The sequence below is a fragment of the Erinaceus europaeus genome, chromosome 12 (genome assembly GCF_950295315.1).
Source record: "Erinaceus europaeus chromosome 12, mEriEur2.1, whole genome shotgun sequence".
Classification (NCBI taxonomy): domain Eukaryota; kingdom Metazoa; phylum Chordata; class Mammalia; order Eulipotyphla; family Erinaceidae; genus Erinaceus; species Erinaceus europaeus.
The window spans coordinates 86,670,449-86,739,538 of NC_080173.1; the positions used below are offsets into that span (position 1 = coordinate 86,670,449).

The 69,090-nt window shown below is 46.1% G+C and overlaps 4 protein-coding genes across 7 annotated transcripts; 3 read left to right on the plus strand and 1 right to left on the minus strand.

Annotated features, from left to right (window-relative positions):
- Positions 1-5,100: 5,100 nt before the first annotated feature.
- Positions 5,101-6,536, plus strand: RANGRF (RAN guanine nucleotide release factor). The gene is made up of 5 exons (XM_007522472.3): positions 5,101-5,313; positions 5,393-5,509; positions 5,712-5,868; positions 5,956-6,041; positions 6,266-6,536. The coding sequence occupies exons 1-5, from the start codon at positions 5,237-5,239 to the stop codon at positions 6,387-6,389; spliced, it is 561 nt and encodes a 186-aa protein (XP_007522534.1). The 5' UTR covers positions 5,101-5,236; the 3' UTR covers positions 6,390-6,536.
- Positions 6,506-10,554, minus strand: SLC25A35 (solute carrier family 25 member 35). Its single transcript, XM_007522463.3, has 5 exons — positions 9,590-10,554; positions 8,406-8,471; positions 7,807-7,959; positions 7,246-7,380; positions 6,506-7,086 (listed from the first exon to the last, which is right to left on the minus strand). The coding sequence occupies exons 1-5, from the start codon at positions 9,962-9,964 to the stop codon at positions 6,913-6,915; spliced, it is 903 nt and encodes a 300-aa protein (XP_007522525.1). The 5' UTR covers positions 9,965-10,554; the 3' UTR covers positions 6,506-6,912.
- Positions 10,555-25,520: 14,966 nt separating this feature from the next.
- Positions 25,521-44,652, plus strand: ARHGEF15 (Rho guanine nucleotide exchange factor 15). Of its 4 annotated transcripts, none has more exons than XM_060204394.1 (17): positions 25,572-25,608; positions 26,284-26,317; positions 27,704-28,347; positions 28,933-29,265; positions 29,500-29,554; positions 33,554-33,612; positions 33,713-33,924; positions 34,025-34,185; positions 34,591-34,743; positions 35,863-35,992; positions 39,459-39,533; positions 39,625-39,717; positions 39,806-39,966; positions 40,113-40,216; positions 40,373-40,455; positions 40,971-41,075; positions 42,359-42,495. In XM_060204394.1, the coding sequence occupies exons 3-17, from the start codon at positions 27,753-27,755 to the stop codon at positions 42,365-42,367; spliced, it is 2,328 nt and encodes a 775-aa protein (XP_060060377.1). In that variant the 5' UTR covers positions 25,572-25,608; positions 26,284-26,317; positions 27,704-27,752; the 3' UTR covers positions 42,368-42,495. The 4 variants fall into 4 exon arrangements, with proteins under 4 accessions (XP_060060375.1, XP_060060377.1, XP_060060376.1 ...); XM_060204393.1 differs by having other exon boundaries at positions 25,574-25,608; positions 27,704-28,200; positions 40,064-40,216; positions 42,359-44,652; XM_060204391.1 differs by having other exon boundaries at positions 25,576-25,608; positions 40,064-40,216; positions 42,359-44,652.
- Positions 44,653-48,771: 4,119 nt separating this feature from the next.
- On the plus strand, positions 48,772-55,749 carry ODF4 (outer dense fiber of sperm tails 4). The gene is made up of 4 exons (XM_007523492.2): positions 48,772-49,375; positions 54,380-54,553; positions 54,870-55,004; positions 55,170-55,749. Exons 1-4 carry the CDS (start codon positions 48,973-48,975, stop codon positions 55,622-55,624), a joined length of 1,167 nt encoding a protein of 388 aa, XP_007523554.1. The 5' UTR covers positions 48,772-48,972; the 3' UTR covers positions 55,625-55,749.
- The last annotated feature ends 13,341 nt before the right edge of the window (positions 55,750-69,090 follow it).

Below are 69,090 nucleotides of genomic sequence, written 5' to 3' on the forward strand. Positions count from 1 at the left end.
GAAAGCTTCCCAAGTGGTGAAGCAGGGCTGCAGGTGTCTCTCTGTGTCTTCCTCCCTCTTTATATCCCTCTTCCTCTCAATTTATGGCTGTCTGTACCCAATAAATAAAGACAGTAATTAAACAAATTAATACACACACACACACACACACACACACACACACACACACACACACACACACACTGATTTCTTTCGAAAGGGATGACAAACTTTGGGTTTTGAGTCATGGCTCTGGTCTGAGTCCATACCTGGCATTACTCAGTGCACTCAAATATTACAGGGTGGGGATACATTTCCCCAAAGCAAACAATTGTACCCACTACATACAAAGCATTGGATAAAGGAATGTTCCAGGGGTGCAAAATCAATCATTTGCAACCCATCAGCCACTGAAATGAGAAGTGGACATATCTTCTTCACACCCTCTTGAGAAAAGTAACCGTGGGCCACTTGTCCCATTATGCTGGTCAGCAGTTGGACAGTAGATTTCATTCATGTCTGATTAGTGGCCTGGGAGCTGGCCAGACACAATAAATAGACACTTTCATATTAAATGGCAACTAACTGACCTGACTTGATCCCATCTCTGCAAAAATTAGAATTTGAAAGCACAGTGGGGACTCTGTTGGGAAGGTCTGAAGAAGTGACAGACACAAAGAGGTGAAGGGAAAGAGAGACAGAGCCAGAGGGAGGAGAGAGAGAGAACAGGAACTTACCAAGTTAGATGACCTTCCACTCTACTCTCCCAGAGGTCTGGTCATAGACATCAGTCATTTCATGTAGATCTGCTTCCTATCATTTGGAAGCATCTACCTAACTCATAATCCAAGAGATTTAGTGTTACAGAGTCAGGAGTGTTCAGCTGCATAGGCTCATAGCAGAGCCTGACTCCTGATATACAAGAGACAGGAAATGGAGTAATGAATGGGCTTTCTCCTCAGTGTCCCTAACCTAGCCCAACCTCTTCTTGGTTCATGAATAGGTCCCCAACCTTTGTGCCTAGTATCCAGGGCCCGTTAACTGTTTTTACAGGTTCCCTTCCAAGGGTTCTCTATTTTTTGACTGCTCATAAAGCATCCAGAGCTAGTATTGCACCTGGCAGAAGTGAGTGGGGCAGTCAAAAGGAGGAGGGACAGAGAAAGGACAGGGAGATCTGTTATTCCTGGTGTGAAATAGCACACACTAGACCTCTCTAACCTGACTTCCTCTATCTATTTGACCTTAGTACCTATGTTTAGGCTGTTTCTCTTCCTGTGGGGGCCAATGATACTCCCCCCCTCGCTAGAATTCCTCATGCATAAAACTTACTTCTCTCTCTTTCTCTCTCCAGTGTGTGTGTTTTTACTAGACATGAGACCATTTAATTTTTTTTTTGCCTCCAGGGTTATTGCTGGGGCTCTGTGCCTGCACCATGAATCCACTGCTCCTGGAGGCTATTTTTCCCCCTTATGTTGCCCTTGTTGTGGTTATTATTGTTGTTGTTATTGTTAGATAGGACAGAGAGAAATGGAGAGAGGTGGGGAAGATAGAGAGGGGGAGAGAAAGACACCTGAAGACCTGGTCCACCGCTTGTGAAGCAACCCCCTGCAGGTGAGGAGCTGGGGGCTCAAACCAGGATCCTTATACCGGTCCTTGTGCCACTGAGCTACGGCCCGACCCACTCCGTAACCATTATGTTATCGCCCCACACTTGTTTTTTGTCCTGGGTTATCACTAGGACTTTGTGCCTGCGTGATTCTACTGTTCACAGTGGACAATTTCTTTCTTTTTTTTTTGCCTCCAGGGTTATCACTGGGGCTTGGTGCCTGCACTACGAATCCATTGCTCCTGAAGGCCATTTTTCTCATTTTGTTGCCCTTGTTTTTGTGCTTGTAGTTGTTATTGTTGTCATAGCTGTTGTTGTTGTTGGATAGGACAGAGAGAAATCAAGAGAGGAGGGGAAGTTAGAGAGGAGAAGAGAAAGACACCTGCAGACCTGCTTCACTGCCTGCAAAGTGACCCCCCTGCAGGTGGGGAGCTGGGGGCTGGAACTGGGATCCTTATTCTGGCCCTTGCGCTTTATGCCATGTGCTGGCTGGCTTATTTACTTATTTATAAAAAGGAGACATTAACAAAGCCATAGGATAAGAGGGGTACAACTCCACAGAATTCCCACCACCAGGTCTCCATATCCCATCCCCTCCCCTGATAGCTTTCCTATTCTTTATCCCTCTGGGAGTATGGACCCAAGGTCATTGTGGGGTGGAGAAGATGGAAGGTCTGGCTTCTGTAATTGCTTCCCTGCTAAACATGGGTGTTAACTGGTCAATCCATACTCCCAGCTGTGCCATGTGCTATTAGCCTGCTGTGCTACCACTCAGCTCCCAGACACTTTCTTTAATTAAAAAGATTTTTTTAAATTTAGTACTATAAACTTTTTTTTAACCAGAGCACTTAAAAAACTCATATATATATATATATATATATATATATATATATATATATATATATTCCCTTTTGTTGCCCTTGTTGTTTTTCATTGTAATCCAGAGCACTTTTAAGCTCTGGCTTATGGTGGTGGTGGTGGGTGTTGAACCTGGGACTTTGGAGCCTCAGGCATGAGTCTGTTTGCATAACCATTATGCTATCTACCCTAGTTCTATAAACTAGTAACCTCCCAATAAAAATAATTAGCACTTAAATTTGTTGTGCAAAAAGTTCCCACTGTGATCTGGGAGGTGGCGCAGTGGATAAAACATTGGTCTCTCAGGCATGAGGTCCTGAGTTCAACCCCCAGCAACACATGTACCAGAGTGATGTCTGGTTCTTTCTCTCTCTCCTATCCTTGTCATTAATAAATAAAAATAAATAAATAAAAAGCTCCCCCTTTCTTTTTTTCTTAACACTGCTATCACTGAAGGTCTGTGTCCCCATCCCCACTACAGTTTTTTTTTTTTTTTTTTTTTAATAAGAGCACTACTCAGCTCTGGCTTATGGCAGTGTGGGGGATTGAATTTGGGACTTGAGAGCCTCAGGCATGAAAGTCTCTTTGCATAACCATTATGCTATACCCCCAACCAACCACTATAGTTCTTCTACAGTCTTAAATATAGGTTGACATTTTCCTTTTTCACATACGTATACTCAATTTTCTGTATTACACGAGTGAAACTATCCAACTTCACTTCCTTACTTTCTTCACTAAGCATAATCTTCTCCAATTCCATCCACTTTATCCCAAAGGACACATCAATTTTTTTTTTTTTTTTCTTACCAGAGCACTGCTCAGTTCTGGCTTATAGTGGTGCGAGGGATTGAACCTGGGACTTGACGGAGCCTCAGGCATGACAGTCTATTTGCATAACCATTGTGCTATGTACTCCTACCTGTCCCATAATTTCTTTATCCAGTCATCTGTTGAAGGGCATTTTGGTTGTTTTTAGGTTTTTGCTATTGTGAATAAAGCAGCTATAAACATGGGAGTGAATATAACACTTTAAAAAGTAGTTTATTTATTAATGAGAGAGATCCAGAGAGAAAGACCAGAGCACTGTTCAGCTCTGGTTTATGGTGCTGGGGATTGAATTTGGGATCTTTAGGGCCTAGGCATGAAAGTTGTTTTCCATAACCATTATGCTGTCCCCTCTAAACCCTCCCTTTTTTGAGGGAAGGTGAGAGATAGAAAGGGAGAGAGAACTACGGATAAGGAGAGACATCTGCAGTTCTGCTCTATCACTTGTGAAGCTTCCCCCAGCAGGTGGAGACCAGCGGTTAGAACTCAGACCCTTGCACATGGTAACATGTGTTCTATTAATGAGTTACCATCTACTCCTCTTGTTTTCTTCTTCTTCTTTTTCTTTTTTGCTGTGTGTATATTGTTGTTTATGTTTCCTTTATTTATTTTTAATTTTTATTATCTTTATTTGATAGAAACAGAAATCGAGAGGGAAGGAAGTGATATAGAGGGAGAGAGACAGAGAGACACACCTGCAGTCCTGCTTCACCACTCCTGAAAATCTCCCTCTGCACGTGGGGGGGCTCAAACCCGAGTCCTTGAGGGTTGTAATGTGCACTCAACTAGGTGCATCACCACCCAGCCCCTCTAACTGCCTTTGTATCTGTCGACATTCATTAGGGCCTGACAAAGTAAGGGGCAAAAAAAAAAAAAAAAATGGATGCCCCTTGGTCTCAGTGCCATAAAATTATTAGGGTCTGGAGGGATGGTAAGCACTTAGAAACCCTAAATGGGTGGGATAACCTCAAGATTAGAATCCTTTCTCAGTTCTTGACTGGGAAGTTGGTGGTGATATCTAGAGCCATTGAGAGGATGGGTGGTCCCCTTGGTTCCAGATTTCACAATATTGGGTTTATTTAATCATAATACATAATGGGTCTATTATGCTCTAAATACTCTCCCAGGTGCTTGGGATCAAAGATAAATGGAGAAAGTACCTGCGAGGATATACTTGAACTGAAACTTGAAGAACACTTTAAATATCAATGAAAGGAAAACAATAGATGGTTTAATATTAATCCATGCTTTTGTCCAGGTGTGCATGTGTGTATGGAGGGGAACAGCCCTCTTCCTCACAATCTCCACCCCCAAAGAAAAGATTTGAGAGGGATTGAATATATAATCCTCTCATCGGTGTCCGTTTCAGGATGGCGTGAAGCCTGAATCCAAACTTGACCCCACACCTGGCCCCATTGTTCCCCTAAATTCCCCGCATTCGATTAGGAATTCTATCGGGAATTAGTGGTTTAGTTGGCCGCTCATCTGTGGTCAAGAGACCCCAGGAAGCAAACAGGAAGACTTTGAAATTATTCTCCATGGCTCAAGATCCTTTCTAGCCATCGATCCCTTCGATAAACTACTGCCCTAAGGGGTCTCTCAAGAGACCTTCTTGGAAGGTAGGAACCCTTCAGAAGGAGACTGGAGTGTGTGGGTTAGTGACTGTCGCTGAGTCACAAATCGAAGATCCAGGACTGGATTTCAAGCTGACCCGCGGTGGAGCTCCCTGCATTCTCGCCAGAACTTGACTTCCGGGAACCACGCTTGCTGGGCCCCGCCCCCCACCTTGGCGTGGGCGATGATTGGCCAATGCAGCCGCTGGGCGGGACCAAATCTTAAAGGGTCGGGAGCTCAGGCAGACGGGAGGTCGCAGCGGTAGCTGCGAACCGCCGGGTGGTGGGTGTCATGTGGTCCCATGTGGGTTTCCTTTAGATTTCTCTAATATTCATATCCTAGTCTAGGCTGATGGAGCCCACACGTGACCATCCATTGTTCGGGGGAGCTTTCTCTGCCACCCTCCCTCCCGGGGCCATTGACGTAAGGTGAGGAGGTCCTGGGTGCTAACGTGGTGGTATCGGGGAGATTTCGGTGCCCACTAACGCTTGCCTCGCTTATCTCCAGTGACCTCCGGCCGATCCCAGACAATCAAGAAGTTTTCTGCCATCGCGTGACGGACCAAAGCCTGATAGTGGAGCTTCTGGAGTTGCAGGCCCACGTGCAAGGAGAAGCGGCTGCGCGGTGAGGAAGGCGCCGCGTCTGGCCAATGGGAGGGCCGGCGCTTAAGGAGGGGCGGGGCCTGCGCCTGGACGGTTATCTGAGCCATGTGAACGCCAAGGGCAGCAGCTATCGCCAGTATTGAACAGAGCTCAGGCTTTAAAAATGTTGAGGTGGGGGCGCTGTGAGAGATGCCCCACCCTCACCCTGCTCCCTTCCACTTCAGGTACCACTTCGAGGATGTTGGAGGGGTGCAGGGTGCAAGGGCTGTGCAAGTGGACACTGTGCAACCCCTCCTTTTGGAAAACCTGGCCCTGAGGGACTGCTGTCAAGAAGCCTGGGTACTGTCTGGCAAACAGCAGGTAGCTAAAGAAAACCAGCAGGTGAGCTACCTGGAAATAAGTTGTCCTGGAGGAGTGAAGGGGTGGCACTAGGGGCACCAGTTAAGGATCTGAACCCTGATCCTCTAGGCAACAAAGAATGTGACACTGCACCAGGCCTTGCTGCGGCTGCCCCAGTACCAGACTGATCTTCTGCTCACCTTCAATCAGCCCCCGTAAGGAGGACACAAAGGGCTTGTAGCTCGTGATTAGGTCCCCAGAGGAACTGACTGGGAGCATCAGAACAGGGAGACTGGTTAATGGGGTTCTCCAAGGAAGCAGTAGTGGGACAGAGGTTTAGGATCACAGATAGCTAGATCCTCTAGGGAAGAGGAGGTGGGAACTTCTAAACTAGAGGCCTGGATGATGTTCTCTCTCCATCTGTTCCCTCAATCCCAAGCCCTGACAATAGGTCATCTCTTGGCCCTGAAAATCTGTCACCTCTGCCCTGGAGTCTGGGCGACTTTGAACAGCTCGTGGCCAGTCTGACCCTTCATGATCCCAACATCTTTGGTCCTCAGTAAAGACGGTGAAACACTGCATGGTGCTGCTGGAGATTTGGGGACCCTCATCTGCAAGGGGGACAAAGGGTTGAATGTATTCTCCTGAGTCCCTATGCATAAACGTAAGACACAACCTCTCTGAAGAAATAAACTTTATAACCAATATAATCTCTGTGTCTTTGAATCTAACAGGACACCTGGGTCTCCCCCCACCAATTCCCTTTGGTCTTGGGGGGGGCAGCATTTAAAGTCGCACCTGGGGTTCAGTACAACTGGCAGTGGAGAAAGGGGGGAAGTACACTTTGGAGTGACTGGTTCAGCCCTGAGAGAAGGGTGTGGAGTGTACAGGGGGACAGACAGGGGAGGTTTAAAGCAACAGCAAAGAAGGACGGAAAACTATCCCTTGTAGTGATTCAGCCCTGAGAAATCAGAAGGGGAGCGGGGTTGACTGTACCCCTTGGATAGAAGAGAAATCATCAGGACATGTCATTGAGGCAGAAGTGTCCAAGGAGTGCCGATTTAGTGGCATGTGGAAGAGTGGCTGTTATTTGGTGTATGTGTAGTACAGGATGCGCAGCTGGTCCCAGAAGAAGAGGGAGAGGATGGTGTGGGGGCCAAGGCGGAAGTAGGAGGCACCTAAGCCCTTGTACATGCCCCAAATGCCCTCAGTCCGAGCTGTCTGCAGCAGAGCATCCATTATCCCCCGGTACATGAGGCCCTGAGAGCAGGTTGCAGAGGGAGAGAGAGCACAGGGAAGGAACTTGTCAGGAGCCTCACTTAGGCAGGCTCCATTTTAGGCTGTCCCACCTGCACCCCCACAATCTGCTCCCCCTTCCCAATCCAACTCACCTGTGCAAACCCCAGGTCGCTCCCTTACCTTGCCATGAGCATCTGTGGGCTGATTGTAGAGCCTTGTGCAAGCCACATCAAAGGGTGTCATGGCCAGGACCACTGCAATGCCACTCACCATGGCAGAGGCCAGAGCCACTTTCCAGCTCTTCGGAGGAAATATCTAAGAGGGAAAGGAGGAAGAGCTTTGTCAGTCAGTGGATCATTCAACCACTGAGAAAAGATAGGTTCTATGCTGTGGGTACAGTAGAGAGCTGGTAACTCAGGTAACTTTCACTCCAACAGTTGTATACATCAACTCACCTAAGGATACCCTAAGACTCATTTAAGGATGCCCTAAGAACACAGAACTTCAGGGAGGAAGTGACAAGAGAATTTCGGAAAGGATATAAAGAGTAAGTAACATTCCCCCCGCCCCCCAAGCTCTGTGTGTGTGTGTGTGTGTGTGTGTGTGTATCTGTATCTGTATGTGTGTGTGTATCTGGTGTGAGGGAGCAAGCAGCAAACCAGATATCTTCCTTTAAGGGTCCTACTAGCTTGCCCACCCCCTGCCCACCCAGTGAAGCCCCATCCCTTTCCCAAGCAGTACCTCCCACTGTGTCAGCAGGTCCTTGGTGGATGAGAAAGTGCACAGCTGGGTGGAGGAACCGATGACCACTCGGGGCAGGCCACCCAAGGCCCCACGCCACAATCCCATCAGACCATGTTTCTGGCCAATCTCCGTTAGTGCCTGAAACATGCCCTGGCAGGGAGAAGACCAAGGGGGCAGGGTTCAGTCACTCCAGCATCAGGAGCTGTCTCCTTCTAACACTGCTAAGGAATGAGTCCTTAACCTTAATGGGCATCTAGACATCCAACATCTAGACAGCCTATTTTGTTGGATCTTTGTCTACCACCCAGTTATTCCCTCCATCCCCAGTCTGGAACAGGGATAGGGTATATGGAAGAGAGCACTTTAGTGAGTTAGAAGAAACAGGTGCAGAAACTTTAGTGAGTTAGGAGAAACAGCTTAGAGCAACTGGGGGACATGTGGGAAAGACAGTCTGGGTGCAGCTCAAGGATGGAATCAATGGGTTGGGCAGATCTGTGGCTTGGTTGGAATAGCTTGGTGCAGGCAGAAAGTGGGAATGGGTGGGTAGGGTTATGGGAGAGAATGCAGAGATTCCAGTGGGGTTGGGAAATCCTCACCTGATGCTTATACTGGTGTCCTACAGCAATTTCTGAGGCTGCTTGGGCTTGCAGATGTGTCTTCACCTGGAGACAAGAGAACATCATAGTGTATGGCCCACCAGCCACTGCCCACTTCTGAGATCCAAGTGTTTTATCTCCTCATACTTCCTCTAGGATATCTAGCAACAAATATCCTTTTATTCTGATACTTATTGCTGTTCCCATTAAATAAATTGGTCACGAGACTCTTGTGTCCCTTGGCTGTGGCCCCTGGGGATGGGTCTCCTAGCACTGCAAGACACCCCCACCCCCTCTACATTCTCCTTCCCTTAGGGGCAGGGGTGGGGGATGGAAATCTTGGAAAATGGCAACATTTTCTAAGTCTGTTCATGTTAGGCAACACCTGGGTGCCAGCCTCATGCCAGCTCCTATTCCCAAACCAAATCTCCAGCCACCACCATGACCAGGTTCCCCATCAGACTCTGGCACTGCAAAACTTACTCTCTAGTGCCCAAAATCTATGGAGGCAGGGGTCCAGCTGACTGGGGAAGCCATTGCCCCTGAATTTTGCACACTGGGGGTGAAACCAGACTGGCATATATATATTTTTTTCCTTTTTTTCCCCTTGTTTTTCATTGTTGTAGTTGATGTTGTTGTTGTTAGATAGGACAGAGAGAAATGGAGAGAGAAGGGGAAGACAGAGAGGGGGAGAGAAAGACACCTGCAGACCTGCTTCACCGCCTGTGAAGTGACTCCCCTGCAGGTGGGGAGCTGGGGACTCCAACCGGGATTCTTATGCCCATCCTTGCACTCTGTGGCACTTGAGCTTAACCCGCTGCGCTACCACCCGACTCCCCAGACTGGCTTTCTTATAGAATCACTGCCCCCTGTGACTTTCTAAGTAGTGCCTCATCCAAGCATTAAGCAGCTATATGACCTTGAGCTGGTCACTTTCCCTCTGGATCTCAGGCTACTGCTGACTTTTCACCTATACCAGAGAACTCACATGAGCTGGTTGTGAGATTGTAATTCCATGATGCTTAGGTCGTCTCCTGATCCCTACACTCACTGATGTAGTTATTCAAATACTTTATCCTCCCCTAGACAAACCCACATCCAACCTCATTATTAGATTTGTGAAGACCCACCCCCACCCTACATCAAGCATCTGTCCTGAGGGTCCCAGATAATACCCTTCTCACCATGTAGATGGGACTCCCCAAGTAGGCTCCCATGACTCCAGCTAGGGCCCCAGCTACTGCGCTGCGAGAAGGACTAAGGTTGCCTTCACTTGTGTGCAGGTAGCCTCCAGCCTCTGCCAACCCGTAGGTGCCCAGTCGGATGCCATTCATCAGGAACTGGTATAAGAGGGCAGGAGCTAAGCCCTTCTGCAGGGCAGCCAGGCCATCCACCTTGCCGATGGTGAAGAAGGCGTGGAAGACGTTTCGGTAGTGCCGCTGGTAGGTACCAGGGGCCTGTAGTTCTCCTTGCAACTGCATTCTGGTTTTCACCACCTCCAGGGGGTTGGTGAACACACAGGCTCCACAGGCTGCCAGGCCGCTCATCAAGAAGTCCATAGTTGGGGTGGGGTGGGGAGAACAGTAGGAGTGAGAAAGTTCAAAATGAGTTTCAGAAAATGATTTCAAAATAATGGGGTCACCTCAAGATCCAGTAATCCAGGCTACAGGAGATAGGAAATCTTCTGGAGAAAGAGTCAGGGTCAAATGTCAAGAGGTCAAGTGTTAGCTGGAATATGGGAGTCAGAGATTGGCAGAGAGGGAAGAAAGGAGTTTAGGAGAGTCTGGCAAGAAGGTAATGACAGGGCCCAGTTGGTTAAGGGTTCAGGGGTCAAGAAGGAGCAAAAGCCAGGAGGAGGAGAAGGGCAGGTGGATGCTGAGGATAACCTGCTACCCGGGCCCCTTGAGCTGGGAAATGGGAACGGGGCGGGGGTGGGAGAAGGAAAAAGAAAACGAGCAGGTTAAGGAGGAGAAGGATCCGCGAGAAGGTCCAGTGGCGTCCCGGAACAACAACGAGCTCTGGATCTGGGGTGGAAGTTGGCACCCTGGTCAGGGATGAACGTCTCCAGGCAGCTGCGGGAACCCGCAGCGGCTTCTACACTGGTAGCCTGCGGAGGCGGGGCCGCCACACTAAAGTCATTGGAGAGCAGCATCCAATGGCGACTCTCCGAGAACCATAGCCCTGAGGCTCAGCCAATCAGCGCCGAGCCGGCTCCTCGAGCCAATGGGAGGTGCCTTTGCCAACCCGGCCCCCAGAGTCACGGAGAGGCAGTTGGAGTTAACTCTTCACGCCCAGGGGCTAGGACCAGTGCTGCTAAATCTGGGGCTGCGGACTCCATGGAGCTCTAGCAGGGGTTCCTGCAGTGCAAAGGCTTTATCACAAGTGGGAAGAGAGGTTGGACCCTGGGGTTTTCGGATTGGCGCTGAGAGGTGAAGTGGGTGAAATCTCCCATAGGGGTTTTTGGGGCTGCTCCTGTGGCCTGCAGAGGGCTCTGTTTTGCCTTCTTTCCCGGGTCATTGCGGGGTGGGGTTACCAAACTAGATCCACACTCTGCTTGGTTCAGATGCCAGGAGAGCCCAGCTTTGGCTCCTCCTGCAGGGAAGAGGGGGCGGTGCAGACTGACACAGCTGCTGGACTGAACACATCTCCCCCGACTGAGTAGTGTTTCCAATTCCTCGTGCCTGAGTGTTACTGGCTACTGGCATGGAAGGGGGAGGGAGGAAGGAGGCCTGAAGAATGGCAAGGGAGTGCAGTCACATCTCTAAGCTCTTTGGATCATCACAGCAGCTCAGAAGTTCTGAGCGGACAAGGCAGGGCTTTTTACAGAGTCGGCAAGTGGTGGGAGAGGGCCTGAGATTCTGAACTCTGTTCTTTGAGTCTGTTAAGGGTTAATCTGGGATGAACTTTCTAAGAAACAGGAGAAAGGGGTGGGGAGTCCTGACGGTGCCACTTGGTTAAATACACTTGTTATATATGCACAATGACCTGGGTTCAAGCCGGATTCCCCAATTGCAGGGAGAAAGTTTCACAAACCATGAAACAGTGCTGGCAGGTGTCTCTGTCTCTCTTTCTCTCTCCCTTCCCTCTTAATTTCTGTCCTGCCAAGTAAAATAAAATTAGAGAAAGGAAGAAAGAAAGAAAGAAAGAAAGAAATTGGAGGAGATAATTAGGAAGAGGTTGCCGGAGAAGGCTTGAAGAAAGAAAACAGGTGTCATAAGAGGTGTCATTTGAGGTGAAAGGAAAAGGCAGAGGGTTCAACTGTGTGTGAGACATCACTAGATTTAGATTCAGAGGGCCATAAGTTCCAGCTTGGGGCTTCCTGCGTATCAGGAAGTTAAGTAACTTGCCTTGACCTTGGGCAAGTTACTTACCTTATCAGCCTCTTCTGTAAAATTAGGTGAGTAACTATCAATATTACTGCATATACCTGAGTGAAAATACTAACTTTGTACCTTGCCTTCAATTACCAGTTTCCTGAAAAAGTCAATAGTTGTCAGACCCCTTTGTCCTTATGTATCCTGATTCAACTACCTGAGATGACCTTATCTTCTTTGGTGATTGCCAGTTCATTCTTAATTTTTTTTAATATTTATTTTCCCTTTTGCTGCCCTCATTTATTTTTATTTCTATTACTATTATTTTTTGCCAGTTCATTCTTTACTTTGTGCATGTTCTCTCCTGATCATTGAAGTTTTTTTTCTTTCTATTTTATTTAATAAGATAGAGAAAGAAATTTGGAGGGGAGGGGAGATTGGGTGGGAGAGAGAAAGACAGACACCAGCACACTTGCTTCACTGCTCATGAAGCATTCCCCCTGCAGGTGGGGAGTGGGAGCTTGAGCCTGGGTCCTTGTACATGGTGATATGTGTGCTTAACTGGGTGCACCGCCACCTGATCCTCTGAAGTTTTTATTATTCTTTTCTTTAAAGAATTTAAAAAAAATTTTCTCTTCTTTCCTTTTCAGACAGAGACAGAGAGGGAAAGTGAAAGAGATAACAGCACTGAAGCACCAATATAGTAGGGGCCAGGCTTGAACCTGGGTCACATACATGGCAAAGTAGCATATTGACCAAGTGAGCTACTTTATTGGCCCTTAAGATATTTTCTTGGGAGTCGGGTGGTAGCTTAGCGGGTTAAGCGCACGTGGCGTAAATAGCAAGGACTGGCTTAAGGATCCCGGTTTGAGTTCCGGCTCCCTACCTGCAGGGGAGTCGCTTCCTAAGTGGTGAAGCAGGTCTGCAGGTGTCTGTCTTTCTCTCCCTCTCTGTCTTCCCCTCCTCTCTCCATTTCTCTCTGTCCTATCCAACAATGACGATGTCAGTAACTGCAACAATAAAACAAGGGCAACAAAAGGGAATAAATAAATAGAAAAGAAAGATACTTTCTTAATTTATCATTAATATTTTGTCTTTCTCATATGTTCTTCTCTTGTACTTTAACATATCTGTTTTGTGTGTGTTACGTTTAACTTCCTTCTCCAACTTTTTTTTTTGCCTCCAGAGCATCAGTCTGTTTGCATAACCGTTATTCTATTTACCCCGCCCCAACTTTCCTTCTCCAGCAATTTTTAGACTTATTTTATGAGAAAGAGCAGCCAGAGCATTGTCTTTTTTTTTTTTTTTTTTAAGAATTCATTCATTTGTAGCTCAGCGGGTTAAGCGCAGTGGCGCAAAGCGCAAGGACCGGCTCAAGGATCCCGGTTAGAGTCCTGGCTCCCCACCTGCAGGGGCGTCTCTTCACAGGCGGTGAAGCAGGTCTGCAGGTGTCTGTCTTTCTCTCCCCCTCTGTCTTCCCCTCCTCTCTCCATTTCTCTCTGTCCTATCCAACAACGATGACAACAATAATAACTACAACAATAAAACAACAAGGGCAACAAAAGGGAATAAATAAATAAAAATAAATATTTAAAAAAAAGAATTCATTTATTTATTCATGAGAGAGTTAGGGGGAGAGAAAGAACCAGACATCACTCTGGTACATGTGCTGCCGGGGACTAAACTCATGGTTGAAAATCCAAATCTTTATTCACTGCGCCACCTCCCGGACCACACTGTTCAGTCTTTTTTTTTTTTTTTTTTAATTTCTTTATTGGGGAATAAATGTTTTACATTTGACAATAAATACAATAGTTTGTACATGCATAACATTTCCCAGTTTTTCATATAACAATACAACCCCCCCCTAGGTCCTCTGTCAGTCTTTTTGGACCTGTATTCCCCCCAGCAGGTCTGCAGGTGTCTATTTTTCTCTCCCCCCTCTGCCTCCCCCTCCTCTCTCCATTTCTCTCTGTCCTATCCAACAATGATGACGTCAATAACTACAACAATAAAACAAGGGCAACAAAAGGGAATAAATAAAATAGAAAAGAAAGATTTTCTTAATTGATCATTAGTATTTTGTTTTTCTCATATGTTCTTCTCTTGTGCTTTAACATATCCGTATTCTCCCCGCGCACCCACCCCAGAGTCTTTTACTTTGGTGCAATATGACAATTCCAATTCAGGTACTACTTGTGTTTTCTCTTCTGATCTTGTTTTTCAACTTCTGCCAGAGAGCATTGTTCAGTCTTATGTAGTACCAAGGATCAAACTGGGGGCCTCACAAATGTAATCATATGTTCCACTCACTGAGGAGCCACCTCCTCAGTTACTATAGACTTTAGTCTAAGTTTGTCCTGAGGTTTATACATAAAGTTGTACACTTGTGTCCTATTAATCTGACTGATCTTAAATTCATTTTAGTGACCCACATTTTTACTCTTCCTCCCCCATCCCTTGCTTCTCTACATTTTGATACCTTACTCCTTCTGTGTGAGATTGCTTTGCCTTTCTGTTTTAAATGATAGTCTACAAGGCTAGAATATTCTCAGTTGAAAACTTTTTTTTTTTAGATTTAAAAAAAATATTTATTTATTCCCTATTGTTGTCCTTGTTGTTTTTTATTGTTGTAGTTATTATTGTTGTTATGAGATGTTGTTGTGAGATAGGAAAGACAGAAATGGAGAGAGGAGGGGAAGACAGAGGGACAGAAAAAGAAAGACACCTGCAGACCTGCTTCACCGCTTGTGAAGTGACTCCCCTGCAGGTGGGGAGCCGGCGGCTCAAACCGGGATCCTTACACTGGGCCTTGCGCTTTGTGCCACGTGCGCTTCACCCACTGCGCTACTGCCCGACTCCCAATTTTTTCTTTTTGCCTTCAGGGTTCTCACTGGGGCTCGGTGCCTGCACTACGAATCCACTGCTCCTGGAGGCCATTTTTCCCATTTTGGTGCCCTTGTTGTTGTTATTGCTGTTGTCGTTGTTGGATAGGACAGCGAGAAATCGAGAGAGCACAGGAAGACAGAGAGGGGAAGAGAAAGATAGACACATGCAGACCTGCTTCACCACTTGTGAAGCAACACCCCTGCAGGTGGGGAGCCGGGGGCTGGAATCCGGATCCCTAAGATTGGTCCTTGTGCTTTGCACCATGTGCACTTAACCAGCTGTGCTACCACCCAGCCCCCCAAATTATTTTTTTTAAAGTTTAATTTAGTTGTTTATGAGAAAGAGAGAAACAGAGCAACGGAGCATTACTCTAACACAATAACTCTAACCATTATACCACTTTCCAGGCTACCGCTTCCTTCACTCCTTCCTTCCTTCCTTCATTCTTTCCTTCCTTATTTCTTTTTCAGGTTGAAAAAGCAAGACATAAAGGTATGGGGGGGGGGGGAGACACCACTACACCAAAACTTCCTTCAATGCAGTGGGCACTGGGCTCTATTGAATTTTATTTATTATTTGGTTATTTACTTTAGGGGGGAGAGAGAGGGAAAGAGAGCACCAGAGCACTGCTCTGGCATATGCAGTGCTGAGGATCAAACTCAGGGCCTCTCATTTACAAGCCTTGTGCTGAGCCCATGAGTCATCTCCCTAGTTGTTCTTTTTGAAAGGCCTATGAATTATTGCACCAAAGCAAAGGATCCTGGGGAATGGAGGGGTAGAGAGGCATTGGGGCCCTGATGGCAGAAAAGGACCCAAGTTAGGGTGAGAGTGTTCTGCAGACATCTATCAGGAGAAGGGAAACTGTACCCATGGGAACAATATCTCATCTCCGTTAAGCCCTACCATTTACCACTCAATCCAATGAGTAAAAAGGAAGGAAGGAAGGGAGAGAGAAGGAAGGACAGATGGATGGGTGAAATGAAAAAAGAGGTATGTGGTCTGGGAGGTGGCCCAGTGGTAAAGCTTTGGACTTTCAAGTATGAGGTCCGGAGTTCGATCCCTGGCAGCACATATGCCAGAGTGATGTCTGGTTCTTTCTCTCTCCTCCTATCTTTCTCATAAATAAATAAAATCTTTAAAAAAAAGAAAAAAAGAAAGAAGAGGTATGACTATAGGAGCCAGCAGGTGGCTGACTCGCCCAGTAGAGCACACATATCACCAAGAGCAAGGGCCCAGGTTCCAGCCCCAGGTCACCACATCAGTGAGTTTGCAGTGGGGGGAGTCGGGCGGTAGCGCAGCAGATTAAGCGCAGGTGGCACAAAGCTCAAGGACCAGCATATGATCCTGGTTCAAGCCCTGGCTCCCCACCTGCAGGGGAGTTGCTTCACAAGTGGTGAAGCAGTTCTGCAGGTGTCTGTCTTTCTCTCCCCCTCTCTGTCTTCCCCTCCTCTCTCCATTTCTCTCTGTCCTTTCCAACAACAACAATAATAACTACAACAATAAAAAAACAGCAAGGGCAACAAAAGGGAATAAATAAAATAAATTAAAAAAAAAAAGAATCCGGGTTTGACCTCCCCGGCTCCCCACCTGAAGGGGAGTCGCTTCACAGGCGGTGAAGCAGGTCTGCAGGTGTCTATCTTTCTCTCCTCCTCTCTGTCTTCCCCTCCTCTCTCCATTTCTTTCTGTCCTATCCAACAACGACAACTACAGCAATAAAACAAGGGCAACAAAAGGGAATAAATAAATAAAATAAAATATTTTAAAAAAAGAAAAGAAAAATAAATAAATATCCAGGGAATTAGAAGGTGGTTTAAAATTAATACATGGGGGGGGGGGAGTCGGGCAGTAGCGCAACGGGTTAAGCACAGGTGGCGCAAAGCGCAAGGACCAGTGTAAGGATCCCAGTTCGAGCCCCCGGCTCCCCACCTGCAGGGAAGTCGCCTCACAATCTGTGAGGCAGGTCTGCAGGTGTCTCTTTCTCTTCTCTCATCGCTTCCCCAGAGCTCCGCCCTACTAGGGAAAGAGAAAGACAGGCTGGGTGTATGGATGGACCTGTCAACGCCCATATTCAGCGGGAAGCAATAACAGAAGCCAGACCTTCCACCTTCTGCACCCCATAATGACCCTGGGTCCATACACCCAGAGGGATAAAGAATAGGAAAACTATCAGGGGATGGGATGAGATATGGAGTTCTGGTGGTGGGAACTGTATGGAGATGTATCCCTCATATCCTATGGTTTCTATCAGTGTTTACTTTTTATGAATAAAAATTTTTTTTTTTTGCCTCCAGGGTTATTGCTGGGGTTCAGTGCCTGAACCATGAATCCACTGCTCCTGGAGGCCATTTTTTCCCCCTTTTGTTGCCCTTATTGTAGCCTTGTTGTGGTTATTATTGTTATTGTTGATGTCGTTCATTGTTGGATAGGACAGAGAGAAATGGAGAGAGGAGGGGAAGACAGAGAGGGGGAGAGAAAGACAGACACCTGCAGACCTGCTTCACCGCCTATGAAGCGGCTCCCCTGCAGGTGGGGAGCCGGGCTCGAACTGGGATCCTTCCACTGGTCCTTGCGCTTTACACCACGTGTGCTTAACCCACTGCGCTACTGCCTGACTCCCCATAAATAAAAATTTTAAAAAATCTTGAGGGCCAGTGAAGTAGCTCACTTGGATAGCATGCTGCTTTGCATATGTGTGGCCCAGGTTTAAGCCTGCTGCATTGGTACTTCAGTGCTGTGGTCTCCTTCACTTTCTCTCTGCCTGTTAGTCTCTGTCTCTATCTGAAAAGGAAAGATGAGAAAATAAAAGGAAAGAAAAGAAAAGGGGAGTCGGGCAGCGAGTTAAGTGCACATGGCACGAAGTGCAAGGACCGGCATAAGGATACCGGTTCGAGCCCCCGGCTCCCCACCTGCAGTGGAGTCGTCTCAGAAGCGGTGAAACAGGTCTGCAGGTGTCTGTCTTTCTCTCCTCCTCTCTGTCTTCCCCTCTTCTCTCCATATCTCTTTGTCCTATCCAACAACGATGACATCAATAACAACAACAATAACTACAACAATACAACAACAAGGGCAACAAAAGGGAATAAATAAATAAATAAATATTTAAAAAAAAAAGAAGGAAGGAAGGAAGGAAAGAAGCAGAGAAAGAAAGCTCAGTTGTGCACCGTTTGCACTGCCACCTAGGGTGATCTAAGAATGATGACTTCATTTCGGCTGCCAGGCCCACACCTGAAGTTCTCAGACTCTACCTGGTGGCACTTGGACAGAATCCTCTTTGGCCTGCAGGAGGGAAGTTCTTTTATTTGCCACCAGGATCATTGCCTGCACTCCAGCACTCCTGGTGGTCATTATTTTTTTCCCTTTTACCTAGATAGTGAAAGATGAGGGAGGAGGAGGGGGAGGGGAGGAGGAGGAAGAGGAAGAGGGGGAGGAGGAGGAGGAGGAGGAGGAGGAGGAGGAGGAGGAGGGAGTGCTCGAGCCTGTAGCATCACTCCACTACATGTGAAGCAGGTCCTGCAGACACTCCTATGTGGTGGCCTGGGGCTGGAATCCTGGTCCTTGCTCATGGTAATGTGTACTCTACCAGGTGAGTCTGCTGTCTGCTGGCTCTTATATCCATGGGACTTGTTTTTATTTATTGAGCCCCCCCATATTGGTAGATTATAGCCTGTATGACTGACTTCCTGGCCTCATTCCAGAACCTATATGACTGATGTTCATTGGCCCCTCTATTTCCCACACTTAAACAGGCTCCCTGCCCTTAACAGTTTTCCACACAGAAAAGAAGGGATGCTTCCACCGGTTCTTGCGCTTTGTGCCACGTGCACTTAACCCGCTGCGCTACCGCACTTTATAAACTTCTAAACTTGCCGCTGTTTCTTTTCTAATTCACACCCACATCTGTTAAAAACTTCTTTCCCTGGAGCCGGGCGGGGGTGCAGTGGGTTAAGCGCACATGGCGCAAAGCGCAAGGATCATCATACCTCACCGGGTTTGAGCCCCGGCTCGTGGGGAGCCACTTCATAGGCAGTAAAGCAGATCTGCAGGTGTCTTTCTCTCCCCTCTCTGTCTTCCCCTCCTCTCTCGATTTCTCTCTGTCCTATCCAACAACAACGACAGCAACAAACAACAACGATAAACATCAAGGGCAACAAAAGGAGAAAAAATAAAAAATAAAATTAAAAAAAACCCCAAAACAAAACTTCTTTCTCTAATAATATAGGAATCCCCTGTGTCTGAGGAAGAAGTACTCTAGCTTGTCACAGTACTGCCCGTGTTCCCCAGGTTGTGCCTGTTTATTTCCTGTCCTCATTATTTCCCTGTTTAGAAGTATGGACCAGAATTTTTTGGGATGTTGACATGTGGGCAGTTGCCTGGTCGGCCCATACTCCTAGACACACTTGTACTGTCCCTAGTATTTGCTAGTGGGGGCAGGGCTCCTGAGAAATGAGCTTTCTGGACACTTTGCCATGTAGTCATCTGTCCAGGGGAGTCAGGATGGGGCCGTGGCAGTACCTGGAACGTGATGTCTTCTCAGAGCACAAATTCTCTTATTTTCAAAGCATAAGTCACCTGCTCCCTCAGAATCTAGAGCTAGCTCATCCTCAGAGAAGTCCGGTCCCTGCGTGGAAGGAGACCTCGGAATCCACATCAAGGATTCTCTGTCCTACGTAGAGGAGGGGCTGTACCTTCTCTGGGTCTGGAGCCCTGGTCTTGCCCAAACGGGGCTGCAGCAGTCAGATCTTGCTACGTGTCCTCCAAAAATGTATAAAAAGTTCAGTAATATAGCTCAAAAGTAACCAAAGAACGAGACCTGAGGCCACATGGAGGGCAGGGAGTTAAGTTTATTTTATGTTAACGAGTTACAGGTCATTCCTACTGGACCTGTCCTGGTGGGAGGCATTATTAACAGTCTTCTCTAAAAACAATCTACCAGATAAAGTTGTCTCTTTCTTAGTTATTAGAGCAGAAATCCTGTGTGAATTATAGTTTGACCTTCTCTTCGCCCCACCTTTAAAATTATTTATTTGGATATAGAGAAATCGAAAGGGAAGAAGAAATGGGGAGAGAAAGAGAGTGACTTGCAGCACAACTTCACCTCCCATGAAGCTTTCTCCTTGCACATGGGGGCTGGGGGCTTGATCAGGGATCCTTATGCACTGTAACATGTGCACGCTACCAGGTGCACCACTGCCCAGCTCTGTAGTTTGACTTTCTTTGTGTGACATGTTCAGCCTGAACCAATATTGGTAGTTGAGGAAGAGAAGATGTGTTGATGAACATCCCCTCAGAATAGATCATGTGAAATAGAATGATGGAGGATCAGGTTCACAAAAGAAGCAAGGTACCAGAAGAGGAGGGAGTAGGTGTGGAGCTTGTTGATTCTGTTTCTGTCCACTTTTCTGCACCGCTGCTCAGGAACTGTACCTGCTCTGTCCTGTTGGGTTGCCTATGCTAAGGCCTCTATTTGTTCCTCCAGATCCACATCCCTCATTCACAGTTCTCCAGATGGCTTTGCTTCCCTTTTCACTGTGCTTGTGTGGTCTCTCCATATAGTCACATCTTGCCTCTTGCCTTGGCCAAACCCTACCTGATTTTCTTTTTTTAAATTATCTTTATTTATTTATTGTATGGAGACAGCCAGAAATTGAGAGGGAAGAGGATGGTAGAGGGGGAGAAAGACAGACACCTGCAACACTGCTTCACTACTCACAGAGCTTCCCCCCTTGGGAAGGGGGGCTGGGGGGCTTGAACATGGGTCCTTGCACACTGTAACATGTACGCTCAACCAGGTGCACCACCACCTGGCTCCTAACCCTACTTGATTTTCAAAGAACAGGCTGAATGCCTGTAATCTATGAGACTCTTCTCAGCCATCAAGTGAGTGACATAAGGAAGGCTGAAGAGGGTCAAGGCTGTTTGATGGGGCAATAGAATAGAGATAATGATATGAAGATACTTCCATCCTTCTAGAAAAATCTTCAAGTAAAATCAAAGCATAATAAAGCAATCCCATTAAAGTACCTAAGCTGACAGCTGTTAATTATACTTCAAATGGAAAGTGTTTTGCTTCAAAGATGCTTATTGCAGGGAGTCGGGCGGTAGCGTAGTGGGTTAAGTGCAAGTGGCACGAAACACAAGGACTGGCGTGAGGATCCTGGTTCGAGCCCCCGGCTCCCCACCTGCAGGGGAGTCGCTTCACAAGCAGTGAAGCAAGTCTGCAGGTGTCTGTCTTTCTCTCCCCCTCTCTGTCTTCCCCTCCTCTCTCCATTTCTCTCTGTCCTATCTAACAACGATGACATCAATAACAACAACAATAACTACAATGACAATAAAAAAAACAAGGGCAACAAAAGGGAAAACAAACAAATATAAAAAAAAAGATGCTTATTGCAGCATTAATTGTAGTGGCAAAAACTGATAGCTACTCAAATGTTTTTGCACCAGATAATGAATGAATTTTTTTTAAATAATTATCTTTATTTATTGGATAGAGACAGCCAGAAATCAAGAGAAGGGGGGAGACAGAGAGGGAGAGAGAGAGAGAGAGAGAGAGAGAGAGAGAGATAGACCTGCAGTTTTGCTTCACCACTTGCAAAGCTTTCCCCAGAATGAATGAATTTTAATAGGTTCTTTTAGCAGTGACTGAAACTTAGCTCCAACAAGCTCAAGCACACAAAAGGAAATCTAACAGCTCAGGAGACTAGACAGTTCAAGGAGCTCAAATGACATTGTTTGTTTGTTTTACCAGAGCACTGCTCAGCTTTGGCTTATGGGGGTATGGGCCATTGAACCTGGGACTTTGGAGCCTTGAGAGTCTCTTTGCATAACTGTGATGCTACCTCACTCCACCCTCAAATGACATTATTGGAAGGGTCCCTTCCATCTCTTGCTTCTGCTTCCCTCACGTGTGCGGTTCATTTCCTCCCACTTTGATTAATCGTCTCCATTGGGGGAAGATGTTGTGTCTGACTGCTCTAGACTTGCATTATCCTTACTTTGTGACCTCAGAGGGAAGAGAAATTGGCTTTTTTCTAGGGAAGGAGACTGTCCTTGTCAGTGTGACTTGCTCATTGCCAGTCTACTCCCTGAGGCCAGAGAAATGGCATGACATATTGTGAGTCACCACATCTGGGTCAGGTCAGGAAGGGGTGGTTGTGGTTGACCTTCCCATTGGACTACATGGAATGAGTGAGGGAGGAAGTGTTCCCTACAAGACTTTTAGTGCTATGACCAGGATGGCAAAATCTAGTTGATGCAATATTATAATCCAGGAAAGGATTAGCTCCAAAGATCATGTTGCAACACGAAACATGGTTCTAAAACAGTGCGCTAAGGGGGCAGAACATATATACTTAGATTATGGTGGTATCTCTCGGATATTGAAAATTACAGTAGGATGATGCCACTCATAGATAGAAGTTGAAAAATAAGAACAGAGGGAAGTCGGGCTGTAGTGCAGCGGGTTAAGCGCAGGTGGCGCAAAGCACAAGGACCGGCATAAGGATCCCGGTTCGAACCCCAGCTCCCCACCTGCAGGGGAGTCGCTTCACAGGCGGTGAAGCAGGTCTGCAGGTGTCTATCTTTCTCTCCCCCTCTCTGTCTTCCCCTTCTCTCTCCATTTCTCTCTGCCCTATCCAACAATGACAACAACAATAATAACTACAACAATAAAACAGCAAGGGCAACAAAAGGGAATAAATAAATAAAATAAATATTTAAAAAAAGAAAAATAAGAACAGAAGGGAAACACACAAAGCAGAACTTGGACTGGAGTTGGTGTATTGCACCAAAGTAAAGGACTCTGGGGTGAGGAGGGGGTGTTCAGGTCCTGGAACATGATGGTGGAGCAGGACCTAGGTGGGGAGTTAGAGTGTTATGTGAAAAACTGAGTAATGTTACACATGTACCAACTACTGTATTTTAATCTTGACTGTAAACCACTAATCTCTTCCTTTTGTTTTATGGGGTACTGGGCATATGATGCTGTTAAAAACCAATACTTTCTGCAAAGACATTTGTACAATAAATAAAATACATTCATACAAAAAAATTCTAGTGTGTATTGTTTGATGTGGTTTCAGAGTTTTTTTTTTTTTAATATTTATTTATTCCCTTCTGTTGCCCTTGTTGTTTTATTGTTGTTGTAGTTATTATTTGTCGTATGCTTTACATTGGTTTGTTCTAGCCCTCCCCCGCCAAGAGAATTGGATGAGTCCTGTTAATTTCACGGGCCTGCTTGGCCCCGCCCCAAGGAACCCCGAGAGAGAGTTCCTGAGTCGGAGAGTTCCTGAGTTCCAGAGTAAAAGAAAGAGTGCTTGCGCCGCCGCAAAGAGACAGCGGAGTTCTGTTTGGTGATTAGTTTGTCTTAGTTTATGAATCGTTGTTCCTGAATAAAGAAATACAGCTTCCCTGCCCAGCCGTTGTCTCTGTGTCTCTGTTACCCGCCCGTGAAGCAAGCCAACCCGCCCAGCAGAGCCTCCGAAATTTTAACAACAAATGGCGCCCAACATTGTTATTGGTGTCGTCGTTGTTGAATAGGACAGAGAGAAATGGAGAGAGGAGGGGAAGACTGAGAAGGGGAGAGAAAGATAGACACCTGCAGACCTGCTTACTGCTTGTGAATTGACCCCCCTGCATGTGGGGTGCGGGGGGCTTGAACCGGGATCTTCATGCCAGTCCTTGTGCTTCCTGTTTTTTTTATTGGCATGAGATTTGTAGAGATCTGGAGAGTCATGATTTTCAATGTTACAGTTTCTTTTTTTTTTTTTTGTAGTTATTATTGCTGTCTTCGTTGTTGGATAGGACAGAGAGAAATGGAGAGAGGAGGGGAAGACTGAGAGGGGGAGATAAAGACACCTACAGACCTTCTTCACCACTTGTGAAGTGACTCCCCAGCAGGTGGGGAGCCAGAGGCTTGAACTGAGATCCTTAGGCCGATCCTTGAGTTTTGTGCCAAGTGTACTTAACCCACTGCGCTACCACCCAACTCCCTTATGTTATAGTTTCCTTAAGCGTTGGAGCTGATGAACCCTCTTTAGCAGATTAAAAGAGAGAGAGAGAGAGAGAAAGAGAAAGAGAGACATACAGTATTGCTTCACTGTGACGCTTCACTCGCCCCTACCAGGTGGGAACTGGGAGCTTGAATCTGAGTCTGTGCACTAGCAACATGTGTTGCTCCTGGGTATGCCGCCACCCAGCCTCCTGGAGGTGATTTTTTTTTTTTCACTTTTTAAAAATATTTATTCCCTTTTGTTGCCCTTGTTATTTTATTGTTGTAGTTATTGTTGTTGTTATTGATGTCGTCATTGTTGGATAGGACAGAGAGAAATAGAGAAATGGAGAGAGGAGGGGAAGATAGAAAGGGGGAGAAAAAGACACCTGCAGTCCTGCTTCATCACTTGCAAAACTTCCCCCCTGCAGGTGGAAACCAGGGTCTTGAACCTGGAGCCTTCTGCATTGTAACATGGAGCAATGACTTCTAAGAGTGAAGAGCATTCCTCACGGGGAGACCTTCATGCAGAGGCACAGCCAACGCACAGGTCTTGAGGTAGGAATGTGCCTGAGAGGAGAAGGTTAGGGAGGAGAGTAGACTATGTAACACCTGTTGGTTACTGTAGGGATTTTGTCTTTTACTCTCAAGAAAAAGGGTTTTTAAAATTATATATATATATATTAGAATACTGCTTGGCTCTGGTTTATGGTGGTGTGGGAGATTGAACCTGGGACTTTGGAGTCTCAGGCATGAGAGTCTCTTTGCATAACCATTATGCTATCTCCCCTGCCCAGAGCTGAAATATTTTTATCCCATTTTTCTTTTTTTTCTTTTTTTTGCCTCCAGGGTTATTGCTGGGGCTCGCTCAGTGCCTGCACTATAAACCCACTGCTCTGGAAGGTTATTTTTCCCCTTTTGCTGCCCTTGTTGTTGTGGTTGTTATTATTATTGTTGTTGTTGTTATTGATGTCATTGTTATTGGATAGGACAGAGAGAAATGTAGAGAGGAGGGGAAGACAGAGGGGGGAGACACAGATAGACACTTGCAGACCTGTTTCACTGCTTGTGAAGAGACCCGCCTGCAGGTGGGGAGCTGGGGGCTCGAACCAGGATCCTTATGACGGTTCTTGCACTTTGCACCATGTGTGCTTAACCAGATGTGCTACCACCCGACCCCCTCTGTCTTTTTTCAGAGCCCTGATCAGCTCTGGTTTATGGTGGTATTGGGGGATTGAACCTGGGACTTTGGAGCCTCAGCATGAGAGTCTCTTTGCATAACCATTATGCTATCTACTCCTGCCCTTCCATTCTTCAGACTTCAGTGCTTTAAGGGTGGTGAAAACAGGTGGTAGTGGGGGGGATATCTGGCAAAAAGTAGACACCTGACCATGAGCAAAGGCTCCCAGCTTTCATCACGACTCTTGTTGATTTCTCCAACTACCCTACTTCCCAGGCTGGGGTGTGGCTCATTCCACCTCCTCAGTTGTCTTTAGGACACACCCTCAGACTTGGGAACTCAGCTCCTCAAACTTAAGGCAGTTGAGAAGTGAGGAAGACCCCCTGCCCACCGTCTTCCCTGGGGTCCCTGTCTCTCTGAGTCCCAGTCTCATTCAGTCAACATTAAGGCATGTGCAAGTCAGATGCTGGGCCAGAGACTGACCTGGACTTAGAGTGGTGAGCCGGCAGGGGGCCCAGCAAATGGTGTGTTCATCTGGAGGAGAAAAGCTGAGATCCTCTGGTTCCCCCAACCCTACTTCCCAGCTCTCCCTACACACATTCATACATGTGCACGACACACACACACACACACACACACACACACACACACACACACACACACACTCCTGACACAATGGCCGGGTGGAGCCAAAGATCTGGCTTCCTCTGCAGAGATCTCAATCTGGGTCCTCAACTCCCGCCCCAGAAACACAGGAACAGACATTTAGAGACCTGGCTGCACAGTCCTTGCTCAAAGGAGCAGACAGGACAGGCTTTCAAAGAGATTAAGGTAAATTCAGGTGGTGGTGGTTACAGTAGAGTTAGGGAGGGGGAAGTCTAGGAGGGGGGAGGCTACCCCTTAGTGTGAAATTGTGGACTGGCTCATACCCAATGGAACAAGTTGGAAGAAATGGCCAGACACACCATCCCTTAGTTGAATTAGAGGCGTGTAGATGCCCTGCATACAGCCCAGCCCTCAGATGGAGCCCCCTGTACTCACCTCTGTCCCCACCCACACCCAGCCTGTGAGCCCCTGTACTGACAGCAGTGCAGACACAACATGCACTTATGAAATAGCCCACACTTAAGAAAACGATTTATTTACTAGTGAGAAAAAGCAGGAGGGAGAGGAAGGAGAGAGAGATAGAGTGATAGAGAGAGAGAGAGTGAACCAGAGCATTACTCTGGCATATGCTATGCCAGGGATGGAACCCAGGAACTCAGGAACTCAGGACTTCATGCTTCTAAGTCCTGGCTCTACCTGCTTCTCTGCCTCCCAGACAGCAAGGAGCTTACTCTTCACACCAGAGTTTCAGCCTTTCCCTAGAACCTGCTGACCCTGAGACCTGGGATATAGGGCCTCTCACATCTTCCAGAGAGCCAGTGTGCGCATGTGGAGTGATTTGGGAGGGGGTGTCCGGTTGGGAAGGGAATCCAATTCCTGTTTCCTGCCCTACTCACTCAGCCCTGGGAGGTGACAGAGTGGAGAGGGCTCAAGGGTGAGTATTTGGGGCTGACTACCTGGGTCCCTGTAGGAGGCTTTAAAAGGGGTGTTAAGGATGGGGAGGGGTGGAGGAAGTAACCACAGGTACTTGAGAGGGAGGACAGGGTGCCGGAGGGGGCACTGACTGGGGAGGAGCTGGCCTTCTGGGCGGGCCACTGGCTGGGTCACCTCGATAAGGGGCTTCCTGCCAGCACACAGAGACCATTGAGCTGCAAGACTCCCAGTCTCCAACTCCCAGCCCCCAGCCTATGTCATTTCTCAAGAACTCAGTCTAGAGCCTGGAGGGATCTGGGTCTCCTGCTGACTCTGGGGAGGGACTTTGAGGGAGCCCCGTTGTCTCCTAGCCCTGACCCAGCAGCTTCCTTCTCCAGGGGTGGAAAACCCAGGCCCCTGTGACCTGTCTTCCCCATCCTCATCTTCAGTCTAGTCTTCCAACTATCTCTCTGGGTATCCTGGCAGGACTCAGGCTTCCACTGTGACCTCCTTCAGTGACCAGATTGGGGGGGGGGGGTAGGGGCCAGGCAGGGATAAGAGAGTGGGACAGAAGAGATCATACCGGAGTGGCAAGGGGGTGAGTGGGTGAGGGGGGGCTCCTGATCTCTTGGGGTCAGTGGCTCCATGAATCTTCATGGCAGGAAAAGGAGGCTAAAAATAATCCGGAAAGGGAGAGTCCGGAGAGGAACTGGGAAATGGGGGGGTGGGGGGGTGGAGGGCCCGCTGCAGCAGGGAAATAATGATGCATCCCTCAAAGCTCAGGCTCAGGCACAGGAGTGACACACACACACGCACACGCACATGCACACACACGCACATGCACGCACACGCGCACACGCACACACACACTTCTCACTACACTAGACACCATGCACTGTGTACCACTTCCAGTCTCTCACTGCAGGTAACAAATACACTCTTTTCACACTTCACACATCTACAGTACTTAACTCTTGCAGCACAGAAATAAAACACACACCTACAATACACATGCAGAGCTCCACAACACACACCAGGCAGGTTCATAGTGGCTGTGCCGGCAAGCTAGGTTTCCTTCCACATTCAGTTTTCTCCTACCCCATCCTACAACACAGGCTTTTCCCTCTGTACCACTAACCCAGGCTCACTGACTTTTCCTGTTAGGTCAGAGAAAAGGAGTTTTGGGACTTTCAGAGTGTCTTGAAAGGCTTCCCGGGAGGGTATAGGGGCCTCAGGGACTGGAAATGAGAAAGAAGAGTAGGGGAGTACACCAGCTTGCCCTCCAGACCCCCAACTCACAATATATTTGCTCACAAACATTTCCCTTAAAGGCCTGTTTATCCACAGGGGAGTGGAGAGTGAGGGGGGAGAGCTGAAGGTCTCTCTTTTATCCTTCCGTTTTCCTTAGGGGATGACTCTGGCAGAGTGGCCCACTCCTTTGAAGAGTTCAGAGGAGGATGTCAGCCCAGTCTCTTCCTGCAGCAACACCACCTACCCAGAAGCCCCCTCGGATTATTCGCCCCCGCCCCCCCTCTCGCCTCCGGGCTGCCCAGTCCCCAGGGGCCCCCCACAACGGTTCCTCTCCTCAAGAACCTACCCTAAGCTCCAATGATGCACCAAGCCCAATGTGCTCTCCTATCTTTTGGGAACCCCCAATCTCATCCCTCAAGCCCCCTGCCCTCTTGCCTTCCTCAGCTTCTAAAGCCAGCCTTGACTCCCAGACTTCCCCAGATTCACCTACTAGCAGCCCCAGTCTAGTGTCACAGCGCTCCATCTCCCCAGAGCCTGCTCCCCGATCTCCAGTCCCCCTACCCAAACCCTCAGGATCACCCAGCACATCTCTGGCACGAGTCCCAGTCCAGGATGGCTCTGCCTCAGCCCTGGGCACTGTGCGGAGACTGGCTGGCAAGTTTGAATGGGGGACTGAAGGCAAGGGTCAGGCTGCGGATTCCCTGGAGCCCAGTCCTCAAGGGGCAGGGGACATGAATGGGGAGCGAGAGACTCCCCAGGGCACCCTCTCCGGGAGTGGGTCACAGGAGAATGGGGCTCCAGGTAAGTGGGGTTAAGGTTAAGGAGGGCTCAATCCAGCTCATCTTTTTTTTTAAAATCCCAATTTATTTATTGGATAGAGACAGCCAGAAATCGAAGGGGGAAAGGGGATAGAGAGAGAGAGAGAGAGAGAGAGAGAACTGCAGCCCTGCTTCACCACTCGTGAAGCTTTCCCCCTGTAGGTGAGGACCAGGGGGCTTGAACCCAGGTCCTTGCACATTGTAACATGTGCACTCAACCAGGTGCACCACCATCTGGCCCCACTCTTCTTTTTTTTAATTAGTGAATTAATATTGATTTACAAAATTACAAGATAACAGGGGTACAGCTCCACACTGTTCCCATCCAACATAGCTTTGTATCTAGTGCTTTAAGACTGGGTCCTTTCAGAGGATACCTTTGCAAAAAGGAATTTTCTATTTGGAAAATCTGCCTTTCCTATCTCTAGATAGTCAGAGCTGAGGAGACAGTTGCCTGCAGCTGGATCTCTGTGTTCCTCATTCTGGGCAGGTTAAGAGAGAAAGGAGATCTGGGTCTTTGGGGGGTAGGCCCCAATGGCTTTCTCTTAGGATACCCCTGTCTCCTCAGATGCCATCCTGGCCTGTCCTCCCTCCTGCCCGTGTGTCTGCCATGTAACTCGCCCTGGCCTGGAGCTCCGCTGGGTACCTGTGGGGAGCTTTGAGGACACTTTCAGGATCCCCTGCCGGGCTTCCCCACTGCGCACCTCCCGCTCCCGCCCCAGCCCTTCAAGCATCAGTCACCCTTCAGTTGTCCTCACATCCTACCGGTCCACTGCGGAGCGCAAACTCCTGCCACCTCTCAAGCCCCCCAAACCTACTCGAGTGAGGCAGGATAGCAGCATCTCTGGGGGTCTTCCCCAGCCAGATCTTGATCTACCCTCTCAAGATGGGATCCAAACAGGTAGAGGGCCTGGGGGAGTGGGACTCTGGGCTGGGAAGGGCAGGGATGGAGGTGGAAGAGTTCCTAAACCTGTGGCAGTCCCTGGGATCGTTGTTTCTCCAACCAGCTGTTCTGGGACTGTGGGGTGGGGGTAGGGGGCACACAGTACAACTTTTGTTTTGTAACAGTCTCTTCTGGGGAGTCAGGAGTTCTGGGGATCCTGGAGGTGCTGTCATCACTCTGGTTCTCTTCTAGGTGACAGTCCTGATGAAGTTCCCAAGAGCACTCCTCCAGCAACCTCGGAGGCCAGGTATATAGAACACTCCACCCTTCAGCCTATTTGAGGGCAGATAAACTTCAGGTCTACATACACTCCACTTTCCCAGTGTGGAGTGAAGACTGGAGCCCCAGAGACAAAGACAAGCAGCCCTATTTCCTTTCTTTCTTTCTTTCTTTCTTTCTTTCTTTCTTTCTTTCTCTCTCTCTTTCTTTCTCTCTCTGTTTCTCTCTCTCTTTCTTTCTTAAATATTTATTTATTCCCTTTTGTTGCCCTTGTTGTTTTATTGTTGTAGTTATTATTGTTGTCCTCATTGTTGGATGGGACAGAGAGAAATGCAGAGAGGAGGGGAAGACAGAGAGAGGGAGAGAAAGATAGACAACACTTGTGAAGTGACTCCCCTGCAGGATCCTTATGCAGGTCTTTGCGCCACCTGTGCTTAACCCACTGTGCTACTGCCCGACTCCCGCAGCCCTGTTTTCTAATCCCAGTGCTGGCCTCTAGTACCTGTGTGACCTTTCCACATAACCTTTCTAAGTTTCAGCGCCCTCATCCATGACACGGGGGCAAGCATGCCGGCTTCTTCATGGAGTTGCTGGTGTATGATATTTGTAGAGTAGGGTCTTGTAGCAAGGGACGTGGCTCAGGGGCTAGAGTGATGAATTGACAGGCATAAGAGTCCGAGTTCCATCCCTGGTATTGCATAAACGAGAGTGATGCCCTGGTTTTCTCCCTCTCTTGTTAATAGATAAGGAGGGGGGTAGGGGGAGACAGCGTTGGCTGGTAGTGCACCTAGTATGCAGTGCAAGGACCTACAAGGATCTGAGTTCGAGCTCCCAGCTCTCCACCTGTGGGGAGAGGGCTAGCTTAAAATTTTTTTTATAATTTTAAAAAATTATCTTTATTAGTTGGATAGAGACAGCCAGAAATCAAGAGGGAAGGGGGACAGGGAGACACCTGCAGCCCTGCTTCACCACTTGCAGAGATTCGCCTCTGCAGGTGGGGGCTGGGGGCTTGAACTGGGTCTTCACCCACTGTGACATGTGCACTCAACCAGGTGCACCACCACTTGGCCCCAGGTGCGTCTTTTTTTTTTAAGTATTTTTATTATCTTTATTTATTTATTGGATAGAGATAGTCAGAAATTGAGAGGAAGAGGCATGTAGAGAGGGAGCTAGAGCGACACCTTCAGCACTGCTTCACCACTTGTGAAGCTTTCCCCCTACAGAGGGGGCTCGAACCTGGGTCCTTGCACATTGTAACATAGGTGCTCAACCAGGTGTGCCACCATTTGGCCCAGGGGGTCGCTTTACAAGTGTGTAAAGCAGGTATGCAGGTGTCTTTCTCCCCTCCCTTTTTTTTTTTGCCTCCAGAATTATCTCTGGGGCTCAGTGCCTGCACCACAAATCCACTGCTCCTGGTGGCCATTTCTTCTTTCTTTTTTTTTTTTTTTTATTGGACAGGACAGAGAGAAATTGAGAAAGGAGAGAGAGATAGAAAGGGAGAGAGAAAGAGAGATATTTGCCACCCTGTTTCACCACTTGTGAATCGACCCCCTGCCCCTGCAGGTGGGGAGCCAGAGGCTCAAACAGGAATCCTTGCTTGGGTCCTTGCACTTAACCTGGTGCTCCATTGATGGCCCCCTCCTCTCTCAATTTCTCTCTGTCCTATCCTATAAAAATGGAAAAAATGGGGAGCCGGGTGGTGGCTCAGTGGGTTAAGCACATGTGGCAGCGCTTCAGGACCGGCATAAGGATCCGGGTTTGAGCCCCTGGCTCCCCACCTGCAGGGGGCTCACTTCACAGGCGGTGAAGCAGGTCTGCAGGTGTCTGTTTTTCTCTTCCCCCTCTCTGTCTTCCCCTCCTCTCTCAATTTCTTTCTGTCCTATCCAATAACAATGACAGCAATAATAGCACCAATAGTAATGACAACAATAAAGAACAAAGGCAGCAAAAGGGAAAAAATTTAAAAAAAGGAAAAAAATGGCACTGAGCCTCAGCAATAAACCTGGAGGCAAAAAAAAAAAAAAGGAGGAGAGAGAGAGCAGGGTTCACAGTGCTTCCTTTAGTGGCCTTCCCTAACCTTGAGCCTCCACTGCAATTACTGTCCACAAATTCTTTTTTTAAAAAATTTTTATTAGTGATTTAATATTGATTTATAAAATATAGTATGATTTATAAAATATAGTATCATAATATAGTATAATTCCACAGCTTTCCCACCACCAGACTTCTGAGTCCTCATTCCACTAGAGTTCTGTGTCCCTATTCCCTCCACTAGAAACTGCAGTAGTTCTTCCAAGGTCACAGATACGGGTTGATTATCATTTCTATTTTTTTGAAAGACGTTATTTATTTATTCATGAACAAGAGGAGAGAAAGAGAAAGAACCAGACATCACTCTGGTACATGTGTTGCCAGGAACTGAACTCAGGACCTCATGCTTGGGAGTCCAATGCTTTTATACACTGTGCCACCTCCCGGACCGCTTGACTATTATTTCTACAACTATTTGTCTATATTTACATATATTTTCCCCCTCCCCCATTTTTTCTAAGCTTCTGCCTTCTCTTCCTTTCGAAGTCTCACCTACTACTTCTGAGTGTCTTTTTTTTTCTTTTCCCCTGAGTCCTGATGGAATTGGAATTCAGAGCTCTCTGGTCATCTTGGCTTAACATTTGCCTCTCCGCACAAATTTGTAACTATGAACATCTCTACTGTGTTTTCTGGGTTTGTTGATCGTTTTACATTCATCATTGTTATCAGAGGTCATCTGAGTCCACTTTTAAAAAAATTTTCTTTATTGGGGAATTAATGTTTTACATTTAACAGTAAATATAATAGTTTGTACATGCATAACATTCCCCAGTTTTCCATATAACAATATAGCCCCCACTAGGTCCTCTGTCATCCTTCTTGGACCTGTATTCTCCCCACCCACCCACCCCAGAATCTTTTACTTTGGTGCAATACACCAATTCCAGTTCAGGTTCTGCTTATGTTTTCTTTTCTGATCTTGTTTTTCAACTTAAGTCTGAGAGTGAGATCACCCCATATTCCTCCTTCTGTTTCTGACTTATTTCACTTAACATGAATTTTTCACGGTCCATCCAAGATCGGCTGAAAACGGTGAAGTCACCATTTTTTACAGCTGAGTAGTATTCATATATACCACAACTTGCTCAGCCACTCATTTGTTGTTGGACACTTGGGTTGCTTCCAGGTTTTGGCTATTACAAATTGTGCTGATAAGAACATGTGTGTACACAGATCTTTTTGGATGGGTATATTGGGTTCCTTAGGATATATCCCCAGGAGAGGAATTGCAGGGTCATAGGGTAGGTCCATTTCTAGCCTTCTGAGAGTTCTCCAGACTGTTCTCCACAGAGGTTGGACCAATTGACATTCCCACCAGCAGTGTAGGAGGGTTCCTTTGACCCCCACACCCTCTCCAGCATTTGCTACTGTTACCTTTTCTGATGTATGACATTCTTACAGGAGTGAAGTGGTATCTCATTGTTGTCTTATTTGCATTTCTCTGACAATCAGAGACTTGGAGCATTTTTTCATGTGTTTCTTGGCCTTTTGGATCTCTTCTGTGGTGAATATTCTGTCCATGTCCTCCCACCCTGAGTCCACTTTTTTAGTCCACAAACATTTACTGGTCCTCACTGTCCTGGGTTTTTGGCTTGGTAAACGAAAGTTGTGGTCCTGATAAACAGAAAAGAGTGAGAAGGTGTAAGAATTTGCATTTAATCATGCTGACTTCCCCAGAGGCAGAAATAGGACATCTCAGACAGAAACTTGAAAGTCTCTGGTATACAGTAATTGAGATAATAGGAATGGATGGGGTCCACTTAGTAAGAGTCTCCCATATACAGACACATAAAAAAAAGAGAGTTTGATCAGGACCCCTGCACACACTCTGCTCACCAGCTGTGTACAGTCCCTGACACTACCCTGTGACAGCACCTCCTGGAGGTGTGCAACAGCAGTTGTTCAAGAAGGCTACATCCCTTTTCTTTCTTTTTAGGGATGAGGAGGGACTGGAGTTTCTGAAGGAGCAGAACTGGGAGCTGCCCCTGCAGGACGGTGAGGGCCGCTGGTTCAGGGAGTCTCTGCTATGACCATCAAGCATCGGGTTTGTGTTGTGGGGTGCTGGGCTTTTCTTAGAGCTCTGTCTGCTCTCCAGAACCTCTGTATCAGACCTACCGAGCAGCTGTGCTGTCAGAGGAGCTGTGGGGTGTCAGCGAGGATGGGGCACCCTCACCGGCAAATTCTGGAGAAGCCCCCACCTTCTCACGGCCTCCTGGACCTCGGAACACACTGTGGCAGGAGCTTCCGGCTGTGCGAGCCAGTGGCCTCTTGGAGACCCTCAGCCCCCAGGAGAGGCGCATGCAAGAGGTGGGCGCTCCAGAGGTTGGGTCTGGACCAGAGGGGTAACATGATCTGGGTCTTTTGCATAGAAACTGGGCTTTCTGCTATGCCTGCCCTTCCTCCCCAGAGCCTGTTCGAGGTGGTGACATCTGAGGCCTCCTACCTGCGTTCCCTGAGACTGCTGACTGACACCTTCGTGCTGAGCAAAGCATTGCGGGACACACTTACACCTCGGGATCACCACACCCTGTTTTCCAATGTGCAGCGAGTCCAGGGAGTCAGCGAGCGGTTAGTGGGCCCAGCTGTCTCCCTGTGCCAGGTTTTCAGGGACTTGGGTTCACTTAGTGCCCTGCTCTCCCCTCTAGAACCTAGGTCTGCTCTCTGCTCTCCCTTCATTGCTTGTTCCCCACTTTCTTTTTAAAAATATGTATTTATTTTCCCTTTTGTTGCCCTTATTGTTTTATTGTTGTTATTGATGTCATTGTTGGATAGGACAGAGAGAAATGGAGAGAGGAGGGGAAGACAGAGAGAAAGAGAGACACCTGCAGACCTGCTTCACTGCCTGTTAAGCAACTCCCCTGCAGGTGGGGAGCTGGGGACTCGAACCGGATTTTCACTGGTCCTTGAGCTTTGCGCCATGTGCGCTTAGCCCACTGCGCTACCGACCGACTGCATTGTTCCCCAATTCTTTAGGTTTCTGGGGACACTACTGTCCCGGGTGCGCTCTTCTCCCCACATCAGTGACCTGTGTGATGTGGTGCACGCCCACGCGGTGGGCCCATTCTCCGTGTACGTGGACTATGTGCGGAACCAGCAGTACCAGGAGGAGACCTATAGCCGCCTCATGTGAGTGTCCCCTTCCCCGCCCTTGGGGACCACAGCACTGACTCACGCTGTGTGTGAGGAAAGGGAGCTGAGGAGCACGCGCAGAATCCTGGACAGGGCAGGCTGGAGGGTCAGGGCCTTAAGAAAGACAGACTTTCATGCCTGGGGCTTTCATGTCCCAGGTTCAATCCCCAGCACCACCATAATCCAGAACTGAGCAATGTTCTGGTCTTGATCTCTCTGTGTATTTTGCACATTAAAATAAGCAAATATAATATTAAAAACAGGTGTGGGGCAGATGTAGAACACCCGAGTGAACACACATGTTACCATGAGCAAGCACTTGGATTCAACTCACCAAGTACAGTGGCAAAGCTGCCTGGTGATCATTTTTTTCCCTCTTTCTCTCTCTCTCTTTCATAGATAGGTTAGAGAGAATATGAGAGGGGGGGAAGAGAGGGAGAAAGAAAGACAGACAGCTTGTGAAGCTTCCTTCTCTGCCAGTGGGGAGTGGGGGCTTGAACCTCGGTCCTTATGCATGGTAACGTGTGCACTCAAGTGGGTGCACCACCAACTGGTCGGTCTCTTTCTCTTTCTCTCCCCTTCTCTCAATTTCTCTCTGTCTTGTCTTAGCAAATAAAAAAAACAATTTAAAAAAAAGGACAGTTGCTAGCAACCCAAACCTGTTTTTTTAATTTCAATTTGTTTAATTTATTTTTCCTTTTGTTGCCCTTGTTTTATTGTTGTTGTAATTATTATTGTTATTGTTGTCGTCGTTGTTGGATAGGGCAGAGAGAAATGGAGAGAGGAAGGGAAGACAAAGAGGGGGGGAGAGAGAGACACCTGCAGACCTGCTTCACTGCTCTTGAAGCAACGCCCCTGCAGGTAGGGAGCCAGGGGCTGGAACCGCGATTCTTACGCTGGTCTTTGCGCTTCTTGCCATGTGCACTTAACCCGCTGCGCTACCGCCCGACTCCCAACCTGTTTTTTTTTTTTTTTTTTTTTAACTAGAGCACTGCTCAGCTCTGGCTTATGGTGGTGTGGGGGATTGAACCTGAGACTACAGAGTTGTCAGGCATGAGAATCTGTTTGCATAACCATTATGCTGTCAACCCCCACACCTCCAACCTGTTTTTGCAGGGACACGAACTTGCGCTTCTCTGCGGAGCTGAGGCGCCTGCAGAGCCTCCCGCAGTGTGAGCGGCTTCCCTTGCCATCCTTCCTGCTGCTGCCCTTCCAGCGCATCACCCGGCTCCGAATGCTGTTACAGGTACCCGACCAGACACCCAGCCAGGCTCTGGGGCTTCTTTCTGCTATGCTAACCTCGTAGGTGGACTCTCTGCAGGGACCTGCTTCAGTCACCGTTCCCCATCACCAACACAGAGATCCCTAAAGTGAGGCTCTCCACTTAGGCCCCTTAATTCAGGACACACCAAGCACTAAGTGCAGCATTACCCAGATGTTTCAAGAAAGCAGTCTGGGCGTAGGAAAAGAGTGTGAGTGATTGAGACGTAACTGGCTGGAAGACCTTGGGCAAGACCCTTCTGATTTCTGAATCTGGGGGTGGAGTTGGGTGGGATGGTGGGATGGATCTCTAAGCTGTATGTTGTTTGCCACAGTTTCCCTTCCCAGATGGGGTGATATCACCCCATTCCCAGCCCCCAAGGGTCAAAACTTGATTCACTGGTGAAGGCGGACAGTATCTTAGATATTCCAATAGTTGTGGTACTCCAAAGGGCAGTGATACATAAATTTCATGGGGAGGGGCCTGAGTGGTAGTGCATTGGGTTAAGTGCACATAGCATGAAGTGCAAGGACCAGCTTAAGAATCTGGGTTTTAGGCCCTGGCTCCCCACCTGTGGGGGGGGGTGGGTGGGTGGGTGTCACTTGGTAAGCGGAGAAGCAGGTCTGCAGGTGTCTATCTTTCTCTCCCCTTCTCTGTCTTGCCCTCCTCTCTCGATTTCTCTCTGTCCTATCCAACAACAATAATAGCAACAACAATAATGGAAAAAAGATGGCTGCCAGGAGCAGTGGATTTATAATGCAGGCACCCAACCCCAACAATAACCCCGAAGGCCAAAAAAAAAAATCATGGTGGAAAAAATGATTAGGGGGGAAAAGCCTCTAAAGAGACTTTACTGGATACTGGGGGGGAAAAGTGTTAAGAAACACTTGTGATGGGGGTCGGGCGGTGGCGCAGTGGGTTAAGTGCATGTGGCGCAAAGCGCAGGGACCGGCGTAAGGATCCCAGTTCAAGCCCCCGGCTCCCCACCTGCAGGGGAGTCGCTTCACAGGCAGTGAAGCAGGTCTGCAGGTGTCTATCTTTCTCTCCCCTTCTCTGTCTTCCCCTCCTCTCTCCATTTCTCTCTGTCCTATCCAACAACGAATTGTGTCAACAAGGGCAATAATAATAACCACAACGAAGCTACAACAAGGGCAACAAAAGGGGGAAAAAATGGCTTCCAGGAGCGGTGGATTCATGGTGCAGGCACCGAGCCCAGCAATAACCCTGGAGGAGGGAAAAAAAAAAAAAAAAAGAAACACTTGTGCAAACAAGGCGCAAATATCCGGGTTCTAGCCCCCAGTCCCTACCTCCAGGGAGAAAGCTTTGTGAGCGGTGAAGCAGTGCTGCAGGTGCCTTTCTTTTTCTTTTTTTAAATTTTTTAAAAAATTATATTTATTTATTTTCCTTTTTGTTGTCCTTTTTATTGTTGCTATTGTTATTGATGTTGTCATTGTTGGATAGGACAGAGAGAAATGGAGAGAGGAGAGGAAGAGAAAGATAGACACCTGCAGATTTGCTTCACCACCTGTGAAGTGACTCCCCTGCAGGCAGAGAGCCAGGGACTTGAACCGGGATCCTTAGGCTGGTCCTTGCGCTTTGCTCCATGTGCGCTTAACCCGCTGTGCACCACCCGACTCCCTGCAGGTGCCTTTCTTTCTCTCTCCCTCTATCTTCCCATCCCTCTTGATTTCTGACTGTCTCTGTCCAGTAAATAAACAAATAAAGATAATAATAAAGAGAAACACTTCTATTGCAGAATAAAAACTTCTCCCTAAACCAGGTTGCCCAATGTGGAGCCACAAAGTTAAGTACTCAACTAGATTTATCAGTGTCTTATATCTTTTTTAAATTAATTAATTAGTTTAAAAAATATCTATTTATTCATTTTCCTTTTGTTTTTGCCCTTGTTTTATTGTTGTAGTTATTATTGTTATTAATAGCTTTGTTGTTGGATAGGACAGAGAGAAATGGAGAGAGGAGGGGAAGACAGAGAGGGGGAGAGAAAGATAGACACCTGCAGACCTGCTTCACCACTTGTGAAGCGACTCCCCTGCAGGTGGGGAGCCAGGGGCTTGAACCGGGATCCTCTTGTCGGTCCTTGTGCTTTGTGCCACCTGCACTTAACCGCTGCACTACTGCCCGACTCCCAATGTCTTATATCTTATTCAGCTTTATATATCACCAGTGGACATGATGACAGTGACAACATAATATTAGTTAAACAGCTATTCAGTGCACAGTCCTAGGCATGGTTATAAATGCTATGTATCCATCTAAACTTAAAAACAGTATCTTTGTTTTTAAATTTAACTATTTTTAAAATATTTTATTTATTCATTTAAAATGTTTTATTTATGGGGCTGGGTGGTAGCACAGCAGGTTAAGCACACATGGCACAAAATGCAAGGACCAGCGTATGGATCCCAGTTCGAGCCCCCAGCTCCCCACCTGCAGGGGGGTTGCTTCACAAGTGGCGAAGCAGGTCTGCAGGTGTCTATCTTTCTCTTCTTCCTCTGTCTTCCCCTCCTCTCTCGATTTGTCTCTGTCCTATTCAACAACAGCAACAGCTATAACAACAATAACAATAACAACACAACAAGGGCAACAAAATGAGAAAAATGGCCTCTGGGAGCAGTGGATTCATAGTGCTGGCACCAAGCCCCAGTGATAACCCTGGAGGCAAAAAAAAAAAAAAGAGAGAGAAAATAAAATGTTTTATTTATTTATTGGATAGAGACAGAAACTGAGATGGAAGGAAGAGATAAATAAAGAGAGAGATACCTGTAGCACTACTTTACTGCTTGTGAAACTTCTCTCCTGCAGCTGGGGGCTGGGGACTTGAACCTGAGTCCTTGTGCATGGTGACATGTATGTTCAAATTGTCCTGTGAGTAATCTAAATTCTTTAGAAATATTTTTTTAAAACTTTATAAATTATTGAATCCCCATAGCAATGCTACTGGTTTCTTCTAAAGTTTTTAAAAAATATTTTATTTACTTATTGGGTAGAGACCAAGAGAAATTGAGAGAGAAGGGGAAGGTAGAGAGGAAGAGAGAAAGAGAGATACTTGAACATTGATTCATCACTCATGAAGCTGTCCCCCTGCAGGTGGGGATCAGGGACTTGAACCTGGGTCCTTGAGCATTGTAACATATGCACTCTACCTCATGTGCCACCACCAGGCCATCTGGGTATTGATTGTTCTTTTATTCTCATTTGACAGATGGGAAACTGAGGCTCAGGGAAATAGCATGACTTCCTCAGGGTTAGTCAGATAGTAAGTGGTGATATCCCTTGGCTTTGCTGAGGCTGACCCCCCCACCCCCCGCACATGCTATGAACCTCAAAGTGAATATTTTGCCAAACCCAGCAGAATCATCTGAGCTGCAGCCCCTCTGAATCCCTGGACTGCAAAGCAAGGGGCTCAGTCACTCTTTTTCCTTGTCCCCAGAATATCCTGCACCAGACAGAGGAGGGATCTAGCCGCCAAGAAAATGCCCAGAAGGCCCTGGGTGCCATCAGCAAGGTGGGCAACAGAGATGCTGGGACCAGGGGAGGTGACATGGGGGGGAGGGGTGGAAGGGATTTGAGTGGGTGACCTGGCTCCCCCGAGGCAGATCATCGAGCGTTGCAGTGCTGAGGTGGGACGCATGAAACAGACAGAAGAGCTGATCCGGCTCACGCAGAGGCTGAGATTCCACAAAGTCAAGGTCAGCTCCTGCTCAGACTCCCCACCTTCTCTTTCCCCAAAGTGCTCCCAGAAGGTAATGAGAATGCTTCCTCATTACCTCTTTGCAGGCCCTGCCTCTGGTCTCCTGGTCCCGGCGCCTGGAGTTGCAAGGGGAGCTGACAGAGTTAGGGTGCCGGAAGGGAGGCATGCTTTTCAACTCGCGCCCTCGCTTCACACCCCTTTGCCTGCTTCTGTTTAGTGACTTGCTCCTCATTACTCAACCCAAGAGGTGGGGCCCGGCGAGGGAGGGAGGGAACATGGCAGACGTAGGGGGTGGGGAGGAAGAGAATCTCTGCTTTCCTTTGAATATCCTCTTCCCTGGGCAGTGGGCAGCGACTTCAGGTTCTGGACTATGCCCATCGCTCCCTGGTCCAGGCCCAGCAGGTTCCAGACCCGTCTGGACCCCCTACCTTCCGCCTCTCCCTTCTCAGCAACCACCAGGGCCGTCCCACCCACCGGCTTCTTCAAGCTTCATCCCTGTGAGTTGTGTCTCCTCTAGAAGAACACCCTTGGGACCTGGACTTTTGAGGCCCACTACCCTCCTTTCTATCTCTCTCCTCTTCAGCTCCTGTTTTACCACCAAAAAGGGTCTTCTGGGCCGATTGTGACCTTCTTCTCCCCCAAATCCCCACCAGATCAGACATGCAGCGCTGGCTGGGAGCCTTCCCCACCCCAGGCCCTCTTCCCTGTTGCTCAGACACCATCTATGAGGACTGTGGTGAGTATGCATCAGAGAGGAGGAGGGAAGAAAGAGTGAGTCTTTATATATATATATTTATTTATTTATTCCCTTTTGTCACCCATGTTGCTTTATTATAGTTATTATTGTTGTTATTGATGTTGTCATTGCTGTATAGGATAGAGAGAAATGGAGAGAGGAGGGGAAGACAGAGAGGGGGAGAGGAAGACAGACACCTGCAGACCTGCTTCACCACCTGTGAAGTGACTCCCCTGCAGGTGGGGAGCCGGGGACTTGAACCCAGATCTTTATGCCGGTCCTTGCGCTTTGTGCCACGTGCGCTTAACCCACTGCGCTACCGCCCGACTCCTGAAACAGTGAGTCTTAAGGGAATGTGAGCGAAAAGATAAAAGATTCTGGATCTCTTTCCCTCTCTGTCTCCTCCTCCCTTCTTAATTCCTTTCTGTCTCTATCCAATAATAAATAAAAAAATAAATAAATAATAATAATAAAAGAGTCTGGACCTTAATTTAATGTCATCCACCCTCAATCAGATTGCTCCCAAGAACTGTGTTCAGAGCCTTCTACACCAGTCAAGACAGAAGCACAAAGTCTGGAATCCAGGGCTCCCTTCAAGCATTTGCACAAGAACCCTGAAGGTGGGAGAAATATTTTGTGTATTCATTCAGTAAACACGTATGGGGGGGTTATCACTCACTAATCTAATCACAGTGAACCAAAGACATAGCCATTTCTGTCCTTATAGAGCAGACATTCTAGCAGAGGAAAAATAATAAATAATGAACAAGATACATCAGTAACTTACATAGAGTGCCAGCGAATGACTAAATGGGAAGATGAAAGTGAAATGTAAGGAGGCCAGGAGTCCCAGAATCAGGTAGCTATAGTCCAAAATGGGGTTGAGGTGGACCACATGAGAAGACAACACGTGGGCAATAAATTGGAGGTGAGGAATGTAGGCACACAAAGCTAGAGGTAAGAACCAGTGCCAAAGTCTTGTGGCAGGTGCATTTGAACAACAGTGGGGGTGGGCCCTGTGGCTAGAGAGAGTGAGGGAGAGAAGCAGATGAGATCTTAAGGTCAGTGGGGCTAGATCTTGCCAGTTCTAGGTTCTTGTAACGTCTCTGGGCTCTTACTGTGGGTGAGATGAGCAGTCATTGCAAAGCTTGACAGAGGAATGACTATCTCCCTCCAGTGACCTTATCACCAGGGCTCCTAGTCTTTTTGTCTTGTCTTGTTTTGCTTTAATTGCCACCACGGTTAATGCTTGGTGACTGCACAATGAATCTGCTGCTCCCGGCAGCTGTATTTTTTTCTTTCTTTCTTTTTAGGGAAGAGAGAAATTCAGGGGAGGGAGAGGTAGAGAAGGAGATAGACAGAGAGAGACCTGCAGGGGCTGGGTGATGATGCACCTGGTTGTGCTCACATGTTACAGTGAGCAAGAACCTGGCTTCAAGCCCTCCAGTCCTGGTGAAGCAGGTCTTCTGATGTCTCTCTTTCTCTCCTCCTCTCTATTTATTTTTACCTTCTCTCTCAATTTCTCTGTCCTATTAAAAAAAAAATTGAAAAAATGGCTACAGGAGCAGTGGATTTGTAGTATAGGTGCCGAGCCCCAGCAATAACCCTGGAGGCAAAATAAATAAGTATGAGAGAGAGAGAGAGAGAGGGAGAGACATGGAGAATCTGCAGCACTTGCTTCACCACTGATGAGCTTTCCCTCTGCAGGTGGGGGCTAGGGACTTGAACCTGGGTCCTTGTACATGGCAACATGTGCACTCAGCCAGATGCACCACCATCCCCCCCCCCATCAGTGCTTCAGTCTTCTCCATTGATTCCCACATCCACCATAGCCCTCAGGTATTAGACCTTGTGGCCTGCCCCTTGCCCAGCCCCACTTGGGCCTATCTCTCTTTCCTTCCAGGTTGGCTGAAGGGACTTCCTGGGGCTTTCCCTGCCCAGTTGGTGTGTGAAGTCACAGGAGAACATGAAAGGAGGAAGCACCTTCGACAGCACCAGAGGCTCCTTGAGGCTGTTGGTTCCTCTTCAGGTCCCCCCAGTGTCCCCTCACCCTAATGCAGGGTGGGGAGGGGACACAGGTTGGGACAGCCAGCAGTGTGACAAAGAGAGGAGAAAAGCTCACCCATCCACTGGGGTTGCTGTCAGTGGAAATGCTACCTCTAGAGGCAACTAAGAAGGAAGGAGCCTCAGGACAGGGCAGGCAATGAAAGCAGGGCCCTCAGAGCACAACTTCAGAGGAAGACTGAACATAGCTTGAGACACCACCAGTGGAGCCAGAGGCTTGGTCCAGCCAATGAGTGCTGAGCTGACTGAGGCCCTGGTCAATGAGCATTCCTGCTATGCTCACAGCCAGGACAAGAGGAAGTTAAGCTGATGCAGGTAAAAAGGACAATGTTAGAGAAGAAGTCCAAAGATAAGCTAGCCAAAGGCGATGACCAGCAGCCCATCCAGCCCAAGAAGAAAGGCCCAAGGAACTAGTCATGACCCTTCTCAGTTCTACAGGAATAATTTCCTTGAGCCTGGGAAATGCTAGTTTCCAGTCCTGCAGTGCTTCCTATGTCCTCTCAAGCCATGTCCTCTCTTCTAGGAGAATCCGGAATGTATTTCTTAGAGAATCTGATTGTACATGTGTGTTGATGTTCCAGGAAAGATAACTATGCTAAATGTGTGTGTGAGTGTGTTTCCTCCAAGTTGACTGAGAGCTCAACTTCTTCCCTCATTACTGTTTTTGTCCTTCCCCTTCCCTTCCCTTCCCTTCCCTTCCCTTCCCTTCCCTTCCCTTCCCTTCCCTTCCCTCCCCTCCCCTCCCCTCCCCTCCCCTCCCCTTCCCTTCCCTTCCCTTCTCTGCTCTCCCCTCCCCTTCCTTTCCCTTCTCTTCTCCTTCCTCTCTCCCTCCTTCCTTCCCTTCCCCCTCCTTTTCCTCTTCCCCATCCTTCCTTTCTTTACCAGAGCTCTGCTCATCTTTGGCTTATGGTGATGCAGGGAATTAAACTTGGGGCTTCAGAACCTCAGGCAAGAGAGTCTTTTTGCATAACCATTATGCTACTTAACCCCTGCTCCCCTCTTTTCCTCTGCCACCAGATTTATTGCTGGGACTCAAGCCTGCACAAAGAAAGATCTTAAGGTCTCAATTCATTAGTTCTGGTGGCCATTTTTTCTTTTTCCTTTTTCTCTCTTTCTTTTATTTGATAGGACAGAAAGAAATTAAGGAAGAGGAGGAGGAGGAGGAAGAGAGAGAGAGAGATACCTGCAGTATTGCTTCACTGCTCATGAAGCTTCCTTCCTGCAAGTGGGGACCATGGTAAAGTGTGTGCTTAATTGGGTGTGCTACCTCCAAGACCCTGTGTGGTTTTTCTTATTATTCTCCCTATGAAAGACCAGGATTGAGGTCTGGAGCACAACACACTGGATGTGAATTGGAAGCCAGAGGTCAGAGCTAGAGATGAAAGCCCTGAGTCCTATGTCTTGTAGAGGCAAGGGTTCTATGACAGTTGTTGGATGGTGCTATGAAGCATTCAAGCAGTCCCACAGAGGATCCTGAGGGACTGAAGATGCCCAGAATCTGGGCCCTAAGGTCCTCTGAAACCCCAGACTCATCTCAATTTCCCCAAAGTTTAGTTCCCACAACCCCTGTCTGCATACCTTCCGGCCAGAACTGTAACCAGTGGTCCAGCCTCAGCCTTACATTTTGAACTGGCTCTGAATCTCAGGTTTCGGTGAAGAAATGGTATCTGTGACTCACAGGCCAACTGATGAGACTTCTGTTCTTTCTTGCCTTCATCATCGTCCTCTCAAAGACAAATTGAGACAAACAATAGGGAAAGAGTGAAGAGCCAGAGTTGCTGCCCAAGCCCATCAAAAGCTCCTGCTTCCAGATGTGAAACCTCCCTTGCATGATGTCAAAAGGAGGTGAGGGATGCAGACACTCATTGGCCAAGGAGAGCCCAAGCTGACACAAGGTCTTCTTGGAGTGAGGCTGCCACACCTTCCCTTCAGCTCATAGTGGCAACTTGCCCAGGACAGATAACTATCACTCTGACCATAGGAGGTGTGGCCTCTGGGAGACCACAGGGAGGCCACAGGACTCTGTGAGACTTACAAGGAGAAAGACACTGGCCTCTGGCACATCTGTGACTTTGGACTCACTGAGCACAGTGACTGGCATAAGAAAATCCTTCAATAAACAGTGGCTCTGCATTGTGGCTCTTTGTGGGGGGGGGGGATGTGTGCTTAAAGGAATAATAGTTTCCAGATCTGGGTTCAGATGCTGGGTGGGGCTGGTTGGAAAGGAATTCATAGAGAACAAGTGTCAATTGTTGAGGAAAATGAGACCCGGAGACTAGCTACAAGTCCTCCTGAGGGACCTGAGACAATGATGTTGGGTATAAACCCACATGGTTTTTTATGGATGCTGTGTGGAGAGCTACTGCAGGTCAGGGAAGAAGTAAGGGCAGGGCCAGCTATGGATGAGGTCCTAGTAAATAGTAAAGATGCAATGAGAAAAATGCAGTCTGGGCACTGGTGCAGTGGCTAAAGTATTAGACTTTAAACGAGAGGTCCTGAGTTCAATCCCAGGCAAAATGTGTGCCAGAGTGACACTCTGGTTATCGCTCTATTATTATAAATAAACAAATCTTTAAAAACAATGTAAGAAGGACAAAAGGCCAATTAGTCAGCGTAAAGGTCATTTACTTATCAGCCAAACATCTATGTTTAATTCAGTTCAATCCTGCGCCTGTGTATTGAGAGCTTCGTATGTGCCCAGTACAGTTATGAGATCTGGGGATACAGCATGTGTTCCACCAGATCTGGTTCTGATTATGTAGCAAATTCAATTGCTTTCTATACACTGAGTGAAAAGGGGGTGGGGGGCACAAAACAATTGCTGAAGTCTTGCAAAATAGCTCACTTGGATAGTGCACTGCTTTGCCACACGCACAAATTAGGTTTGAACCCAGCCCCCACTATATTTAAGGAAGCCACAGTGCTTGTAGTCTGCATCTATCGTCTGTCTGTCTGTCTGTATATCTATCTATATCTACCTCTCCCTCTCTTTGCCTTTCTCTCTCTAGCTGGAAAAAAAATGCTTAAAGCAAAAGCAAGATGTGACTGTAAAATTATTTTTTGCTCTTTGAAAAGTAACCCAGAAGATGGCTCTGTAGGTTAAGAATAGGACTTCCAGGCCAAGGTAGATAGCATAGTGGTTATGCAAAGAGACTCTTCTGCCTGAGGCTCCAAAGTCCTGGTTCAATCCCCCACACTACCATAAACCAGAGTTTAGAAGTACTCTGGTTAAAAAAAAAAAAAAAAGGAGGGGGCCATGCAGTGGCTCACCTGGTTAAGCACTCACATTACAATGCATAAGGACCTAGGTTCAAGCCCCTGGTCCCCACCTAAAGGGGGAAAGTTTTGTAAGTGGTGAAGCAGGGCTGCAGATATCTGTCTCTCATTCTCCTTTCCCTTCTCAATTTTTTTCTGTCTCTATCCAATAATAAATAAATAAAATTAGAAAGGGAAAAGGAAAGAGATTGAGACTAAGACCTCCCAGGTTCAATCCCTAGCACTGCATATGCCAGAGAATGCGCTGGTTCTGTCTCTCTCTCCCCTCTCTCGTTAAATAAATCTTGTTTTATTTATTTATTTATTTTTCACCAGAGCACTACTCAGCTCTGGCTTATGGTGGTGTAGGGGATTGAACCTGGGACTTTGGAGCCTCAGGCATAAGAGTCTCTTTGCATAACCATTGCATAACCATTACCCCACCCCAAATCTTGTTTTAATAGTGGGCTGGGAGACAGCACAGTGGTTATGCAAAAGACTGCAATGAGTGTGGCTCCAAGATCTCAGGATTAATCTTCAGCACTATTATAAACCAGAGCTAAACAGTGCTCTAGTCTCTATGTATCTCTCATTAAAAATGATAAGATGGGGCTGGGTGGTGGCACACCTGGTTGAGTGCAAGTGTTACAATGTGCAAGGACCCAGGTTCAAGCCCCTAGTCCCCATCTGCAGGAAAGCTTTGCAAGTAGCATGGTACAAAGTGCCATGAAGATCCAGGTTCGAGCCCCCAGCTCCCACCTACAGGGGAGTCACTTCACAGGCAGTAAAGCAGGTCTGCAGGTGTCTTTCTCTCCCCCTCTCTATCTTCCCCTCCTCTCTCCATTTCTCTCTGTCCTATCCAACAACAACGACATCAATAACCACAACAATGTTAAACAACAAGGGCAAAAAAAAGGGAAAATAAATAAATATTAAAAAAAAATTTTTTTTTTTGCATAACCATTATTCCATTTCACCTATCCAGCCTTCTGTGATACAAAATAAAGGGCTTCTACCTCTACACCACTGGACCCCTTGGTGGGCACAGCTGATTGAGAAGGAAGCAGAGTGAGTTCAGGTTTCACTCGCCTCCTCAGCTATGTGGTGCATGCAGTGCAAATCTGAACTGATATGTGTAGAGACCCTATTGTCAGTCCCCTCCCTTTCTCTCCAGCGCTCTTCTTCCTCCTACCAGTTTACGCTTCTAGGTTTTGACTTGGGTAACATCAAGGCTGATAACGGCTCTGTTTACATGTGCAGCTGTAGTTAAGCTTTCCGTGCTTTGTCTGTCTGTTGATTCTAAGAGCTGACATTCAATTAACAGTGTTTACCTTCTAGACTGTGACTATATAAATATCTTCCATTGCAGAGGCAGTAGTTACCAGGATTATCTTTTTTTGAACTATTTTTATTTACCTTTTGAAAAACAGTGTTTGATGACCTCATAGACTATGAGATACAAGTTATTTATCAGTGACTATAATTAATACCTGTGCACCTATCACCCAACTCAAAGGCCAATAGCCCATATGTATGTATCAGTGTAATCTTCCCTATCTCATCCCCTTGTCTCCCCTGAGAAATAATCACTTACATTTTGTGTTAATCATCCTAGCTTTAAAAAAAATGTTATTGACACCATAATTGTATGTAGGCATAAACAATGTTAAGTTGTGCTTGTTTATGAGTACTATAAAAATGGCATCCTATTTATAGTGTAGTCATCTGGGAATTACATTTTTCAAGAAACCTTGTATTTCCAAAATTCTTGCATGCTGTTCTGTGTTGCTACTAAAACCACTTGTTATGATTGATTAGGAATGTGTAGAAACTCCAGGAAGACTACAGCTGGTCTGAGGGAGGGACCTACAATCAATAGTTTTGCATGACTAATATTCTTAATAGGCAGGCATCGCCATTTCCACACTGGTCCCTCCTCTATTTGGCTTCAAGGGTCAGTCTCCTGACCTGGACACCCTACTGTTGCTGATTGTTCTAGGTATGACACGTGTCCCAACAGGTTCACAGAATGCTTGGACGCGAGCCTGAGAAGTCTTTGCTCTGGTGGCAAAGGTATAAGGCAGCCATCTTGTTTCTCACTGTGTGGACGTGAGGAGAGAAGTAGCATAGAGGGTTAAGCGCAAGGACCAGCATAAGCATCCTAGTTGGAGCCCCTGGCTCCCCACCTGCAGGGGAGTCCCTTCACAGGCGGTGAAGCAAATCTACAGGTATCTGTCTTTCTCTCCGCCTCTTTGTCTTCCCCTCCTCTCTGTCCTATCCAACAACAACAATAATAATAACCATAACAATGATAAAAAAACAACAAGGGCAACAAAAGAGGAAAAAAATGGTCTCCAGGAGCAGTGGATTCGTGGTGCAAGCACTGAGCCCCAACAGTAACCCTGGAGGCAAAAAAAAAAAAACCTTCTTGCCTGAGGCCCTGAGTTCCCAGGTTCAACTCCCAGCACTCACTGACTTGAGCAGTGCTCTTGTAAAACTAAAATAAGGGGGCCAGGTGATGGTGTGCCTGGTTAAGCCCTCACATTACGAAGTTCAAGGATCCAGGTTCAAGCCATCTTCCCCACCTGCAAGGGGAAAGCTTCATGAATTGTGAAGCAGGGCTGCAGGTGTCTCCCTATCACCCTCCCTCTCTATCACCCCCCTCCTTCTCAATTTCTGTCTCTATCCAATAAATAAATAAAGATAATAATAATAATAACTAATAAAAATAAACAAACAATGGAAGGGGCATTTCCCTGGGAATAAGCTCCTTCTCACTCTTATTCTATTAGTAAGAATTTTGGGGTGGGGTGAGTCCAGAGAGCATGCAAAAAGAATAGGAGAGCTAGAGATTACTGTCTTGGCTAAGGGAAGCATCAGTTCACAGTTTTAAACTGGAAATTTGGAGCAAGCTGAAGCTGAGGCCTTGGGCCCCTCCCCCACCTGACCCCCTCTCCCTCCCCCCCCACCAGTATTCCATGACAGTTAGGAGCCCTGTCCTGCTGAATGGGCTGCTCTTTCCCAGGCCCTTTGTTGGCAGATCCTCTGCCTGATGAAAATATTATTATAAGGATGAAGGACAACTGTGTCTAACAAGGGCAGGGGGAGATGGAGTGGAGGATAGAAGGGGAGACAGAATACACAAGATGAGGACAGGGGACTTTAGGGTAGAATTCTCTGGGTCAGGAGGAGAGAGGAATGAGCATCAAAGACCTGCAAAGAAGGGAGAGGGCTGGGATGCAGGATGGGGTGGAAGAGAAGCTGGGTGAAGTCTCCCACCACCTTGGTAACAGTGCCATCCACCATGGTAACAATGTTATCCACCACCGCAGGATCTCCGTGTTGCCCCTGCGATGGAAATTAGTACACAGCTCTCGCTGGAGAGGGCAGCTGTTGGCCTCAGAGCTCAGCCTGGTTGCCTTCATCCTCCTACTGGTCATGGTCTTATCCAAGAAATGGTTGTACCTCTCCAGGTGCCGATTCTACCAGCGTTGGCCCACGAATGTTACCACCAGCATCTACACGTCGATTCATATCATGTCCATGGGGCTCATACATATCTGCAGATCCAAGAGCTGTTTCAACTCAGAAAATGCAAATGGTGAGACTCTCCATTTCCTGCTGTATCCCAGGGCTTCAGTCTGCTTTTGTCACTCACCCCAGGTTCATCGTGTAATGGGAATCGCTGTAAGGCCAATAGAGTCACCAAGTTTTTATTGTGAATGCTCTCTGGTGCATTCAAAGACAGCCACTAGTAGCAAATTTGTTGGGCACCTGATTTTTCCAGACTTAAAAAAAAATAAGCACATTTTGTAATCGTTTCGTGTATGGTTATCCTCAAATTTTTTCATAAAGTATTTTGTGTATTTTAGTCCATTGTTATTTGATTAAAAATTTTTATCTTTATGAGATGTAATAAACCTTTAAAGTCACTGTAGCATTCACTTCATAGATTTATCACCTTTTGCTTGACTATTTTATTTGTTTGTTCTTGCTAGGTTTATTTCTGATTTCATAGCTGAGAAAAAAGAAGCAGTAAGGTTTGCTAATCATGAGTTTTTTCCCCCCCTATGTTTAGTATAGATTCTTTGGTATAGGTTTCCTGAAGTGGGTTTACTGGATCAATGAATGAAATCAAATTATGGTATTTAAGAAGAACTTAAATTTCACAAAGTAGAGGGGCCAGGTGGTGGTGCTCCTGGTTGGGCGAACATGTTCTAACATACAATGACCCGGGTTTGAGTCCCCAGGTTCCCACCTGCAAAGGGAAAGCTTTGTGAGTGGTGAAGCAATATTGCAGGTGTCTCTGTCTCGTTCCCTTCTCTATTCCCTTTCCTTCTTGATTTCTGGCTGCCTCTATCCAATAAATAAAATATTTCACAAAATAGAGATGGGGCGACAATGTAGTGGTTATGCAAATAAGATTTTCATGCCTGAGGCTCTACGATTCAAGGTTCAATTCCCAGGACTATCATAAACCAGAACTGAGTTCTGGTCTCTCTCTCTGTATCTTTCCCTCTGTATCTCTCTGTCATTAAAATAAATAAGATACTTAACAAAGAGTAATTCTAAACTTTTCCACGAAGTATAACAATATGATCTTTATTAACAGTGCATGAGCCATCTTTGCCATCAATAACTGCTATCTTTAAATGTATATTTTTATTTCTAATTAAAAAGTGTTTCACAGTTATTGTGGAAAATGCAGAAAGTTTAAGAAAGAAAAAAAACAAACAACAACAACAACAAAAAAAAAACTAAGGCTATTGAAGTGACTCACTTGGATAGTTGGATAATGGTAGAGTAGGATGATCCAGCCTCCCTTTGAAAAGTGGGGTAGTTCCTACCAGTGCTACTTAATAGTGAGGGCAAGGTTCTGCAGAAACCCTCAGAAGGGCTTTTGATGGTGGGGGTAGATAGCATAACGATTATGCAAAGAGACCCTCATGCCCGAGGCTCCAAAGTTCTGACGAGTTCAAACTCTTGCACCGCCATAAGCCAGAGTTGAGCAATTCTTTTTTTTTTTTAATTTATTTCTTTATTGGGGAATTATTGTTTTACATTCAACAGTAAATACAATAGTTTGTACGTGCATAACATTCCCCAGTTTCCCATTGAACAATACAACCCCCACTATGTCATTTATCATCTTTCATGGACCTGTATTCTCCCCACTCACCCACCCCAGAGTCTTTTACTTTGGTGCAATACGCCAATTCCATTTCAGGTTCTACTTCTGTTTTCTTTTCTGATCTTTTTTTCAACTTCTGCCTGAGAGTGAGATCATCCCATATTCATCCTTCTGTTTCTGACTTATTTCACTCAACATGATTTTTTCAAGGTCCATCCAAGATTGGCTGAAAATGGTGAAGTCACCATTTTTTACAGCTGAGTAGTATTCCATTGTGTATATAGACCACAACTTGAAGAGTTGAGCAATTCTTTCCTCTTTTCCTTTCCTCCCTTCTACTCCCCTCCCTTTCCCTTCCTTTTCTTTTCTTTCTTTCTCTTCTCTTCTCTTTCTCTCTTTTATAAAGATTTTGTTTATTTATCAATGAGAAAGATAGAAGGAAGAGAGAAAGAAAGAACCAGACATCACTCTGGTACATATGCTACCAGGGATTGAACTTGGGACCTCATGCTTGAGAGTCCAGTGCTTTATCTACTGTGCCACCTCCCAACCACTCCTATAATTTCCTTATTTTAAAATATTTATTGTGGGGGAGTCGGGTGGTAGCAGAGGATTAAGCGCAGGTGGTGCAAAGCACAAGGACTGGTGTAAGGATCCGGGTTTGAGGCCCCGGCTCCCCACCTGCAGGGAATCGCTTCACAAGCAGTGAAGCAGGTCTGCAGGTGTCTATCTTTCTCTCCCCCTCTCTGTCTTCCCCTCCTCTCTACATTTCTCTCTGTCCTATCCAACAACAACGACATCAATAACTGCAACAATAAAACAACAAGGACAACAAAAAAGAATAAATAAATATTAAAAGAAAAAAATTATTGTAGGAATCTTAAGGTAGCGCAGCGGGTTAAGCGCATGTGGTGCAAAGCGCAAGGACCAGTGTAAGAATCGCGATTCTAACCCCGGCTCCCCACTGCAGGGGCGTTGCTTCACAGGCTGGTAAAGCAGGTCTGCAGGTGTTTATCTTTCTTTCTCCCTCTCCGTCTTCCCCGCTTCTCTACATTTCTCTCTGTCCTATCTAACGACAACAATAATAAATACCACAATAAAAAGGGCAACAAAAGGGAAAATAAATAAATATTAAAAAATTAAAATAAAAAAAAGATTGTATTTATTTTGTATTGGCACGAGTGTTACTACTGGGGCTCAGCGTCTGCATGCGAATCCATTGCTCCCTGTGGGCATTTCCCTTCCTCTTTCTTTTTCCTTTTCCCTTTTCTTTTTTCTTCCTTCTCTTCTGCATTCTTTTCTTCACTTCTCTTTTTCTTTCCTTTTCCTTTTCTGTTACTTTCTTTCATATACATACACACATATATGTCACTTATCAGAAATGCTGTCGCACAGCACTGTGAGAGAATCTCTTTAACTCTTGTCTTACACTAGATATAATGATTTTATTTATTTTTAAATATTTACTTACTTTTAAAATATTTATGTATTCCCCTTTGTTGCCCTTTGTTGTTTTATTGTTGTAGTTATTATTGTTGTTGTTGGATAGGACAGAAAGAAATGGAGAGAGGAGGGGAAGACAGAGAGGGTGAGAGAAAGACACCTGCAGACCTGCTTCACCACCTGTGAAGCGACTCCCCTGCAGGTGGGGAGCCGGGGGCTCGAACCGGGATCCTTAGGACGGTCCTTGCGTTTTGTGCCACCAGCGCTTAACCTGGTGTGCTACCACCCGACTTCTGATTTTATTTTATTTTTTATTGGGGGGGTTTTAATGGTTTACAGTAAATACACTTGGTACATCTGTAACATTTCTCAGTTTTCTGCAAAACACTCTCACGCCCTGCAGCCTAGGGGTTCCCCCACCACCGTGCACCAGGACCTGCAAGTCCTCCCCCACCCTTGACCGAGTGCTTCACTTTGGTGCCATTCACCAAATGTATGTTATTTTTTTATTGCTACCAGGAGTGTTTTGGAGGCTTGGTGCCTGCACTATGAATCCACTGCTCCCTGGGCCACTTTTTCTTTTCCTTCTTTGTTTCCTTTCTTTCTTTCTTTCTTTTTTTTTTTTTTGGCCTCCAGGGTTACTGCTGGGGCTCAGTGCCTACAGCATGAATCCACTGCTGCCGGAGGTCATTTTTCCCCCTTTTGTTGCCCTTGTTGTTGTAGCCTTGTTGTGGTTATTATTGTTGTTGTTGATGTCGTTCATTGTTGGATAAGGCAGAGAGAAATGGAGAGAGATGGGGAAGACAGAGAGGAGGAGAGAAAGATAGACACCTGTAGACCTGCTTCACTGCCTGTGAAGCGACTCCCCTGCAGGTAAAGATGCTTACGCGGGTCCTTGTGCTTTGCACCATGTGCGCTTAAGCTGGTGCACTACCGCCCAACCCCCACCTTTCTATTTTTATTTACTAGGACAGAGAAACATTGAGAAGGGAGAGGAAAGGAGAGAGGAAGATAGACACTTGTAGACCTTCACCACGCATGAAGCTTCTCCTCTGCAGGTGGGGAGCAAGGGCTCGAACTCTGTGTCTTGTGCATAGTATAAGGTGTGTGCTCAACTGGGTGTGCCACCTCCCAGGCCCCCTCATGATTCTTATTATTTATTTATTTTACCAGAGCACTGCTCAGCTCTGGCTTATGGTGGTACAGGGGATTGAACCTGGGACTTTGAAGCCTTGGGCATAAGTCTCTTTGCATAATCATTATGTTGTCTACCCCACTCCCCCCCTCATTATTTTTATAACTCAGTAGCTTTTTTTCTTTTTATAGAAACAGAAAGACAGAGAGAGAGAGAAAGAAAGAAAGAAAGAGTGGAAAAGACTAAAACACTGAAGCTTCCTTCATTAAAAAAATGTTTTATTTGATAGGGCATAGAGAAATTGAGAGGGGAGATAGAGATAAAAAGAAAAAGAGGCACCTGAAGCCTTGTTTTACTGCTTGTGAAGGTTCCCAACTGCAAGTGGGGACCAGGGGCTTGAACCCAAGTCCTTGTACATGGTAACATGCGCATACAACCCTGTGTGCCATCACCGCCCTCCCAAGCTTCCTTCAGTGTGGTGGAGTCCAGTCTCAAAGCCAGGTTGCACATATACGGCAAAGCAGCATACTATCCAAGTAAGCTATTCCATTCATTGTAATTCAGTAGATTTTTAAAATCACATTTAATTTTCATTGTTTTGTATTGAGCTTCATTTGTTTATTGAACATTCACCTTTCTACTTTTGAAAAGTGCAGTTCAAATCTTCTTTATTTTGAAGTATTAATTTTCATATGGTTGGGGATTATCAGACAATCTCCATATTGAGATTCTGAGAAAAATCAACAAGTGAAAGTGATGTCTTACTGTCGTTTCACACATGCATTTCTTTGGTTATGAATGTGTCTGAACATTTTGATTACATCTGGTGATATCTTGTCTTCTGTGAACACATAGTTCATCCTGTTTTTCTTTGTTTGTTTTTTCATTTTCCTCAGACACTTTTAAGATGTGGACAAATCACCCAATCTTTGGGTTGAGCAAGATAACCTTCCACCTGGCCCTGGGGCTGGGCTTCGTCCTCACTATCTGGTTGCACCTGCCGTACCTACCTGGTTGCCAGAAAATGCCCTCATTTGTCTGGATTGGGACTGTCTTGAGCTTCTGTGAAGGTGCCCCTCAGTTCTAGAAAAGTTCCCTAGCTTCTCCTAACCCACATCTTCCTAAGTCTCTCTCTCTCTTTCTCTCTTTGAGTGGGGTAGTAATTTTGTGGGTGGTGGGTTGTCATTGGCTGAGATTTGAGACCCATCATTTCCCAGTCACTGGAGAGGTAGCAATGGAGGAATTAATTCCCATAAGCCTCTGGGCCAGTGTGCTTCTATGTACTCTAATGGGAGTTAAGGCTTGCGGCTGTGGCTCAGAAGATGAGGGAGAGAGTCTGTATGGGCTTCTTGGGTTAGAATATGATCTCCGTTTCTTACTTTCTAGTTGCCTTCATTTTCTTCACCCTCATATTGTTTCCGATTAATCTCTGGGTCTTCGAGTTGAAGAGGAATTTATCGATCCCCATTGGCTGGAGTTACTTTATTGGTTGGCTGGTGTTTATCCTATATATCAGCTGTGGTGAGTGACATGAAGGGACCTAGGAAGAAGGGGACATGTGTGAGTCAGGGCAGAAAAAGTGTGGGGGGAAGTTCTTAGGGCTTTATTTTCCCTTTGACTTCACTTTGATGTCTACTACTTCTTACTCTCCCATATTCATTGCTTCCATCCTCTCATCTTTCCCAGGCTCTGTCTGCTACTTAAACTATAAACATTTCTGGCGTCTGCTTATGAGTCGTCCCACTGACACCAGTAGATCCAACTTAGAAGACATCTTTTGTTGTAAGGAGCCTGCTTCAAACAACACTGCCCAAAATGAGGAAGTTCAAATTGAGGAAGTCCTGGAGAAAAAGAGAGAGTCTCTGGATTCTGAGGAAATGAAGGCATCTCTGGATCCTGAGGAAATGAAGGAATCTCAGGATCCTGTGAAAATGAAGGCATCTCTGGATCCTGAGGAAATGAAGGAATCTCGGGATCCTGTGGAAATGAAGGCATCTCGGGATCCTGTGGAAATGAAGGCATCTCGGGATCCTGTGGAAATGAAGGCATCTCAGGATCCTGTGGAAATGAAGGCATCTCAGGATCCTGTGGAAATGAAGACATCTCAGGATCCTGCAGAAAGTATGCCATCTCTGAATTAGGAGCAAAAGAAAGCATTTTTTGAACTCCTGAGTCTGAGTTCTGTCTGTTCATCTAAATCTCCTTCCCCACACATTTGAGTTAGTTGGCCCCCATCACTGCAAGGCATTAAAGAGAGAGAATTACAGTTCAGCATTGTGCTACTCATTTCCCTAGTTCCTGCCTTGTCTATAGCATGGGTGAGGTAGGAAAAATGGTTTCCTGTTCATCATATTGTACAGTTTTTTTTTTCCTACCAGAGCACTGTTCAGCTCTGGTTTATGGAGGTCTGGGGGATTGAACCTGGGATGTTGGAGCCTCAGGCATGAGAGAGTGTTTGCATAACCATTATGCTATCTATCCTGCACCCCATAGTCTACAGTTGGTGAGACAATACAGCGACTTGAAGAAGTAGGGAGGGAGAACAAGTTTGTTTCCTAGTTATTTCTGCCTAGCAGCCTTGGTCTCCAAACATACCCAGTCTCTCCTACAGTGCATGCATACACAAAATGACACACACCTTTTGAGAGCTAAACCTCATTGACCTTTTTGATTCATATCCCAACTTTTGTTAGTTAATAAATAGAAAACCGATTTAGTATAGAGATAACATACTTAGCTTCTCTGTGGTAAGAAATTCAAGAGCAAACTGGTCCCCAGGATAAGAGATGGGTTAGCGGTATCTTGCTCTGCATGCCCTTGCGGTAACCCCACTGTGTCCAGCAGGCGACTGAGAGTTATGCCTGGATACCACCCACACCAAACCCAACTCTACTCCACCACCATCTCCATCACATCCTGCTAGCACCTCCACGTCCTCTACCACCACCTCCATCACCAGTTCTTTCTCTTTGACTTCTCCCACCACCCTCAACTTTACCTCCATTATCACCACCTCCACTCATTCCTTCAGCCAACACTGCCACTTCCAGCTCCACACCAATCCCACTCTCTGGCTCACCACTCAAATCTCCCATGCCTTCTATCTTCTGACTGCAGGAATAAAACATACAAAGAGAAAAAATATTAAGAGTCCTAAGTTCCAAAAACAAATTGCACATTTAATTCTTTCTCATGAAAATACATAGCAGTTGATTTGGCAGTGTTGCCAGTGATGACTGAGATTCCAATAGTCTTAACAGAAAAGGTTTCCCAGGAACACACTTATGACACATCTTTGATAAGCAGTATTCTTTTACATGGAGCCAAGATGCCAGTCAACAAAGGAGGAACTCAACTGTGGGGACAAGTTGAGAATGGAATGGATATGTTAAAACAATGTGATATATGTATCCAGGGAGATACCACAGGGGCTTGTGCAGCAGACTTTCATGCCTGAGGTTTAGTGGTTCCAGATTCAATTCCTGGCCATCACCCTAAGCCAGATATGGACAATGCTCTGGCTGTGTGTGTGTGTGTGTGTGTATTTAGAATAATAAATATTTGTGTATGATTAGATTGAACCATATATTACTGTTTTCAGATGCAGAAAGATGAAATATGCTGAGTGTCATTTTTTTTTTTTTTAATGGAGACTGAGAGACAGGGTGAGACCACAACATCTGAGCTTTTTTCAGTGTGGTGGTGGCAGAACTTGAACTTGGGTCTCATCCATAACAAAGAAAATCACTATCCAAGTGAGCTATTTTGCATACCCAATAACTGCTGTTTTAACATTTAAATGTTGGCAATCTCATATGGTTCAATCTAATATATATGACTGATACTTATCTATCACTTTTTTTTTTTTTTTACCAGAACACTGCTCAGCTCTGGCTTATGATGATGCTGGAATCATTGCTGCCTTAAAGTCTCTTTTTATTTTATTTTATTTTTTTACCAGAGAACTGCTCAGCTCTGTCATATAGAGGTATGGGGGATTGAACCTGGGGCTTGAGCCTCAGGCATGAAAGTCTTATTGCACAACCACTATATTATCTCCTCCACTCCCTTGCCAACATTTTGTTGTACTTCCTTTTAATTTTACTTATAGTAGATTTGGAGTAACAATTTTTTTTTCTTCCCTGTGATGCTGGAGATCAAACCCATGCATGTGCCTCTGAGCCACCTTCCTGCCCTATTTATTCATTTTACTTTTAGAGTGAGTGACAGAGAGAAAGAGAGAGAGAGAGAGAACAAAGTATCACTCTATCATGCATAGATGTGGTGCCAATGAGCAAATCCAGAGCTTTACACCAGCAAAACCCTCATTTGTTTTTGTTTGTTTTACCAGAGCACTACTCAGTTCTGGCTCATGGTGGTACCAGGGGTTGCACACAGGATCTTTAGGCAAGAAACTCTTTTCGCATAATCACTATGCTATCTCCCTAGTCCTCATTATGATTTGCATTTCCCCAAGATCTATCTTGTGCTTATTGATTGTTTGTTTACAAGAGAGGAAAGAGAGAGAACCAAAGTATCACCCTGGTACATGTGATGCTGGGGATGGAACTCAGGACTTCATGCTTGAGAGTCCAATGCTTTATCCATTATGCTACTTCTTGGGCTGCCAGAATTTCATTTTTCTTAAGGCTGAATAATCATATATATATATATATATATATATATATATATATATGCAATAATATTTTGTTTACCTATATATTAATTGATGAATATTGGTTGTTTCCACTGTTTAGTGGTTGTGACTAGTGCTGTTAAGAACATTGGTGTCAAATTCATATATATAGATAGAAATATATATTTTTAAGTCAGAGTCTCCTGGAGTCAAAGAGTAGTAGGCTAATTTCCCCCATAGTAGTCATTAGTGTTATTCATCAGATATGTCCAGCTCACTGTGTCCTGGGTATATGCTCAAATTCCACCTTCTTGGGGTGGGGGTGGGGAGGCTGGGCACAGGCACACCGGGTTAAGCATGCAAGCAAAGTGCAAGGACCAGGGCAAGGAACCCAGTTCAAGCCCCCGGATCCCCACCTGCAGGGAGGTCACTTCTCAGGCAGTTAAGCAGGTCTGCAGGTGTCTGTCTTTCTCTCCCCGCCCTCTGTCTTCCCCTCCTCTCTCAATTTCTCTGTCTTATACAATAACAATAACAACAACAATGGAAAAAAGATGGCCACCAGGAGCAATGAATTCATGGTGCTGGCACCAAGCCCCAGCAATAATCCTGGGGAAAAAAAAAATCCACCCTCTGGCTCCCTTGTAATTGGATGTGGTTATATAACCAGTTATAGCCAATATATGACCAATGAATTGTGAGATCTACATCTGAGCTTACAAGTTAAAAAAAATTATTTTGGGGCCTGGTGGTGGTGGCATACCTGGTTGAGTGCACATGTTACAATACGCAAGGACCAAGGTTTAAGCCCCCAGTCCCCACTTGCAGGGGGAAAGCTTTGCAAATGGTGAAGCAGGGCTGCAGGTGTCTGTCTGTCTGTGTCACTCACTATTTACCCCTTCCTCTCAATTTCTGGCTATCTCTATCCAATAAATTAATAAAGATAATTAAAAAAAATTTACAGGCAGGGGTAGATAGCATAATGGTTATGCAAAGAGACTCACATGCCTGAGGCTCCAAAGTCCCAGGTTCAATCCCCGCACCACCATAAGCCAGAGCTGAGCAGTGCTCTGGTGTTTCTCTCTGTGTCTTTCTCTGCATCTCTCTCAAAAATAAAATAAAATACTTAAAAAAATTATTTTACTGGGGAGTTGGGCTGTGCCTCAGTGGGTTAAGCACAGGTGGCACAAAGTACAAGAACCAGTGTAAGGATCCCGGTTCGAGCCCCCGGCTCCCCACGTGCAGGGGAGTCGCTTCACAAGCGGTGAAGCAGGTCTGCAGGTGTCTCTTTCTCTCCCCCTCTCTGTCTTCCCCTCCTCTCTTCATTTCTCTCTGTCCTATCCAACAACAATGACAACAATAATAACTACAACAAGGGCAACAAAAGGGAATAAATAAATAAATAAAATTGTTTTACTAACACACATACACTTTCACATGTAAAAAAGATACAAGGCAAACCAGAATACTACTCCGAAACATGTGAGTCAGAGCAGGAGCTTCAGGTATGGAAACCCTGTGCTCTACCTGCTGAGCTATTGGACCTAAGCATTTAAATACCATTGTAAAATAACTTGGAGATCTCATTCCCTCCCTGTCCTCCTCCTCCCCGACTCCCACCCCTTCCCTAGTAACTAGTGGCTGATCTGTCACCTGGATGCTAGAAGGAGTAAGAGAAAAGGTGGGAGTCAGGCAGTAGCACAGCAGGTTAAGCGCAGATAGTGCCAGTCCCAAGCGCAAGGACCAGTGTAAGGATCCCGGTTTGAGCCCCAGGCTTCCCACCTGCAGGAGAGTCGCTTCACAGGCGGTGAAGCAGGTCTGCACGTGTCTGTCTTTCTCTCCTCCTCTCTGTCTTCCCCTCCCCTCTCCATTTCTCTCTGTCCTATCCAACAACGACAACAATAAAAAGACAACAAGGGCAACAAAAGGGAAGATAAATTAAAAAAAAAAAAAAAGAAAGGACTAGGAGGGGCTGGGTGGTGGTGCACCTGGTTGAGCACACATGTTACAGTGAACAAGGACCCTGGGTTCAAGTCCCCAGTTCCCACCTGCAGGGGAAAGCTTTGTGAGTGGTGAAACAGTGTTGTAGGTGTCTCTCTGTTTCTCTCCCTATCTCCCCCTTCCCTCTTTATTTCTGGCTGTCGCTAGCCAATAAATAAGTAAAGATAATAAAAAATTAAAAAAGATAATTAAAGAAACCACTAGGGAGTTTGCTCCTTTTATTTTGGTACAAATGTACTGAGGAAAGTCCATCTGAGGACACAGTAAGAATGCAGCTGTTTGCAAGTCAGGCTGAGAGCTCTTATCAGAAATCAAATTGGCTGACTCTCTGATCTTGATTTCTAATCTCCAAAACTGAGAAAATTAACTTCTGTTGTTGAAACCACCAGACTATGAGATTTTGTTATGCCAGCTCAAGCAGATTAAGTCATAGTGTGAATGAAACCTTAACTCTGTGATTGCATGCTACTAAGATTTTAGGCTTCTTTACTACTCAGCATAGCCAAGATTGTCCTGAATGACACAACACCTTTGACAAAAGGGAAAAGAAAGGGTGAGGTAGACAGCATAAGGAGTATGCGAAAGACTTTCATACCTCTGAGACTCTGAGGTCCCAGGCTTAGTCCCCCACACCACCATAAACCAGAGCTGAACAGGTTTTGGTTAAAAAAAAAAATGAATGAGGGGAGTCCGAGGATAGCTCAGTGGGTTAAGCGCACGTGGTGCCAAGTGCTTGGACCGATGTAAGGATACTCATTCGAGCCTCCGGCTCCCCAACTGCAGGGGAGTCACTTCACAAGTGGTGAAGCAGGTCTGCAGGTGTCAATCTTTCTCTCCCCCTCTCTGTCTTCCCCTCCTCTCTCCATTTCTCTCTGTCCTATCCAACAATGACAACATCAATAACAACAACTCCTGAGAGTCTAATTCTTTCTCCAATGTGCCACCTTCCAGTCACACAAATAAATCTTAAAGCTCTACAGTAAGAAATTGAGGGGTTAGGTGGTGGCTCACCTGGTAGAGCACACATGTTACTACACACAAGGACCGGGTGTTAAGCCCTTGGCTCCTTCTTGCAGGGGGGAGGCAGTGCTGCAGATGTCTCTCCCTCTATCTCTGTCTCTTTCAGTTAAGGTGATGTCTAGCAGATTTTTCAATGGAAGATCATGCCAAGTCTATTCCCCAGCAAGAAATCTTCTAGTGGTCTGGGCAGTAGTTCATCCAGTAGAGCACAATATACCATGTTTGAGGACCTGAATGGAGCCCCTGTCACCACGTGGGAGCAGCCTACAAAGACAAAGCTTCATGGATAGTGGGGTGATACTGTGGTGTCTTCCTCATTCTGTTTCTCTTTCTCTTCTATCTGAAAAAAAAGGTTTATTGGGAATTGTGGAACTGTGCAGACTAGAAGCCTCAGCAAGGCACTAGCAGAAAGGGAGTGAGGGGGAGCCTTCTAGTACAAAGTAGAAAAGTACAAAGTGAAACTGATAGTACTAGTGAACAACAAATAATCTAGTACAAAGTGGAACTGATAGTACTAGTGAACAACAAATAATCCTTCCAAAGTCAATCCAGGTGACTTGTATGTGGTGCCTCTCTGAACACCTGTTTACAGACTAATTCTGTGTTTTGTGCTCTACTTCAGCATTTAGTACTTCCTGCCATGACTGTTTATTCGATGGCCAGCACATAGCCAGGCTTTTACATTTTGAATGAATGTATGCACATTGTATGGATAAAGGAAAAGCCAAGAATGACCACAGACTGCAACAAGAGTATCTGTGATAAGGAGAGGAAAAGGGTGGGAACTTACAGGTGTCCGGACAGGTTCCACCTTATTTTTTTTCTTTTTTTAAATATTTATTTATTATTTATTTTCCTTTTTGTTGCCCTTGTTGTTTTTTATTATTGTAGTTATTATTGCTGTTGTGGTTGTTATTGTTGTTGGATAGGACAGACAGAAATGGAGAGAGGAGGGTAAGACAGAGAGAGGAGGAGTGTTGGGCAGTATGCCAGCTTCCCCCTACTTACTGCTGCAGTCTGTTTACATAACCACGTTAACTAAGAACCTCCCTGCCTACAGGGCATTGGTTTAATCCCCACTGGTTCACGATGTCTTTTTGCTCTGCCCCCTCTCCTAGTACACCCTGATTTCCACCAGTCTCTTTTCACTCTACCCTCTCTACAGCACATCCTGTTTTCACCCTACTTGGCGAGTATATATATACAGCTGCTTTTCTGAATAAACACACTTGGGATTGCCTTCTGGCTCCGAGAGTCCCAGAGTCTGTCTTCTGTGCTAGCCCTGCACGAGTTCCTGATCCCTCTCCCAACGAAGCATTCTAGGTTGGCTCCAGTTGAGTTCTCTCCAACCCAGAGAGCACTTACTTGGGAAGAAGCAGCCTCAGGCTATCCCAGCAGGGGAGAGAAAGATAGACACCTACAGACCTGCTTCACCACTTATGAAGCAACTTCCCTGCAGGTGGAGGCCGGGGGCTCCAAGCCAGATACTTAACGCCGGTCCTTGTGCTTCGCACTATGTGCGCTTAACCCACTGCGCTACCGCCCAACTCCCAGGTTCCACCCTATTTCAGACAGGTTACTTCAGGGGTGGAAGACAACTGGGTTATCAAGGGTAAATTGAGTTGCATGCTAAGGCAAGATCTTACTGCTCCTTTTTCTTTTTTTTTTCATATTTATTTATTTATTCCCTTTTGTTGCCCTTGTTGTAGTTAAGATTGATATCACTGTTGTTGGATAGGACAGAGAGAAATGAAGAGAGGAAGGGAAGACATAGAGGGGGAGAGAAAGATAGACACCTGCAGACCTGCTTCACCGCTTGTGAAGCGACTCCCCTGCAGGTGGGGAGCCGGGGGCTCGAACCGGGATCCTTATGCCGGTCCTTGCGCTTTGCGCCACCTGCGCTTAACCCGCTGCGCTACCGCCCAACTCCCCTTTTTTCTTGTTCTGTTTAAGACAAGCATTTCCTGCAAATTCAGGAGAAAGGCAAAAAAGAGTTGATGATAAAAAAAATGCTGCCCACTCCAACGCAGGCCCCTTTGCTTTGGTGCAGGACACCACACCCAGTTCAAGGTTCACTTAGTTTCCCTTATTGTCCTTGTTTTTAAATTCCACCTATGAGTGAGTTAATCTGGTATTTGTCCTTCTCTTTTTGGTTATTCACTAAAATCATTAGTACCCCATAAAGTGAAAAAAAAGGGTGGTGGTGGCAGTGCACCTGGTTGAGCACACATATTACAATGTGCAAGGACCTGGGTTCAAGCTTTGCAAGTGGTGCGGTACTACTGTAGGTGTCTGTCTCTCTCCCTCTCTATCTTCTTCCTCTCAATTTCTGGCTGTCTCTATCCAATAAATAAATAAATAAAATAAAAAATAAACATCATGGGGAGTCTGGCGGTAGCACAGCAGGTTAAGCGCACGTGGCACAAAGTGCAAGGACCTGCGTAAGGATCCAGGTTCGAGCCCCCGGCTCCCCACCTACAGGGGAGTAGCTTCACAGGTGGTGAAGCAGGTCTGCAGGTGTCTATCTTTCTCTCCCCCTCTCTGTCTTCCCCTCCTCTCTCCATTTCTCTCTGCCTTATCCAACAATGAACGACATCAGCAACAACAATAATAACCACAACAAGGCTACAACAACAAGGGCAACAAAAGGGGGAAAAATGGCCTCCAGGAGCAGTGGATTCATGCTGTAGGCACTGAGCCCCAGCAGTAACCCTGGAGGCCAAAAAAAAAAAAAAAAGAAAGAAAGGAATCAAAGAAGGAAGGGAAAAAGTGGCCCAGGGAGCAGTGGATTCATAGTGCAGGCACCAAGCCTCCAAAACACTCCTGGTAGCAATAAAAAAATAACATACATTTGGTGAATGGCACCAAAGTGAAGCACTCAGTCAAGGGTGGGGGAGGACTTGCAGGTCCTGGTGCACGGTGGTGGGGGAAGACCTAGGCTGCAGAGGGGGGTGTGTGAGAGTGTTTTGCAGAAAACTGAGAAATGTTACAGATGTACCAAGTGTATTTACTGTAAACCATTAAAAACCCCCCAATAAAAAATAAAATAAAATCGGAAGTCGGGTGGTAGCACACCAGGTTAAGCGCTGGTGGCACAAAACGCAAGGACCGTCCTAAGGATCCTGGTTCGAACCCCGGCTCCCCACCTGCAGGGGAGTCGCTTCACAGGTGGTGAAGCAGGTCTGCAGGTGTCTATCTTTCTCCCCCCTCTCTGTCTTCCCCTCCTCTCTCCATTTCTCTCTGTCCTATCCAACAACGATGACATCAATAACAACAATAACAATAATAACTACAACAATAAAAACAACAAGGGCAATAAAAAGGGAAAATGAATAAATATTTAAATAAATAAAAATTAACATCACGGGAGTTGGGCTGTAACGCAGCGGGTTAAGTGCAGGTGGCGCAAAGCACAAGGGCCGGCATAAGGATCCCAGTTCCAGCTCCACACCTGCAGAGGAGTCGCTTCCCAGGAGGTGAAGCAGGTCTGCAGGTGTCTATCTTTCTCCCCGCCCCCTGTCTTCCCCCATCTCTCTCCATTTCTCTCTGTCTTTTCCAATGACGATGACAACAACAATAATAATTACAACAATAAAACAAGGGCAACAAAAGTATATAAATAAATAAATATTAAAAAAAATAAACATCACAGAAAATTCCAATTTATATATTTTTTGTGCCACGTGTGCTTAACCCGCTGCGCTACCACCCAACTCCCAATTTATATATTTTTTTAAAAAGCACACCGAGAGCAGTGGTGTGTGTATGTGTGTGTGTGTGTCGTCGGGGAGAGCAACAAGCATCTGGTCACTGAAGAACTCACCAAAGTCAGGAGTGAATGACTATGCAAACTCCAAGAAGGAAAGACTCAGCAGAGCTCCTCTACTAACCACTTACCCTGTAATGTTAAGGGAAGTGACTAAATTGAAAAGAAATCTTAGGTCAAAGTTCCAGATGTGGAGAAGTTATTCTGAGCAAGGAGCTGGTCAATAGAAAGGATGTAGAGGTTCAAATGACATAGAACAATAGAATTCTGCAAAAGCAACTCAGAGAAGCAAAAGACAAACTATGGGGATCTAGTACTAAATGGAAAAAGATAAAATCCAGTGGGATCCAAACAAAAAAATAAATAAATAAAAATAGTTAACCTACTGCAAATAGGAGAAGTAGACATAAAACAAACAAGCTTCTAAAAGACAAAGTCTCACATGAAGACGGAAAGTTTACTTTGCCCAGGAAATTCTTATTTCCTGTCCACTTTGTTTGCTTGGAAAACACAGTAGAACAGGCCATCTGGGGAGATTAATTCTGGAGTGAAAATGTCAGAACCTGGGTAAACAAAGATTACAGCCAAGATAACAACAATAAAGAGGAATTATGAACTGAAAAAGAAACCACACAGCTCTATAAATCTAAAGGCTAGAATCCTGAGCAAAATTCAGATGACTCTAAGGGCACTTAATTTTTCAAACAGACACCTAGGAAGGTTTTTTTTTTAATGTTTATTTATTTATTGGATGGAGACAGCCAGAAATTGAGAGTGAGGGGAGGTAGAGAGGGAGAGAGAGGTAGATAGACACCTGCAGCAATGGTTCACTGCTTATGAAGCTTTCCCCCTACAGGTGGGGACAAGGGCCTTGAACCTGGGTCCTGGACTGTAACATGTGCCCTCAAACAGGTGAGCCACCATCTAGTGCTCTCCCATGGTAATTTTTTTTTTTTTTTTGCTTCCAGGGTTATTGCTGGGGCTCGGTGCCTGCACCACAAATCCACTGCTCCTGGAGGTCATTTTTTTCCTTTTGTTGCCCTGGTTGTTTTATCGTTGTTGTAGTTATTATTATCGCTGTTATTGATGTCGTTGTTGTTGGATAGGACAGAGAGAAATGGAGAGAGGACGAGAAGACAGAGAGGAGGAGAAAAAGATAGACACCTGCAGACCTGCTTCAGAGCCTGTGAAGCGACTCCCCTACAGTTGGGGAGCTGGGGGCTCAAACCGGGATCCTTGCACCGGTCCTTGCACTTTGCGCCACGTGCACTTAACCCGCTGCACTACCGCCCGACCACCCATAATTATTTTTTTATTTTTTATATTAATTTATTTTCCCTTTTGTTGCCCTTGTCATTATTGTTGTTGTAGTTATTATTGTTGTCGTCGTTAGATAGGACAGAGAGAAATGGAAAGAGATGGGGAAGACAGAGAAGGGGAAAGAAAGACAGACACCTGCAGACTTGCTTCACCGCTTGTGAAGCGACTCCCCTGCAGGTGGAGAGCCCGGGGCTCGAACCGGGATCCTTTTGCCAGTCCTTGCGCTTTGCGCCACATGTGCTTAACCCGCTGCGCTACTGCCTGACTCCCCACATAATTATTTTTTAACTAGAGCAGTGATTAGCTCTAGTTTAATGGTGCTGCTAGGGATAGAGATTAAGATGCAACTTTCTTTGGTCATCCTGAATCTGGTTCATTTGTCACAGTCCAACTCTGTCGACATCAAAGTCCTAAACCTGAGGTACACAGGTAGGGAAGTTCGTGCCAGTCTGTCCTGGCCCCCAAGACTGACCCTATTGGTCTGTCTCCAAAAAAAAAAATGGTAGTAATGGCATTGCCAAGACAGCCAGTGATGGGAAGGGCCTGAGGATTACAGTGAAACTGACCATCCAGAACAGAAAGGTCTAGACTGAGGTGGTCATGCCTTCTGCCTCTCTGCCTTCACTAAAGTCCTCAGGGAACCACCAAGAGACAGAAAGAAACAGAAAAGCATTAAATCCAGTGTAAATATAACTTCTGATCAAATTGTCAACATTGCCTGACAAATGAGGCAGCAGTCTTTAGCTAGAGAATTCTCTGGAACCATTAAAGAGATCCTAGGGAGTACTCAGTCTGGGTTGATGGCTGCCAGCCCTGTGACATCAACAGAGGTGCTGTGGAATGCCTACATAGTGAAGAACTTCAAAGGATGATGCTTCAATAAAGGATAATTTGTTCCATCAGGTCCCAGAGAGAGAAGAGGAAAAAAAGGAAAGACATTTAGGAGTAGTAGTGGGTATAGGTGTGACTTAGAAAGGAAGAGAAGAGGGAGTCGGGTGGTAGCGCAGTGGATTAAGCGCATGTGGCACAAGGTGCAAGGACCAATGTAAGGATCCCAGTCAAAGGATCCCGGTACAAGTCCCCGGTTCCCCACCTGCAGGGAGGTCGCTTTACAAGTGGTGAAGGAGATCTGCAGGTGTCTTTCTCTCCCCCTCTCTGTCTTCCCCTCCTCTCTCCATTTCTCTCTGTCCTATCCAACAATGACGACATCAATAACTACAACAATAAAACACCAAGGGCAACAAAAGGGAATAAATAAAATATTAAGAAAAAAAAGGGAGGGAGTCCGGTGGTGGCGCAGGGGGTTAAGTGCTCGTGGCGCAAAGCACGAGGACTGGTGTAAGGATCCGGGTTCGAGCGCCCGCCTCCCCACCTGCAGGGGCATCACTTCACAGGTGGTGAAGCAGGTCTGCAAGTGTCTATCTTTCTCTCCCCTTCTCTGTCTTCCCCTCCTCTCTCCATTTCTCTCTGTCCTATCCAACAACAACAATAACATCAATAACCACAAGGGCAGCAAAAGGGAAAATTAAATAAATATTAAAAAATGAAAATTAAAAAATTAAAAAAGAGAAGGCAGGATCATAGAAAAAATGGGCAAAAATATAGATGATAGATAGATGGTTGCATAGATAAATAGGTGGATGAATTATAGATTGTTGTGGAAATAACAGTCAACCCATGTCTATGGCCATGGGAGAACTAGTGCAGTTTGAGATGAATGAAATGGTGACATGGAACTCTGGTGGTTAATTGTTCCCCTGTTATCTTATAAAGTTGTAAACCAATATTAAATCACTAATAATAAAAACTAAATTTAAAAAGTTGACAGAGTAAGAAAACCAGAAAGGGTAATTTGATAATAATAAAAAAAAAGCATCTAAGGGTTTGAGAGCGCATGCCTCCGTGCATGAAGCCCTGAATTCTTGTCAGAGATAACAAGACAAGAACAGAGACGGGCTGGGCGGTGGCGCACCTGGTTGAGCATATATGTTACTAGTGCACAAGGACCCAGGTTCGAGCCTTTGGTCCCCACCTGAAGGGAAAGCTTTGCAAGTGGTGAAGCAGTGCTGCAGGTGTCTCTCTGTGTCTCTTTCTCTCTATTACCCCCTCCCCTCCTGATTTATGGTTGTCTCTATTCGATAAATAAGTAGGATAATTAAAAATATATATTGTCATGTAATATCTTTTAAGGGGGGGCAGGAGGAGATAGCACAATGGTTATGCAAAGAGACTCTCACATCTGAGGCTCCAAAGTCCCAGGTTCAGTCTCCCACACTACCATAAGCCAGAGCTGAGTAATGCACTGGTAAAAAAATTAAAATAACAGTAATAATAATTAAAAAAATAAAAAATAAATTTAAAAAATAGTAGAGACAAGTGGAATACAATAGATGGTGGAGTAACAGTTTGAGCTCTCTCAGTTCTTTTTAATAAAAATTCAGCCTGGGTGGGCTTGGAGGTGGCAATGTGGTCATAGTGTCAAACTCTCAAACAAGAAATTCGATCCCTGGCCTCAGGCTTTGGAGGTGAACACACAACATCCTGGGATCAATCCTAGAAATCATATATATATATTTTAAATCTCCATATTTTAAAACATATCTGAGGTTTCAAATTAATTTCTATAAAGTTTACACAAAACCAGAAATATATGTATATAATATATTTTAAATACCCTCCCACCCTTGGGCCAGACAGTGGTGCAACCAACTGAACACACACATTAGCATGAATGAGAGCCCAGATTCAAGGCCCAGCTCCATCCTCAGGTGGAAAGGTTCATGAGTGGTGAAGCAATTCTTCGGGTATCTCTCTTTCTCACTATCTCCCTCTTCCCTCTCAACTTCTCTCTTTCCTATTAAATAAAT

What these genes read in the sequence shown, in the direction of transcription:
- RANGRF (XM_007522472.3), top strand. Translation starts at nt 5,237, where the DNA reads ATGGAGCCCACACGTGACCATCCATTGTTCGGGGGAGCTTTCTCTGCC. An exon ending in CCCGGGGCCATTGACGTAAG is followed by an intron (nt 5,314 to 5,392) that starts GTGAGGAGGTCC and finishes GCTTATCTCCAG; the next exon opens with TGACCTCCGGCCGATCCCAG. An exon ending in CAAGGAGAAGCGGCTGCGCG is followed by an intron (nt 5,510 to 5,711) that starts GTGAGGAAGGCG and finishes CTTCCACTTCAG; the next exon opens with GTACCACTTCGAGGATGTTG.
- SLC25A35 (XM_007522463.3), bottom strand. Translation starts at nt 9,964, where the DNA reads ATGGACTTCTTGATGAGCGGCCTGGCAGCCTGTGGAGCCTGTGTGTTC. An exon ending in TGGGGAGTCCCATCTACATG is followed by an intron (nt 8,472 to 9,589) that starts GTGAGAAGGGTA and finishes TCTTGTCTCCAG; the next exon opens with GTGAAGACACATCTGCAAGC. An exon ending in CCACAGATGCTCATGGCAAG is followed by an intron (nt 7,087 to 7,245) that starts GTAAGGGAGCGA and finishes ACCTGCTCTCAG; the next exon opens with GGCCTCATGTACCGGGGGAT.
- ARHGEF15 (XM_060204392.1), top strand. Translation starts at nt 27,753, where the DNA reads ATGTCAGCCCAGTCTCTTCCTGCAGCAACACCACCTACCCAGAAGCCC. An exon ending in GGCTCCGAATGCTGTTACAG is followed by an intron (nt 35,993 to 39,458) that starts GTACCCGACCAG and finishes CCTTGTCCCCAG; the next exon opens with AATATCCTGCACCAGACAGA. An exon ending in CTTCTTCAAGCTTCATCCCT is followed by an intron (nt 40,217 to 40,372) that starts GTGAGTTGTGTC and finishes AATCCCCACCAG; the next exon opens with ATCAGACATGCAGCGCTGGC.
- ODF4 (XM_007523492.2), top strand. Translation starts at nt 48,973, where the DNA reads ATGAGCATCAAAGACCTGCAAAGAAGGGAGAGGGCTGGGATGCAGGAT. An exon ending in TGTCTTGAGCTTCTGTGAAG is followed by an intron (nt 54,554 to 54,869) that starts GTGCCCCTCAGT and finishes CTTACTTTCTAG; the next exon opens with TTGCCTTCATTTTCTTCACC. An exon ending in TATCCTATATATCAGCTGTG is followed by an intron (nt 55,005 to 55,169) that starts GTGAGTGACATG and finishes CATCTTTCCCAG; the next exon opens with GCTCTGTCTGCTACTTAAAC.